This window comes from Lycium barbarum, chromosome 2 (genome assembly GCF_019175385.1).
Source record: "Lycium barbarum isolate Lr01 chromosome 2, ASM1917538v2, whole genome shotgun sequence".
NCBI classification, from domain to species: domain Eukaryota; kingdom Viridiplantae; phylum Streptophyta; class Magnoliopsida; order Solanales; family Solanaceae; genus Lycium; species Lycium barbarum.
Window position 1 is genome coordinate 11654067 of NC_083338.1, and position 72089 is coordinate 11726155.

Below are 72089 nucleotides of genomic sequence, written 5' to 3' on the forward strand. Positions count from 1 at the left end.
TGGTGTGTTTTGAGCCATCTGATGTTACGTTTTGGCTGAATGGTTGCTGCTTTCAAGAGGAAGCTGCTACTGCTTTTGAGTTCTAAAAAGTTGCTGCCAATGCTCCAGTTTAAGATGCAGCAACTACTGCATGTTTTTTGGTTTTCTAGTGTTGCTACATTTTGCTGCTTTGTTGAAGTTCGGGGTACTTTATATCAAAGGAGTCGATCCCCTTGTTCTGGTTATTTGTGCACTATCTGAGTGTGTTTAAGTATCCGTTTGAATGTTCTTGATTAATGAGTATGGAGGAGATACTGGGAAAACGAAGTGCATACAGAAAGTTGATGGAATGTGCTTAAGGTATGGTGAACAGTTGTTAGCGCGATACGGTTTGGAGGAGTCACAGAAGTGGTTTAACATAGCTATCATGTTAAGTTTCATCTTTGGTTATAGGTTTTTGTGTTTTCTGATTATCTGGTATAGATCCTGCAGAAACAAATGTTGAAAAATTTTCTTTCATCTATGAAAATCTAAGTACATTAATTTGTGTTTTTAAGAGTTCTCCATATTGCTGCAACGTTTTCAGATACTTTTCCCATGCAAAATTGTCCAAATGAAACCTTCAGTATCCCTTTCCTTTCTTAAATTCAAGAAGAGTTGTTTTCAACTCCAACTTGCTTATCAGCCGCAAAAAAAAAAAAAAAAAAAAAAAAAAAAAAAAGAGCACAAAAATCATCATTTGAGTTAGAATAATGGGAAAATGAAGTCATATATACAACAATTATAAGGAAAGGTACAATAGATGACTCAACTTGTCTAGTAGTAGTACTAGCAAAATGAATATTTAAAGCGTGACCCATTGCAGCATTTACCACTTTGTATTGTTTTACAAAGAAGATTAACATTATTTTATATGTTGCGGGAGAGGCAGTACTTCAATTTTTGGTATTTTATCACAGCTAGAGACTTGACAAAGTCTTCAATAGCAGAGTTTAGGCCTGCTTTCTACCAATATATATATATATATATATATATATATATATATATATATATATATATATAAAAAAAAAACCTTAGAGCTAAAGACTTGTTTAATTTAAGTGGCAACTGCTAAAGGCTGTATTTTGTAGAACTAAGGAGGAAAAGGATACCAACTGGTTTCCTTAAGGCTAAAGTCGTTTAGGTGTTAACTGGGGATCAAATGACGCCTTGAACCATCTAGTTTTCTTTGATATTTGTATGTGTAGTAACGGAAAAGGGACAAATTTATATAAGAGTTGATCTCACGATCTTTTCTTCTTTTGGTTTACGTATGGAAATTTTCTATTAGTGATTAAAAGAGGCCAAGTTCGTGATTGTTTTTACATTATGCTATCTTTGATGTATTCTGGTTTATTTGATGTACTTGCTTTTATTCAATAGAATTTGGCCTCTTTTATTCCCAAACTCAAGTGTCTCAATTAAATGGCTTGGATCACTCTATCATAATCTCGAATATTTGGCGTTAGGCCTACCTCTGGCATAAAGAGGTCCCTGCATATTAGGACGTGTTATTAATGTTTGTGTTATAAACTTTGTAAGTCGTTTGCTTGCTTACTTGCTAAGTGATTTACTTGAGTTTATTTGTAATATGCTCGCTTTTGAATTTATTTGCGATTACTTGATGCCAAGAGAATTACTTGAATTTATTTTCTATTTGTAAAGTTTTAATTCTTTAGAGGTTGCCTAGCATTGAACATTGTGCTGGCTGCGAATCTGCGTTAAGGACAAAATACAATGGCAAAAAGATTTGAATCATTCAACATCGGTGTGGGATTGGTGCAAGCGCAAAATGAGGATAGCGAGAAGAATGTGGTACAAAGAAGCGTGTTGGTCAATTTAGGAGATACCTTCAGCCTTCTTCCTAACACAAGTTCAGCTTCCAGCTCAACCCAAAACATTTCCTTCACTATTTCTCCTCACCCAGCTCCTACATATATACCACCAAGATACTCTATTAAACCAGAAGCTTTGCAAGTCACGCTGATGCCTAATGTTCAAAAGCCTGCACTTGCAGCACCCTTCACAGAAAACCAGCAAAATCAGCTAGCGGTATGCCCATACAAGAGATTGAGAAATGAAACGAATGTAATCGGTTGGGATGACTCGGATAGAGAGCTTCACAATTTAAGGATAATTGTCGAAGAAGAGATGCGGGCAAGAAATGTCCAAAGTTTAAGATATGAAAGCTTGTGCATGTTTCCAAATGTTGAGTTGCCGCCAGGATTCAAAGTGCCAAAATTCAACACCTTCAATGGCAGAGGAAATCCTGTTACGCACTTGAAGGACTATTGTAGCAGATTAATGGGAATTGGACAAAATGAAGCCATACGAATGAAATTGTTCATTCAGAGCCTATCAGGGTTAGCATTAGATTGGTACACAGAACAAGATTCTCGCAAATGGTACACATGGGAGGACATGGCCCGCGACTTTGTAGAACAATTCAAGTTTAACATCGGGGTTAGTCCAAATCTTTATGATATGCGTGAGATAGAAAGAATGCCACATGAGTCTTTTCAGGAATATGCCATCCGATGGAGATTGGAAGCTTCAAAAATACGCCCTTCATTGCCCGAGAATGAGTTGATTTCAACTTTCATCCAAATGCAAAAGGGCTTATATTATGAAAAGTTGTTATGTGCGCGGTTACGTGACTTTTCTGATCTAATTCAAGTTGGAAAGCAAGTAGAAGCGGGCGTTCGAGCAGGAAGAATTGTTGACACTTCATCAGTACAAGCAACTTTTCAAGCTGAGACATTCAACAACTTGCAAGGCAAAAAGAGAGAAACCGACTCAGCTGCCAGGTCTACATATCAGCCGCAATCACGACAGAACTATCAAGTTTCGCGTGATCATATATCTCTTCATCAACGAGGCTTCCAATATCAACCCGATCAAGCACAGTCTAGCTTACGACAGTCAGAGCACGTAAAATTCCGCACTTTTACTCCTCTTGAAGAGTCATTAACCAGCATATTTGAGAGAATGAAAGTCAAGGGACTCCTGAAGCCAAAGAAAAGATGGATCCCTAAAAGCCTACCGCTAGATTTTGATTGGTCCAAGAGTTGTGCTTACCACTCTAATGTTCCAGGTCATGACACCAAAAATTGCCCAGCACTTAAGGATAAGATCCAGAACATGATCGAAAAGGATAAGATAAGCGTGCAACAAAATAAATTGTGCGACAATGAGGGCCCTCCAGTTGCAAATGCAATTATTGTTACCGGTGATCCATCAAAATTGGCACCGAGACATTTGAAAAGGAAGCGCGGAACTAAGTAAGATGATTGAAAGGATCTACTGTCACTAGAATTCTTCACCCACTTGCCTCATGATCAGTTTTCCTTCTTGTAATTTTTGCTAAAAAAATTTATGAACTACGTTCGACCTGATTCCTGTTAGTAGCGGGATACGTAGGCGCCCATGTTGGGTTCGGTCTTGATATAGTGAAAAATGTCGTTTTCCCATAAAACAACACTGGGCAGCTTTGCAAATGGCCTATCATTATTCGACAAAAGCGTGAATCGAAATCCCGAGCAATATATTAGCGTCACCAGATTTGTCGCAATGCCATCACCACGAGAAATGCAGATTCAATGCCAAAGCTTCAGTGTTCATTGTAAGGCAACCATTTTATTTTACACTAACAAGTTTTCTTTGAGTAACGCAGGGGCATATTTTAGCTATTCTTGAAGGATATCACACAGTATCAAGTCGGCAATTGCAAGATTCAGATAAAGCAAAGGGCAAAGCCAACTTAATACTGATTAAATTTGAAACTCACAAATTTCTTTGGGTGCAGGAACTTTTTAGATGTAAATTTTGGCAGGGTAGAAGATCCCCAAATCATTGGCACTGCATCATGAGTATTTGTTGCTGCAAGTTACGCACTGCGTCAAGCTCGTCTTACCGCATATGAATGCTCGCTACTACAAATCAATCATCGAATCAAGCTCTTCGCTCCGCACAAATTTTAGTAAACATAAATCAAGCACTGCATTTAGGCTCGTCCGCCTTTAATAGGACATTTTAGGCTTGTCCGCCTTTAATAGGATATTTTAGGCTAGTCCGCCTTTAATAGGATATTTTAGGCTTGTCCGCCTTTAATAGGACGTTTTAGGCTAGTCCGCCTTTAATAGGACGTTTTAGGCTTGTCCGCCTTTAATAAGACATTTTAGGCTCGTCCGCCTTTAATAGGACGTTTTAGGCTAGTCCGCCTTTAATAAGACATTCTAGGCTAGTCCGCCTTTAATAGGACGTTTTAGGCTTGTCCGCCTTTAATAGGACGTTTTAGGCTAGTCCGCCTTTAATAGGACATTTTAGGCTAGTCCGCCTTTAATAGGACAGTTTAGGCTAGTTCGCCTTTAATAGGACATTTTGGGCTCGACCGCCTTTTATATGTTGCATGGGCTGTGCACCGCCCCTTTGTAATTTCTGTGGTATGGGCTGAGCACCGCCTTTCTATCTGTGGTATGGGCTGAGCACCGCCCTCTTGATGTTTCTGCATAAGGCTGAGCACCGCCTTCTATCTGTTGCATGGGCTGAGCACCGCTCTCTTAATGTTCTGCATAAGGCTGAGCACCGCCTTTATATGTTGCATGGGCTGACCACCGCCCTCTTGATGTTCTGCATAAGGCTGAGCACCGCCTACTATCTGTTGCATGGGTTGAGCACCGCCCTCTTGATGTTCTGCATAAGGTTGAGCACCGCCTTCCATCTGTTGCATGGGCTGAGCACCGCCCTCTTGATGCTTTTGCATAAGGCCGAGCACCGTCTTGTATCTCAATTTTATTCTGCTTTGTAATTTGAACTACGCTTGACCTGATTCCCTTAGTGGGATACGTAGGCAGCCTATGTCAGGCTCGGACTCGTCATTCGCAAAAGCTCAACATCCTCCTATACCAGAAACTGGGACAAATTTTAAGGGCACCACCGCAAAAGCTCAATATCCTCCTATACCAGAAACTGGGACAGTTTTAAGGGGAATCATCGCAAAACGACACCCTCTTATGCCAGTAACTGGGACAATTTTTAAGGGCATCATCGCAAGCGACCGCACTTGCATTACATTATTGCTTTCAAATGCCCTGCAAAGGCACATCATCATTGTTCGCAAAAGCACCGCATTTAGGCTCGTTCACCTTTAATAGAACATTTTAGGCTTGTTCGCCTTTAATTGAACATTTTAGGCTTGTTCGCCTTTAATTGAACATCTTTAGGCTTGTTCGCCTTTAAGTGAACATATTAGGCTTGTCCGCCTTTCATCATTCATTTAGGTTTGTCCACCTTATAATAGGACTTCATCATTCATTTAGGTTTGTCCACCTTATAATAGGACTTCATTATTCATTTAGGTTTGTCCACCTTATAATAGGACTTCATTATTCATTTAAGTTCGTCCACCTTACAACAGGACTTCATCATTCATTTAGGTTTGTCCACCTTATAATAGGACTGCATTATTCATTTAGGTTTGTCCACCTTATAATAGGACTTCATTATTCATTTGGATTTTCCCCCCTTTTAAATGAGACGCGATGTTATTAGGTTTGTCCGCCTTATAATAGGATTTGATTAATTTATTTGAGACATGTCCGCCTTAAAATTGGACATATTAAGTTTTACAAAAACGCACTGATGTTGCACTTGCATTTGCACTACTTTTACCTTAAATAACTTTCGTACTAATCGCACACCAGCACCACTTTTATGTCAAATATTTTGTACCGATCTCGCACTTGCACAACTTTTATCTCAAATATTTTGCACTAATCTCGCATCTGCACAACTTTTATCTCAAATATTTTGTACGAATCTCGCACATGCACTGTTGCTTTCAAATGCCCTACATAAATGCTTTTAAACGCACTGCACATTTATTGCATTATTACTTTTAAATGTCTTGCAAACGCACTGCATAAATGCTTTCAAACGCACTGCACATGCATTGCATTATTACTTTCAAAGGTCCTGCAAACACACTGCATCAATGCTCGCAGACGCATTGCACCGCACCTGCATTGCTTTATTATTTTTAAATGCCCTGCGTATGCTCGCAGACGCACCGCACCTGCATTTCTTTATTATTTTCAAATGTCCTGCGTATGCTCGCAGACGCATTGCACCGCACCTGCATTGCTTTATTATTTTCAAATGCCCTGCGTATGCTCGCAGACGCATTGCACCGCACCTGCATTGCTTTATTATTTTCAAATGCCCTGCGTATGCTCGCAGACGCATTGCACCGCACCTGCATTGATTTATTATTTTCCACCGCACCTGCATTGATTTATCATTTTAAAATGCCCTGCGTATGCTCGCAGACACATTGCACCGCACCTGCATTGATTTATTATTTTAAAATGCCCTGCGTGTGCTCGCAGACGCATTGCACCGCACCTGCATTGCTTTATTATTTTCAAATGCCCTGCGTATGCTCGCAGACGCATTGCACCGCACCTGCATTGCTTTATCATTTTCAAATGCCCTGCGTATTCTCGCAGACGCATTTCACCGCACCTGCATTGCTTTATCATTTTCAAATGCCCTGCGTATGCTCGCAGACGCATTGCACCGCATCTGCATTGCTTTATTATTTAAAAATGCCCTGCGTATGCTCGCAGACGCATTGCACCGCACCTGCATTGCTTTATTATTTTCAAATGCTCTGCGTATGCTCGCAGACGCATTGCACCGCACCTGCATTGCTTTATTATTTTCAAATGCCCTGCGTATGCTCGCAGACGCACTGCACCGCACCTGCATTGCTTGACTATTTTCAAATACCTTGCGAATGCTCGCAAACGCATCGCATGTACATTGCACTATTACTTTCAACTGCCCTGCAAACGCATCACATCATGCCGGCTTAGAAAGCCCCATTTCTCATAATTCATTCGGCTTAAATAGCCCATCCGATTTAAGGCCTCATTAATCATCACCCAAAAGGCCATCATTCTCTTGAATCATTGGCCTAGAACCTCATTTGCGTTTGCCTCAGCAAAGGCTATCATTTATTTTAATCATTGCAGTTTTATGGGTTTATTTTACACCGCTTTATTTCGATATTTATTTTTACTGACTATTTTTATCTAGTTTAAAGTTTCGCAGGAGCTGTAGCGCAACGTGGAACTATTTCTTCGGCAGCGAACTGGGGCAATGCGTCGGGAAGGAAAGCAGACTTCCCGACAAGGGTCAAAGATCTACCTCGAACACTCGCCTCCAACTCGAAATATCCCGCTCACATTCCAGCAGAATTTTCGAGTTCTACCATAATACCCAGTGTCATCATTATTCGACACTGGGATAATATTTTGCAAAAAATTCGCACCAATCGGGATTTGTTATTCATAGGGGTCGTAGTCATCCCAGAACTACACACGGCCTGATTCTCATGCAGCCCGAGATATGTAGGTGACTCGGAGATCGGAGTTCGGCCGTAATTTTCTTTACCCTTAGTCCGCCAAAATCCTTTAGTTGGGACAAAATACGCTACTAAGTCAACGTCTTTGCCCAAAAATTCTTTCATCATTACCGGGCAAAGAGGGACAAGTTGTTGACACCCAATTTTGTCCCACCTTTCTTCCGAAATACCTATTTTCACTTCCAATATTTTGGCAACTTTAAAAAAAAATAAAAAAAATCATTTTTTACTATAATTATTAGCTTTTATTAATACCGGCATTTCATTATCCTGTCATTATCTTTTACTACCGTCACTACTACCATTATTATTATTACTATTATTATTATTATTATTAGTAGTAGTAGTAGTAGTATTTTTGTTATTATTATTATTACCAGTATTATCATAATTTGCGTTTCAGCATTTTTACCACCTTATGCATACGCATCACATTTATTTCGCACAATTAAATGATAGCGTTTATTTATTTTCAAAATATTATTGCACGGCTATTACAACGTCATTTTATTTTCATCTAAATACTAATAAATACACACTTTATATTAGGGGATATTTTAGCACACTCAGTATATGATTAATTTAAAATGGGTTTCTTATCTAAATTTAAAAGTCAAATAAATTTCTTCCATCCAGCCCAATGTTTTAAAAACAACCAGCCCATTATTTTAACCTATGACCCGGCTCATTACCCGTTTGACCCGACCCGCCTTCCACTTAACAAGGAACCATTAGGGTTCCTTTTCCTCATTTTCATCCACCACGCCGCCTCCCCCCCCCCCGCTCGCTGTTCTCTCTCTCTCTCCCTCATCTCCCCCATCTTCTCTTGTCTCCTCTGTCTCTTCCATTTCCCCTGTCCCCCACGCCTCTGCCGCCTCCACTTCCCTTTGTCCCCGCTCCTCTCAAAAGCAAACCCTAGATTTTCCCCTATAAATATTTGTTCCTATTAATCCATTAGAACAAGCCCTAGAATCGGAAAAATCCCTTACAAAACCAGAGCTTGAATCGCAAAATCCCCCCCTGAAATTAAGTTCTGAAACGAGGTCTTTTTTGGAGTCATGAAATTCCCCAAGAACTAGGTTTTTTTCAGCGATCAAAATCCCTTAAGCAATATTAGTGCATCAGCTTTATTTCTGAATATCGAGTCAAAATCCAGTCATTTTTGTTTTCGTTTGCGTTGGTTGTGCTTTAAAGACCAGATCATCTTTTGTTCCTCTTTTGTCCTTTGGTATTGCTTTGAATCCGAGCATCGCAAGCTTGGATTCGATAGTGTTCGAGTAGATTGGAAACCCCGTACCCACTTCGCTGCACCCGAAGAAGGTAATTCTCTCATTATCTTAGCATTTCTATTTTAATTCTGCCGATTATAATTTTATATTAGTTTAGAGATTAGTTGATTTATTAGCTTTATTAGAAGTAGATTAGATTAGTAGTTTCAGTAATTTCCTTCTTTATTTTAGAATTCTTCTACTTTTAACTCTATGTGTCTGTTTCGTATAAGATTAGCTTAAGTTTGTTTTATCTAGCTAAACAAATTAGTTTTCCTTGCTACTGTATGAAAATATGAAGTTTTACTATGTTCTCTTTGAGTTTTCTCCCTTAGTATATGGTGAAGGTCAGTGTTAAGAGCAACTAGTTAAAACTCAACAACTTGTTATCTTTAACGGAGATAGAACTAAGCATAACCAATACGTTACCTTTTCTGGCTCTGGATTTCGATTAAACATTGAGCTAATTTTGCTCATGATCCAAGAATAGTCATACCATGCTAAACGTAACTAAATGTTAGCTGTTTGCCAACGGAACAGAGTCATTAGTTATAAATATTTTGTTAATTTCAAGTTTGGTTCTGCCTTAGCTTTCCCTCACTGTGGTATTTTCAATTAATGAGTTTCCCCTTTTCTTTCAGAATCTGTTTAAGTGATTTTCCTTCTTCCTTTCATTTTACAATCCTGTTCTTCTATGTGGTTTGCTTTGAAATTCTTGTTTCTGTTTATTTGCGTTCATGTTATAGGTAGTTTCTTATCACGGCTGTTTCTTAGTTGCTGGTATTAGTTAGCTCTTGCTTGCTGTTCTTCTATGTGGTTTGCTTTGAAAATAATGTCGCTCATGTTTTTAGCTTCTTTTTGTTGTTTTCTATACTTGGGTTAAAGTAAAGAAGGAACTAATTAATCTGTTACCTTTTCTCAGAACAATAATAGCTTTTGTCACAGTTGGGTGCTAATCTTTATCTCTTTTCCCCTTTCTTTTACATGTACACACATCGGAGCAAACGGAGTCTTAATTCGGGACTTTATCAAAACAAAGTCTCAAGATGAGATTCGGGCAGGCGAAACTCGTTAAAGGCCGCCTGTAACATTTTTCCTTTTTTTTCTTCCTTATCATTCATTTTCTTTCATCCATTTTTAATGATTGCTAATTTTTCTGCGTTTTGGATTGTGTGTGGCTTAAAATTAGGTGGAGGACCTATGATTCATGTAGGATTAGAAAGGGGTAGATTCGATCATTTAGGATTACCGCTCTGAACATTAAGTACTTATTTTCACCATATAGAGTGCATCATTCATATAATAATATTTTTAAACTTATGTTAGCTATAAGTTATTTTTTTCTCAAAAGCTATTTTCTTAAATTTTAAACCTCAATTAATTAACCTAAGATTGGCCGGATAACCGTAGTTAACGGATTCTAAAGATTGCCTAACTCCTTCCCTTTAGGATAATATAGAACCCTTACCTAGAATCACACTGATTAAGCAGACTATTAACGGAGGTTTAGTTAGCTTTACCTTAGTTAATAATTAGGTGCCCTAATTCACCTTAAAATCAATTAGGTGGCTACTCCTAAAAAATAAAACAAATAGGAATCACCAATATGTTGTACTCCGCTTCAACCCGGTTAAAATGGGATATAACAATCCTCCCACATGATATGAATAATCTCTTCACGCCGAGCATAATATAAATGTATGGGTCAAATTTTACATTTATATTTTTTGAAATCGTAATTTTAAATTCCAAATCATGCTTTTTTGGATGATTTGAGATTTCACCTTATGAGATGAAATCAGATATGAAATCATGATCGCCCTTTTTGGTACCGTGAAGTTACATTTTTAGTTGTCGAGCTAAAATTACTTGATGGGTGGAAGCCATTTCAGTGTTGGGCATAGAGTAGTTGGAGGAACTTTCACCTTTTTCCTTTGGAACATCCATAGTTTGTTTTAACTCTCTCACTGGCTAGTGTACTTCTAATCTGAGTAGGTTTGGACCGTCTTAAGGCTGAAGACCTATGAGTCGTTCTAAATGAAAATTTCTTTTTTTGTTTCCTATTCATTTCAATATCTCCATTGAAACCTGAAAATTCTTATTCGCACATTGCAGTATCCATTTCGGTGGCACTCCCTTTGCTAAATTTCACAATAACAGGAGCATAAATGACCCAAAATTATAATTGATAATATTTTTAATCATTAAAATAAAGTACAAAAATATTTTTTACCCTTTTTCCTATTTATTTTAGACCATAAATTTCAATTATTTTTTTCAAAAAAAAACTTGTGCTCAATCATTTAAACTTTAAAATACCAAAACTATTCATCGCATATTTAACGGACTATTTAGAATCTACTCTCATGTTTGAGGGATCATTTTTATCATTTTCTCAACTTTTTACTGAGCGAATCAAGTATCCCGAAAAAAAAAAAAATTAAAGTCTTCAAATCTTCAACACCATATTCAGTCACATATGATCACAAGAACACCATGTGCTAAAAAAAAAGTCCAGACTTTGTTACATAAAACGAAAATTATAAAAAAAAAAAAAAAAAAAAAAAATCACAACGTGAGAATTAGTGAAAACAAGACTTTTATAGATTACCATCTTCTAAGTTCCACTTAGATCGAAGCGTTGATGAATTACCTCCTACCAGAATTGCGAAAACCGCGGGTAGAAGGGCGTGTCCTATTCCTAGTAGTAGTGAAGAGGGAATTTCCCCTTCCTCCAAACATATTCCAAAGGTCCAATGCAGTTGAAGCCACATAACTCCCCTTGTTAAGCATATCAAGGAACTTATCAAATGTCTCTTTATTAAAATAATTTCCCTCCTCACTACTACTAGGATTTGTTGTTTCTTGCTCTTGCAATAATGTTTCGTACATGTAAAGCCTGGCACAAGCTGTTGAAAAATGAGGGAGAGGAAACTGAGATGAGATTGTGTCTTGGTAAGGCGAATATTGACAAGGCAAACTGGCTAGAAGTTGCAAAATCAAATCTTGATCTGATACAGGATTGTTGATTTCTGCTAGAGCATCGGCTATGGGTGCAAACTTTTCACGTAAGATTCAATGGTCTCGTGATCCTCCTTTCTGGTACCGTGAAGTTGCATTTTCAGTCGTTGAACTACAAACTTTTCATCTTCAGCAAAATTTGTTTCATCTTTCTTTGATGGAAAACTCATTGTTGGTCTCTAGTGTTTGTTTCTCCTCTCTCTGGCTCCTATACTTTGTTGTTGGTTCACGTTTACATTGTACCCAGTGACTCTCTTTTTCGTAAGAAAGCATCCCTGTCGACTTTAATAAAATTAATAAAATTATATGCTCAGTTAATACCTTCACATAAATTGGGAAGGAGAGAGTATTATTTCTTTGTAATAGATTATAAGGAAATAGTAATATATACACTGTGAGAGAGTAAAATTAAAATTAAATTACTTTTTAATATATAGTATTAAAAAAAGTATGCAACACATATTTTACTTTTCAATTAAAATAGTACGATGAGATGACAATTCATTGGACTAAGAGCTAATTTGGTTGGTGGATGAAAAGTCGACAGGGATGCTTTCTTACGAAAAAGAGAGTCACTGCTACTCATTTGCTTGTCCTTCAAAGGCACTGGCCTTTAATTTTTGCCACTTAAATTATTATTTTTTAATTTTTATCCTTCACGTAATATTTTAAAGTTTTGAATTTAAATTTTAACTCAATAAAAAAAAATTATAAGGCAGAGATTTATAGCAAAATTAGACCTATTCAAGCAGGGATTTTTCCTTAAAACAAACTTTTATTACGGCAAACCTCTGCCTGAATAGGTCTAACTTTGCTCGAATAGGCCTAATTTTGCAATAAACTTTTACCCTGTGATTTTTTTTTTAATATTTGCTGAGCGGGAGTTCGAACCCAAAACTCTTGAGTTTTTGGGCGAAAGGCAAAAATTAAAAATTTCAAATTTGAGGGGCAAAAATTAAATACCAATGCCTTTCAAGGGCATTCCGCACAAAAAAATGACTTTTACTGTGGCCAAAATTTTCTTTGCTTGTGAATGTGACTTTGTTATCTGTTCTAAACTTTGAGACACTATCATTGTTTTGGGGGGGTTTGATTTTGATTCCCTGAAGGCCTGAATTATAATTTCTTTTTCTTTTTTTAACTACGTAATGCTGAGATAATTATTCAAATCATCCATTGGACCAACAGTAAAAAAAGATCTTAAAAAGTATAATGTCATTTAAGCAAAATTTATTTGAAACTGAAATTACATGTAGGCGTTTGGACATGAGATAAGATGAAATCTCAAATCATCCAAAAAGGCATAATTTGGGATTTCAAATCATGATTTTAAATTTTTTAAATGTAAAAGTTTACCCATAAATTTATATTTTGTAAAAATAAATCTATAAGTCGGTAAATATATTTACCAATCATATGAGAGGATTATATTAAAGAATAATTACACTACAACTCATGTTCAATTTTGGTTCTGGATGAGTGAAGTCTCCAATATACCTTTTTGGTTTGGTTCACTTTATATTTACTAACCATATGAGAGGATTATAATCCATTAAAAAGTAGTTACACTATAACTCATGTTCAGGATGAGTTAAGTATCTAGTATACTTTTTTGGTTTGGTTCACTTTACCCTGTAAGGTTGAAATCCTTAAGATTCCGTTGATACTAGAGTCCGACACTTTTGTAACCTAAAAAAAAAAAAAAAAATTGGAACCAAACTAACCCATTAAAAAAAAAAAAAAATCAAACTAGGCTTCACGCACAGATTCTGTGCGTGAAACCCTTCCCTAAAAACCCCAACCCACCGCATGCACTCTCTCCTCTTTCATTTCCTCCATCTTCACCCTTTCAACACACTTTTGCACTTCCAAAAACATGTCTCAAAGTTTTGAAACTTCAATGTTTCCTATACAACCCGATATTTGCGAATGCAGTTATTACTGTAAACTAAAAACATCAAAGACCCAAGATAATCCGGGTCGTCGTTTTTGGCGTTGTAAACTGCCCGAAGTAAGTGTTTTTACATTTTTTAGTGGTTTTTTTCTTCACGTTATCCATATATTTTACTTTAAAAAACTGATTTTCTTATAATGTTTATAGGATATAGGCGGTTGCAAATACTTTCGGTGGGAAGATAGCATTCACGTGGATAAAACGGTGGCGGCGAAGTTTAAAAATCAAATTTTGGATAGAGATACCGCGACTTCACGTATCTCTAGAAATACCGCTATGTTGGACTCGGAATTTAAGCTTGTGGAAGCTGAAGAAAAAATTGAAGGTTTGGAGGTATTGCTCATCGATTCCGGAAAAAAAATGAAATTTTCTGAAGGCTAAACTTAGAGAGTCTCAACACGAGAAAATAGCTTTGAAAGAAAAACTTAAATTGTGGATGATTATTTGTACTATGTTGTTGTTATTCATTATTTACATGTATTTTGTTTATTAAGTTTAATATTTATATGGATTATGTTTTTTACAAGTTGTACCTTTTCCCCTATAATGTAATCTGCACCCTTTATGTACTAATTTATTTGTGTTTTTCTGTGAAATTGTCAATTAATAATAGACTTTAACAATAAACATTGAAGAATTAAAAACATGCCAAACTAATTCAAATTTATGACTTCATCATAAAATAAAAATACAAATTAACAGCCTTAGTCCGAAACTTAAATGACCCATAATCTAAGACAGTGAGCCTAAATAGGCCCTAATCGTCATCAGAATAGGAGTCCTCGATATCGTCCTCAGAATGATATTGGCGGTCTCTTAAAACACATTTTTTTCAGGAGATGTTAGTTCTCTACCGGTTGATGATGCTTGTTCTTCAGCCAACTTTAGCATGTAAAATCTACAACGTCTTGCCAGCATTCTGCTATTTTCTTTTCTAATCCTTTGTACGGCCATCTCGCAAGTTGCTGGACCTACTCGAGGCATGGTTAGTGAGTACCTTGTTGGGATTGGAGCGTTGAGATTTTTCAAGTCACGAACAAGACGTTCTGATTCAGCAATCCATTGTGACCATTCTAGGCGTAAACCGCAATAATATTCTCGCGGATCTGAATATTTCACACCGCAGAAATCATCATTACGTTCTACAAGAAAGTGCGGATTTAGCTCGTCTAGTTTGAAATCACTGGTATCACTCGAAAAACTGCTATGATTTGAACTCTCATCATCACTGCTATTTGATTCTTTTGGAAGAAGTAAAGACCAAGCTGAGTTTCTACTACTCGACATTGCATATGGCGTAGTCTAATAACAAAAGAAAAGGCTATTTATATAGTTGCAAACCCCCAAATACCCTAGGGAGGGTCTTTATGACCCTACCTACTTACTTTATTATAAGAAAATTATTAATCTTCATCGGACATTTCACAGTCCGAATCCCACTTGGATCTAAATCTTGTGCTACCATATTCTACCCTATGGTAACGTATTTGCATCCGATTGTTCTCTTTGCCAAAACGATTAAGACCAAAATTAAACTCTTGTGGAGTTCCGCGAGGCATTAACTTAACACTTTTTTTGGGCATTTAAGCCTTATTGAAGCTAAGTTTTGCTCCAGTGCTTCAGCCTCCCTAACACGCCAATTCCACTCCTCTCTCATTGTTTTATTATAATCTTGATTGAATCTTTTGTTAGGGTTATTTGAGTAATGAAAATCATCATCATCTAGTTCCTATGTCCTATCCATTGCTTCAAATATTTTTGCTGGGGTAAAACATGTAATAGAATCAAGATTTCCAAATTGGTTGTAGAATGTCATGATAACTCATTTTAAAGTGAATACTAGTTGTTTGTCAATCATGTTATATATATTCATGCATTTTTTTACCGTTTATTTGAATTAAATTCATATTACGCAATGTTCTTGTGTGCAATGGGACATGATTTGACAACACATTATGCATGCCAATTTCAACTTTTTTTTGATACCTAAAGGACCGATTTGACAACACAATGATGCATTTTTGACCGTTTATTTGAATTGAATTCATATTACGCAATGTTCTTGTGCACAATAGGACATGATTTGACAACACATCATGCATGCCAATTTCAGCTTTTTTATGACACCTAAAGGACCGATTTGACAACACAACGTTGTATTTTTTACCGTCCATTTGAATTAAATTCATATTACGCAATGTTCTTGTGCGCAATAGGACATGATTTGACAACACATCATGCATGTAAATTTCAGTTTTTTTATGACACCTAAAGGATCGATTTGACAACACAATGCTGCATTTTTGACCGTTTATTTGAATTAAATTCATATTACGCAATGTTCTTGTGCGCAATAGGACATGATTTGACAACATATCATGCATGCCAATTTCAGCTTCTTTATGATACCTACGGGACCGATTTGACAATACAATGTTGCATTTTTTACCGTCCATTTGAATTAAATTCATATTACGCAATATTCTTGTGCGCAATAGGGGTGAATATGAATCTATTTAAGAAGAATGTTGGACGAGGTAAAACCTCATCCATTTCATAAGTTTAAGTCTCTTAAGTCATTCAAAAAAACCTATCTTAAGTTCCTACAAAAAATGGCTCAAGATATTCCATCAGTTAAGGTTTCAATACATTGGGATGGTATTATCCTTGATGGCAATAGTACAGTTCGTTACAATAAAAGACCAAACGTTCATGTTAAATGTCCAGTTGAAATGTCTTATGAATCACTAGTCACTAACATATATGAAAAAATGAAAGTTAGTACAGATGAGTATGAAATCTCTATAACAGGCAAATATCCACAATCAGTTTTCAATAGTATAGTGCTTTATGGTAGGCATTATATCAATGATGATGATTCTTTAAGGGATTATTTGAATGCGCCAGAAGAATTAAAACATTTAGTCGCCCTTAATGTTCTGGAGATGTATGTTGAAAAGATACCCAGAGAGGTTTTGCAAGAGCAGCCCGGTCAAGCTAACACGTATGGAGATTTTATGTCTTACGGGGGTATTTTGAGTGGCCAGGTACCGCTGGAAAATCTTACCCAACAATTAAATCAAACTTGGTAAATATGCATTCTTATATTATTATTTTGTGCAGTAGCACGTGTTTATTGTATGTATTGGTAAATAACCATTTCTAAATCTTTATAGGGGTTATAGACCTGATACAAGTAATATTGAGTAGTCATCTCAATTTAGTGGAGCAAGTCATTATTATCAGAACTCTCAGTCCAGTGGAGCTGATTATTACAATAATTCTCAGTTCAGTGGAGCTGATTATTATAACAATTCCCAGTTCGGTGCAGCTGATTATTATCAAAACTCGCCAGTGGTATCACCTGTGGATGAAAGGCAGTCCTCCCAGTTTGGCGGAGTTGATCACTCTCCACACCATGCTTACTCCCCAGAACTAACCAGAACCAACTCACCACCACATACCACCTCCGATGGCTGAAAACCCAATTCCTGACAGCCCAATGCAGTGGCATTCTGACTATATTCCATATCTTGACAGTCTACAAGGTCGTGAGGATGCATTTGTCTTCACAAGAGATGATTATCAAAGTCACCAAAAAACGTGAATTCAACCAAAAAATCCCATGATTGATGAATGCGTTATTGCAAAGGGAATGCAGTTCACATCGAAAAAGATGTTGCAACGGGCTGTCAGAATGTATTGTGTAAAGGATATGAGGGAGTTTAAGGTTGATGACTCAAACAGATCGGTATGAAGGTTGATTTGTAAGCGACATACTCAAGGTTGTCGGTGGTTGCTTCCGAGAATTGCTAAGCCGGATGGTCTGTGGGAAATCACAAAATTTCACCCGAAGCACACTTGTGATATGGGACAAAGTTGAGCAGATCATTTTAATCTAGATATAAACATGATTGCTCATGTGTTACTTAAACATATTGAGGAAACTCCAAGGTAACTTATCTGACCATTTACATTATATATCTTATAGCAATTAAAATATCATTGCTAAATGTTGTTTGTTTAAACTTATGCAGGATACCTATCAAAACTTGTATTGGCATGGTCCACTCAAATTATGGTAAAATCATAAGCAAGAGAAAGGGATTTCTCGGGCGTAGACTTGCTTTTGAAACGATCTTTGGAACTTGGGAATCCTCTTTTCAGGCGTTGCCGGGGTATATGGCGGCTCTACAACATGCTAATCCTGGAACTGTTGTACAGTGGTGGCTTTTAGAGGGCAGAATTTTCGACTTCGTCTTTTGGGCATTCAAACCTAGTATTGATGTTTTTTCTCACTGCCGGAATGTGATATCGATAGATGGGACGCATGTATATGGCCTATATGACATTAAGCTCCTAATTGCAGTAGGTATGGATGCCAATGGGTCAATATTCCCTCTTGCTTTCACAATTGCCGCCAAAGAGAGCAACGATACATGGGGGATGTTCTTGACTCATCTACAAACTCACGTTATTAAGGGTCGTCAGGGCATATGTGTCCTATCGGATCGTCATAAAGGCATATTGCACAATATGCGTACTCTGGAAGGGTGGCAACCTTCACATGCTTACCATCGATATGGCTTAAGGCACTTAAAGGCTAATTTGCAAACAAAGTTTGCAAATGGCACTGTAAACAAATTGATGTGGGGGGCTGCGATGCAGCATCAACAAAGAAAATGGGCTGCAAAAATGGAGCTGCTAAAGGAAGTGAGTGAAGAGGCATATGTTTGATTGATGAAATTAGAAGTTGAAAAATGGACGTTTTATGCTGATAGAGGAAGGAGATGGGGCATGCTCACAACAAACAGCTCAGAGTCTTTCAATGGACCCTTCAAATTTACTTGAGGACTATCTGTCACCGCAATGGTAAGACTAACTTTCAGGCAGGTTGTAGAGCGATTTGCGGATAGGATAAGGCAGGCAAAAGCTATATTAGCCGACGAGAGAACATGAATGCCAAAGCCTTATAAAAAGATAGAGCACCATAGAAGAACGGCAGAGGGTCACCAAATGACCGAGTGTGACATCGTTCAACGAGTGTATGAAGTTAGAACGGGTTATTGCGACGGCAAAGGAAGAAACAAACATATCGTTATTGAGCGTACACAATCATGCACTTGTGGTAAGTAGCAAATGTACCACATGTCATGTTCTCATGCAGTCAAGTGCTTTGAGAGAATGGCCAGAAACGTAACTGATTATGTGGCGGAGGAATATAAGGTCGTAAAATACCTTAAAGCATACTCGGGCCAATTCCGTCCCCTTGGTGATCAATCTTATTGGCCAGCCGCGCCGTTTTCTATGATTGCGAACAAGAACCATATCCGTAAATTGAAAAAAAAAATAAGCTAACCCGTTATCACAATCAAATGGATGTTAGCGAAAAGACTTACTCTCGCAAGTGCTCAACATGTAGGCAATTTGGGCATGATAAGCGTTCATGTGGGCAAAACTCCCGTGGTGGCAGCACATTTGGAAGTAGAAAAGTGTCTAGAACTTGATTTGTTTTTTAAGTCTGTTGTAATTTAATGATGTATTTCGTTGCTAATGGAATGAAATATTTTTCAATTATTATGAACCTCTCGTCTTGAACCAATAAAGTACTTTCATAGCTTTGGGAATAAAACAAAAGAGATTAATCAAAACCCTATAAAATACGGCACTTAAACCTAAATATAACAAGTTTTCAAACGTACTTCGGAGCACTAAACAACACCTAAAACGACGATCCAAATGTATATGTATACTTGATGTAATAAGCCGATATTATTGTACACTAAAAAAATATTAAGTTCTATATAAAATATTTATATGCCGGTGTTTTGAAACGTGACTAATCTTCGGTCAAAGTATGCAAAAAACCTTAATTTTGAGTTTGATTTCCAGAGAATAAAGGTTGGGCTGGGGGGTTTAGGGACGGGTTTCACGCACAGATTCTGTGCGTGAGAGGGCCAAAATGCAAATGTACACTTTGGCCCTTTCACGCACAGAATCAATGCATGAAGCCTAGTTTGGCCTTTTTTTTTTTAATGGATTAGTTTGGTTCCCAATTTTTTTTTTTTTTTTTGGGGTTACAAAAGTGTCGTTCCCTTGATACTGTGGACAAAACCTTTCGGTTAAGATAGTACGATGCCTAATTTGGTTGGTGGATGAAAAGTTGACTAGCACACTTACTTAATGAGAGTCAAGAAACATAAAGAATATCAAACTTTTGTTGTGGCTAAAATTTTCTTTGCTTGTGAATGTGCCTTTGTCATCTGTTCTAAATTTTGGAGTTAATTCCTTTGTCATTGAAGTTTTGCAAATTGTCTGTTAAAGATTATTTTCATTTTTTCAGGTATAGTATAATCTTAACAAATCAAGAGTGATTTTAGTAGACAATTTCAAAACCGAGGTTATTGTTCAGGAGATTAACTCTAAACTTTGAGACACTATCATTATTTTTCCTGAATTACTTTGTTGTCTTATTTTTCTTTTAGCTTGTTTTGGTTAAGCATTGTTGTGCCGTCGGCCTATTGAAAACAACTTTTCTACCTCTTAAAAGATAGGCGTAAGGTCTATGTATGTGTATATATATATATATATCCTATCTTCTCTAGGCCCCACTTGTGAATTTACACTGAATATGTTATTGTTGAATTACTATAATTTTCTTTTTTAACTAGGCAAAACGCGTTCATGATGAAATACACAAGAGCAAAGGACTTACTCGGCTGCGAGGAGAAATTGAGGATATTGAGAAAGCAAAACAAGCATAATAGAAATTTTGGAATTTTAATTTTAACCTGCTTTATCATGACCATGAATTTTAAGGTTTTGATACACTTATTAAGAATATTATTAATAGTAAGAATTATCTGATTACATTACTCTTTATTTCTCCTTAAAAAAGTAATAAAGCTGAGATAGTTTTAGATAACTATTATTTCCTCCGTCCCAAAAAGATTATCATAGTTACGAAGTATTTGGAAAGTCAAAGAATATTTTCTTTGACCATAATTTTTTCAAATATTTTTGAAATATTTAAAATTGTTAACTATTGTGACTTATAGTAATACTTTTTATGTTGTTTTTAAATATTTATTTATTTTCAAAAAAATTAAAGATTTTATGATCGAATTACACCGAACATCAGTAAGTTCCCCCCCACCCCACCCCCCACCCCCTTCCCCCTCCCGTCGTAATCCAAAACATGATAATCTTTTTTAGACGGAGGAAATATATAAATCATCTATTGAACCAAGAGTAAAAAAAAAAAATTAAATATCAATGATATCTAAGCGAAATTTATTTTAAACCAAATTTACTTTGCAAGGAAATTACATTTCAACTGGCCGTTTGAGTTTGATTTTCTTTGCATTAACTCATACTAATCAATGGTTGTACTTTCAATAGCATTGAAACAACAACTCAAATCAACTAACAAGTCAAGTAGATTACTTTTTACAGTTACCAAAAACCTACTCTTATATGAGTAGCTATATACTTTGGTGTTTTACAAGAATATTGAAACGTCAATTCAAATGGAATGGCAAATTAAGGAATATTTCCAATTACAGTTTCCAAGAACCGACTCTTATTAGAGTTCAATCTCAAAAGACTTTTAGAGCCAGTTTGGATGGGCTTATGCCTACAAGCTACAAACAATTTATAAGTTAAGAAAAATAAATTGGGGTAGTCTAACTTTTTTTTTAGCTTATAAGTTGTTTTCAGCTTATAAGCTGCTTTAGATGAGTTAAGTCAAATGGGCCCAATTATTTTTTTGAGTTTATTTTAAGCACAAAATGACTTTAAGCTGACCAGCCAAACACTCAAAAAAACTGAAAACAGCTTATAAGCAACTTATAAGTCAATCCAAACGGGCTCTTAATTTAGGTAGCAGTTCAACTTTGATTATAGAAACCGAAGATCCAATTACTTAAACGACGACAAAACTCATCTAAAAATGTCTATCCATTATACCGTTCTCTTAATTCCACTTGCATTGAAGCTTTTGATTAATGTAATTACATGCAAGTTTACAAAAGGGGCTGGCTAAACGACAAACTAGGAAAAGCTGATGAGGAAACCTAATTAAAAACGAAATATATAATTGGGCACTCAAAGAAGGAGAAAATGGCGGGACACCACTGCCAAAAACATGAAAAAAAGTTGAAGAAAAAACATACCTCCATACCAAAAATGCCCCGAAAGGAAAATGAAAATATTGTAATACAACTTCAACTTCACATCATTTTGCATATTATACATCTCAAAGACAAACTTTAAATAGGAGTAACAATTCAAGGTTTTGAAGATGAAGATCAGTTAGACCCAATTGTTACTTAATTAAACAACAAATACAAACACAATAAGACTAGGAGCCTGTTTGGATGGGCTTATGTCTATAAGCTGCAAACAGCTTATAAGCTAAAAAAAATAAGTTGGGATAGTCTAACTTTTTTTTTTTGGCTTATAAGCTGTTTTCAGCTTATAAGCTGCTTTAGATAAGCTAAGTCAAATGGGTCCAATTATTTTTTTGAGCTTATTTGAAGTACAAAATGACTTTAAGCTGGCCAGCCAAACACTCAAAAAAAGCTGAAAACAGCTTATAAGCAACTTATAAACAACTTATAAGCCAATCCAAACGGGCTCTAGCTCTATTCATATCCGTAATTTTTTTTTTGCGACTGCCAAACACTCCAGCTAGCCACTGCACCCATTGCACACACTGCACCACCTACAATCATCCTCGATGCACCCACTGCACCAGCTACAGTAGGTAATGCACCCACTGCAGTAACTGCACCCACTACAGTACTCACTGCACCCACTATAATACCCACTGCACCCACTACAGTACCCACCTTCTCTAGGGTAGTAAAAGCAGAAGACTCCTCTTCACCAACAACACGAGGATCAGTTGTATTTTGCTCCTCGTGATGATCCTACAATTAAGGGTGACAAAATTAGCTCTTTAAAATATGATCCACCACACTCAGCTTAAGTTTTAGGTTGATCATATTGAAATGCTCAATCAAAATATTTGAAAAATGAACAGTTACCTAGCTCAAATTGATCTAGGAAAAAACTCTTGTTAAGATATGTTTAAATAAAACAATATTTTTGTTTAATATGTTAGATCGCCAATATTATTGAATTCATTTTTATTTAATGCTTAAAAAGTTAATTAAAAAAAAAATAGGAGTAAGTGAAAGGTAGTGCATACGCACACCGCCTTACCCCTAACTTGTGAGACTGTTTACGATAGATCTTAGATTTAATTAAAAACTGAAGTAAAAAAAAAATGGAGCAGCCCAGTGCACTAAGATTTCATTATGGGTGGGGTCGGCGAAAGGCCAGATCACACGGATTTTTTGTACGTAGTCCTATCTTGTATTTTTGCAAGAAGTTGTTTCCACGGCTTAAACCCGTGATCTCCTGATCACATGAATTTTAAAAATTCATGTATTAAAAGCAAATGCAATAATGAAAAACTCATGCTGAAAATAATGAAGAAGAATATAGTAGCAACAACATATAATGAATTATTTTGGATATGTCATATTTTGATCCGTTCAAATTCAACCCAATCTGTGCGTTTGACACACATATATACCTGCAAAAATTTGCGTTCCTGCATGGACACCATGGAACAAGCCTCTTCAAAAGTGGGGAGAGGCCACTTTGATGATATTATTTTCTTGACGGGCTCGTATTCACTAGGCAAAGCAGCAACAAGTTGCAACACCATGTCCGAATCTGATATTGGACTCTCGATTGCTGCTACAGAATCTGCTATGGATTTCAATCTTTTCACATAGAACTCAATGGTTTCATCATCCCCCTTTCTTGTGCTGTGAAATTGCTTTTTCAGCTGTTGAGCTTTCTTCGTTGGAAAACTCATTGTTATGCTAGTCTCCCTCTTTTTTTTTTTTTTTTTAATTCAACTGCACCTCCAAGGTTGAAGACCATAAAATATAGAGAAAATGAACAAAATGCTCCTTGTGCTTTAAGAGTAGGGTCAAAGTATTATGAGTAGTTTTTGTCCTTTGAGTTTTATCAAAAGTGAGGAGTTATGGTTTTTGTTGGACATTTATCCAAACTTTGATTTTTAAGCTTAAACGACATTGTGAGATTTTTTTATTTTTTTTTACTAAAAACACCAGGAATTTCAATCGAAAACACATAAATTACAATATAAAAAACTACCCCATACATAAAAAGAAGTAGACAAAAAATAACAATAATTGCGCTAAAATTAAGTTACATCAAACTCTTGAAATAAGGCACCAATTAGATAACTTTATCATAATTAACATTTGGCATTGTAGACAAAAGATATTCTGTAATCTTCTAATTAATAATAGCACTACAATACCATATACAGTATCTTATTTTGATAATATGGATGTATTTTACTACTCTTAGGGCTCGTTTGGTACAAAATATAAGGATAAATAATCTCAAAATTATATTTGAGATGAGTTTATTTCAAGTTTGATTGCAATAAAATTATGGTATAACTAATTTCGGGATTAGTTATTCCGAAATTATAGTATTATTCTATTCCTGTGAGAAGGTGGAATAATTAATTGCAGGATAAATTATCAGGAAATAACTTATTTCCAACCAAACGACCCCTTAATAAGAGTGAATCCAGGAGCTTCCCGTTAGCCAGAAATGACGGAGGAGCCCTCAGATCTCTCTTTAACTGCGTATCATTTCACATGTAATTTTGAAGACATTTTTTTTTTGTGCTGATTGCCCTTCATTTGGAGTGGTCTTTAATTTTTACCATTTAAATTGGTGGTCTTTAAATTTTGCTCTTTGCTTAATATTTTGAAGTTGTAGATTCAAATCTCAGCTCAATTAAAAAAATAAAAAATTCACAAGGTAAATATCTCAGCAATAAAATCTGTCCATACAAGTCAGAATTTTACAAATCTAAAAAAGTTAAAAACCATCATTTTGAGGGATGACAATTAAAGACCACCCCAAGGGCAATCCTGATCCTTTCTTTCTTTCTTGCTCTATCGCTTTTTTTGAGGGCCTCCCGACCCCATTGTCAATAGTGTTCTTTAGCGGGAGGTATGTCTCGGCTAATGCTTTTGTTTCAAATAAAAACATCTGCTCTCCAATCAGTCAAGTGGCTTTCAGCTCCTCCTTTCTTTAATTCACAGGCACAGGAGGTCAAATTCCGATTGTTGTGAAAGTTACTGAATGAATCTATTTCATTCTAATTCGATCGTCGAAGAAAAAAATAAATTGGATAAGGTTCATTCCATTCCTCTTCCTAGCCACTATCGTTTTCTTTTTTTCTCTTCTTTGTTTGTTAATCGGTTCCATTGATTTCTTGTTGCTTTAGGCACGGACCACAAACCCACGAACCTAATAATTGGATCCATGAGGAGACAGGAGAAAGTCATTCATTCCGGAAAAGTTTTATTATGTGTGAGATATGACATGTAATATTTGTGTGAGGGGTTCATTAAGTGACAAGTGGACTGTGGGCCTCTTCTCTACTTTAAGGCTAAGAAGAGAGAGAAATATAAAAGTGACATGATCCCAGCAGATTTGTGTTAAATAAAAATATATTAAATTGGGGGGACCACTTACTCTTTAATGCTCGTTCATTCCAAAGAGAAAAGGAAATGACTTTTCTTCTTCAGCTCAATGTTCCATCTTCTTCCTTCTCAACTAAATAATGGAAATTTTGTTCCAACTAATTTTTTCAAAAATTAAAACTACACGTCTAGCCATGGTAAATTAAACATGCAATTTCTTTGAAGATTGGTGTTCCAACTAGTTCCGGATCTTGATTTTTTCTGTCTAAATCTAGCTCAATTACTTGGATCTTATCCTGCCACTTCCATTTTATCCTGGTGGTATATAGGCAAAAGTCATAGATAGTCCCCTAAACTTTGTTACATTTTCCTCTGGAGTGCCTAAACTGAGGGTTGTACCTATTAAGTACCTAAACCAGTCCGAATTTGTACCACTTAGATACTTTTTTTACTATCAGCTACAATTATAGAGTGTGTGCAGTGTACTCGCGATGATGTGGCAGAATGTTAATTAGAAGATGACATGTGGCATTTTGGCCCACAATAATAATTAAAGGATGAATTATGAGAAAAGAAAAAATAATTTAAAAAGAAATAAAAACAACCATAGATAGAAAAATCATCAATCTACAATTAACCCACATGGATTACAGCAAGGAATGCCAAGATTTTTACCTATTTGAAGGATCACGATTGACCAAACAGAGTTGAATTGCAATGAACAAGTGTGTACAGAATTTAGGGTTTGAGACAAGAATTATTGAACTGACTTCAAAGATAGGGACGTAGACAGAGGGGGGAAAAGACCGATCTTTTCTCTTTGGTATGGTAAGTAATCTTTTGTGCAATTGTGTATTTGCCAAATCTGATCAGCTGGCTACCAATTTACCACTATGGAATATGCGCTTAAAAAATCAAATTTCTTGTTCTCTCTTCTTCTTTTCTTTTTGGTTTCTATTAGATTTGATTATTTCTTTTCTTTTCTTTGCTGTAAAATTCTTTTTATAATTTTTAGTATAGCTCTTCTTTCCCAATAAATTCACCCGCCACCAGCCGCCCATTGTCGTTCCCCTCCGCCGTTGTCGTCCCTTTAAACCCGTCATTTTTTCGTCTTCGTTTTTCTTTATTTGATTTTTAAATCTGATTGTTTTGTGATTATCGTTCATTATTTTCGAGCAGACGAAAGAGAGAGAGAGAAAAAAAAGTGGTGGCGGCCTCCATGTTTTCCGTCGAACAAGATAACAACGGTGGGCAATTATTGGATTCAAAGAAAAAGGAGGAGGAGATGGTGGTGCTGTGATGGTGATTTCCTGAGCTAAAAAAAAGATGAAAAGTTGGTTATTATTGGTGGTTGCATCAACAATGATGGTGGCTGCAGCGGCGGGGGTTGGTGGAGGAAATAATGACAAAAACTAACGAAGAAGAAGAGATTTTTTTAAAAAATCGGCTAAAATTATAACCTTTCACGCGCCTATGGTAAGTGCATTACACACATTTTCCACCTCAGCAAAAAGTATCTAAGTGGTACAAATTCGGACTGGTTTAGGTACCCAATAGGTACAACCCTCGATTTAGGTACCCCAAAGGAAAATGTGGCAAAGTTTAGGTGGCTATCTATGACTTTTGCCTGGTATATATGTACCAAAATAAGGGTCAGCTCTTCATTTTCTTATTTGAAAATTTGGCAACAGAATGTGATTGTACAAATACAATTTATTTGAAGAGAAAAAAAGAAGAAGAAATAAGTTCATAGATTTATACATTTAGAAGAGAGTTTCTTGTAACTTTACTTGACTTTTGGGTATCTCTTTGAGAGTGCACTGATCAACAATGGTGTATTTTTCTTTGGTGAAATTTACTTTACTTGATACTCACACACTATTATTTTTCAATAAAAAATCACCCTCACATGCCAAGTTATATTTGTCCCTCACCCACCATAAAACTTTTCTTCATTCCGGTCATTGAGCCCGGATTGAGGATTGATTACGGATTGCCCTTTTGAAGACACATAGTACAAAATCTTGGCCCACTTGAGTTCACACATTCCGTACAGAATGACAAGTGCAGGTCCAACTATACTTTTGGCCACTTATGGTCTCCAATTTTTCTTCTTCAACGTGTTTTCCCCATATTTAACATTGGAGGTCTTTTTTTATTTTTTTTGCTCATTTTTGTAAATGAAAAATGATCTTTCTTTTCTATTGCAAATTAAAATTGATCTAACTTTAGCATCAATTTTAAACCAAATTTACTTTGCAACTGAAATTACATTCAAATGGACCGTTTGAGTTTGATTTTCTTTGCATTAACTCATGCTAATCAATGTGGTATTTTCAATAGCATTGAAACGGCAACTAAAATCAACTAATAAGTCAAGTAGATTAATTTTTACAGTTACCAAAAACCTACTCTTATATGAGAAGCCGTATACTTTGGTCTTTTTCAAGAACAAGAACATTGAAACGTCAATTCAAATGGAATAGCAATTTAAGGAGTATTTCCAATTACATCTTCCAAGAACCTACTCTTATTAGAGTTCATCTCAAAAGACTTAATTTAGGTAGCAGTTCAAGCTTTGATTACAGAAACAGAAGATCCAATTACTTAAACGACGACAAACACGTCTAAAAATGTCTATCAATTATACCGTTCTCTTAATTCCACTTGCATTGAAGCTTTTGATTTAATGTAATTACATGCAAGTTCACAAAAGGGGCTGGCTAAACGACAAACTAGGAAAAGCTGATGAGGAAACCTAATTAAAAACGAAATATATAATTGAGCACTCAAAGAAGGAGAAAATGGCGGGACACCACTGCCAAAAACATGAAAAAAAAAATTGAAGAAAAAACATACCTCCATACCAAAAATGCCCCGAAAGGAAAATGAAAATATTGTAATACAACTTTAACTTCACATCATGTTGCATATCATACATCTCAAAGACAAACTTTAAATAGGAGTAACAATTCAAGGTTTTAGAAGATGAAGATCAGTTAGACCCAATTGTTACTTAATTAAACAACAAATACAAACACAATAAGACTAGCTCTATTCATATCCGTAATTTTTTTTGCGACTGCCAAACTTTCCAGCTAGCCACTGCACCTACTGCACACACTGCACAACCTACAATCATCCTCGATGCACCCACTGCACCAACTGCACCAGCTACAGTAGGTAATACACCAGCTACAGTAGCTGCAGTAACAACTACAGTACTCACTACTCTCACTACAGTACCCACTTTCTCTAGGGTAGTAAAACCAGAAGACTCCTCTTCACCCACAATACGAGGATCAGTTGTATTTTGCTCCTCGTGATGATCCTGCAATTAAGGGTGACAAAATTAGCTCTTTAAAATATGATCCACCACACTCAGCTTAAGTTTAGGTTGATCATATTGAAATGCTCAATCAAAATATTTGACAAATGGACAGATACCTAGCTCAAATTGCTCTATGAAAAAACTCTTGTTAAAATATGTTTAAATAAAACATTATTTTTGTTTAATATGTTAGATCGCCAATAATATTGAATTCATTTTTATTTAATACTTAAAATGTTAATTAAAAAAATAAATAACAACAACAACATAGCTAGTGCCTAGTGGAGTAAGTGAAAGGTAGTGCATACGCACACCGCTTTACCCCTAACTTGTGAGATTGTTTACGATAGATCTTAGATTTAATTAAAAACTAAAGAAAAAAAAATGAAGTAGCTCAGTGCACTAAGATTTCATTATGGGTGGGGTCGGCGAAAGGCCAGATCACACGGATTTTTTGTACGTAGTCTTATGTTGTATTTTTGGAAGAAGTTATTTTCACAACTTAAATTCGTGACCTCCTGATCACATGAATTTTAAAAATTCATGTATTAAAAGAAAATGCAATAATGAAAAACTCATGGTGAAAATAATGAAGAAGAATATAGTAGCAACAACATATGAATTATTTTGGATATGTCATATTTTGACCCGTTCAAATTCAACTCAATCTGTGCGTTTGACACACATATATACCTGCAAAAATTTGCGTTCCTGCATGTACACCATGGAACAAGCGTCTTCAAAAGTGGGGAGAGGCCACCTTGATGATATTATTTTCTTGAGGGGCTCGTATTCACTAGGCAAACCAGCAAGAAGTTGCAACACCATGTCCGAATCTGATATTGGACTATCGATTGCTGCTAGAGAATCTGCTATGGACTTCAATCTTTTCACATAGGACTCAATGGTCTCATCATCCCCCTTTCTTGTACTGTGAAAGTGCATTTTAAGCTGTTGAGCTTTCTTCGTTGGAAAACTCATTGTTATGCTAGTCTCCCTCTCTCTGTTTTTCTTTTTTAAAAAAAAAAATTCAACTGCACCTCTAAGGTTGAAGAATGAAGACCATAAAATATAGAGAAAATGAACAAAATGGTCCTTGTGCTTTTAATAAGAGTGAATCCAGGAGCTTTCCGTTAGCCTGAAATGACGGATTGATGAGTATCTCTTTACTCTTTGCTGAATTGTGGGCCCAAAATTTCACATGTAATTTTAAAGACCTTTTTTTGCGCGGATTGCCGTTCATTTGGGGTAGTCTTTAATTTTTATTCTTCAAATTAGTGGTCTTTAAATTTTACTCCTTCCTTAATATTTTGAAGTTGTAAATTCAAACCTCAGTTCAATTAAAAAAAAAAAATCACAAGATAAAATCTGAGTAAAATTTTATAAATCTGTCCGTACAAGACAGAATTTTGTAAATAAAAAAAAATAAAAAATCACCATTTTAAGGGGTGACAATTAAAGACCACCCCAAGGGCAATCCCACAAATTGCCCTTTTGAAGACACATAGTACAAAATCTGGGCCCACTTGAGTTCACACATTCCGTACAGAATGACAGGTGCAGGTCCAACTATACGTTTGGCCACTTATTGTCTCCAATTTTTCTTCTTCAACGTGTTTTCCCCATTTTACATTGGAGGCATTTTGTTTTTTTTTTGCTCATTTTTGTAAATGAAAAATGATCTTTCTTTTCTATTGCAAATTAAAATTGATCTAACTTTAGCATATGCATTTTTAAATCTTATAAATATAAATAGCAAAGTGTTTTTTTGGATGAATCAAAAGAAGCACATTCTTATAAATTAAAACGGATCTTTCTTTTCCATTATTATATATTAAATACGATCTAAATTTAGTATACCTCTGATCTCTAAATCATGCTGGACTTCACTTATAAATTTGAAAAAATTCCTAACTTCATCTTTCGAAAGGTTAAACTTTAAACCAATGATAAATTTTCACGAGGATATGGCTATATCACACGACATGTTAATTTAGTTCAAGGTGCTATCTTTGGGACACCAACTTTAAATATTTGTCTTAAGCTTAATTTCCATTGACAACATCATTGATTAAAATGATTTTTTTGTTTGAAAACTTTTTTTTTTTTTTTTGTTATGTTAAATCCTTTCATAAATTTTGTTGAGAACTGCATGTTTTATTATTAGTGATTCTTTTTCTACTCCATAAATAGCTTAGTAACATTAGATTTCTTATTTAGGATTAACCAATTTCTTATTTAGGATTAACCAACAATATAGATTAAAAATGATAGAAAACATACACTATGTTAAAAAAAAAAATTATTGATGTACTTTGACTTGACTAAGCGTTGCTATTTATGATATTTTTTAAGACAATCTGGTAGGTACGACTCCATTTTTCTATTATTAATCAAATATTTCACACTAAGTTTGATTGTATAATTTACAAGTTTTGTGATTCATCCTTACAAAAACTATTGGGCCTGTGCGTAGCATGATCTATCACGAGACAAAATGAGGGATTGAACAACAACATTTACTATACATTCCACTTTTTGGATTGGCTTAATACTTAGATGGACCCTTAAACTTGACATGTTTTGTAAGATAGGCATATAAACTTATAAGGTGACCAGATAGACACTTAAACTTACTCAAAGTGTATTTTTCAAGTTTTTCAGTTGTTTTGAAAACAAAAACTATATTTTTCAAACACTCACAATTTTCATGGCCAAACAAGCCCTAAATATATCACAAAATATTTTTTTTAAAATGCAAAAATAAGGCAAACGCATATACATGAGACTATAAATGTGCACTTAAACCAATAAATACTCGCTAATCGCAATTTTGCAGCTTTCAATTAATTCGGTTTTTTTTTACACTTGAATAATTAAAAAACAATAACTTTAACCAATAAAAATCCTTAAAAAAAGAAATTTCAAATTAAGAAATTTATTTTTTTTTAAGAATTTTCTTCTCGGCTTTACAGTTTTCTTAATTTGAAATTTCTTTTACACTTGAAATACTGAACTTAGAAATTTCTTAATTTGAAATTTCTTTTTTTTAAGGATTTTTATTGGTTAAAGTTATTGTTTTTTAATTATTCAAGTGTAAAAAAAAAACTGAGTTAATTGAAAGCTGCAAAATTGCGATTAGCGAGTATTTATTGGTTTAAGTGCACATTTATAGTCTCATGTATATGCGTTTGCCTTATTTTTGCATTTTTTAAAAAGAAAATGTGATATATTTAGGGCTTGTTTAGCCATGAAAATTGTGAGTGTTTGAAAGATATAGTTTTTGTTTTCAAAACAACTGAAAAACTTGAAAAATACACTTTGAGTAAGTTTAAGTGTCTATCTGGTCACCTTATAAGTTTATATGCCTATCTTACAAAACATGCCAAATTTAAGGGTTCATCTAGGTATTAAGCCTTTTGATTAAAGCAGTACGATGAAAGATAAGAAATTATTATTCGTGACCAGCTTGCAGCACTAAGCATGAAATCTATTGGTGGGTGAAAAGAAGACCTATTTTATGGTACTTTAATTGATTCCTCATTAGTAATTTTTCTTTTTGGATAATGCTCTCCTAATTATTCCTCTCATTACTTAAGGGCGAAGAATACTCTTGCCTTTCTTTAACACGGGTGTGAACGATTCGGCTCAATCAGTTATTTCAAAAACTTTATACCATCATATGTACTAATTTTTCAGTTGATTTATTGCAAATAATTAACGCTTAATACATGTATAGCCTCTTAAATTTATTAGTAATCCCTAAATCTCAATTTATGTGATATAGTTTGAGAAATGATTTTTTTTAAAATTTATGGTCTAAAACAATAAACATTTATTTCATTAAGGGTAAAAGAGATATTTTAAGTTGAACTAAATATATAAATGTATAATTCTTATTTACTAAAAAGAAAAATATATTACATAAATTGAGACTGATGAAGTAATAAATTTCATTTATACACTTAAATTACTATTTATTTCAATTAAATACCTGAATATATAATAAATTATTTCTATTAAACACTTTGTGTTAAAATTTTGAAATAAAATTTGTGTGTTCTATTAGAACTATGCCTGTCAACCGGTTCCAACCGGAACCGGACCGGTAACCGGTTAGGAAACCGGCCGGTTCCGGTTCCAAAACCGGAACCGCCTAACCGGTTCCGGTTTAACCGGTTCCGGTTAACCGGTTTGAAGGTCCAAACCGGAACCGGTCCGGTTTGGACTCGTTAAATTTTTTTTTTTTTTTTTTTTTTTTGTATTATATATATATATTATAGTATTTATTTGTATATTGTAGGTATATTTACATATGTTATACAATTTTATAATTAAAGTTTAAATATTTACTGACTAACAGCCTAACAGCAAGTCAGCAATACAGAATAATGCTTTTCATACACATATATATGTATAACTTACATATACTTATATATATGTACTATATACTTATATATATGTATAACTTAATATATATATATATATATATATACTATATGTACTTATATATATGTACTATATACTCTATATACTTATATATATGTATAACTTAATATATATACTATATATACTTATATATATGTATAACTTAATATATATACTATATATACTTATATATATGTATAACTTAATATATATACTAAATATATGTATAACTTAATATATATACTATATATATGTACTATATACTATATATAGGATAGCTTAATAGATATATAGGTATAACTTAATATATATACTATATATACATATCTACTATATATACAATATATACTATATATATTTATATAATATATATACTTATATACTATATATACTTATATATGTGTATAACTTAATATATATACTATATATACTTATATACATATCTACTATATATACAATATATACTATATATATTTATATAATATATATACTTATATACTATATATACTTATATATGTGTATAACTTAATATATATACTATATATACTTACTATATATACTTACTTATTATATATACTATATATACTTACTTATATACTATATATACTATATATACTTACTTATATACTATATATACTTACTTATATACTATATATGTACTATATACTATATATAAGTAAGTATATATAGTAAGTATATATAGTATACTTACTTACTTATATATGTGTATAACTTAATATATATAGTATATATACTTGTATATATGTACTATATACTATATATACTTACTTATATACTATATACTATATATACTTACTTATATACTATATATACTATTTTTTCTATATATACTTAAAATATACTAAGAATATACTATATATACTATATATACTATTTTTTCTATATATACTTATATACTATATATACTATTTTTTCTATATATACTATATATACTTATATATGTTTAAGTATACTATATAACTTAAGTATATTCTTAGTATATTTTAGGTATATTCCTAACTTAATAAAAGTAAAAATATAAACACAAATAAATAGAAGAAAGCTCAATGAGCCATATATTTTATTCATTCTTGGATAACATTTATTTGCAAGTTGTATTTTTTTTAACTTGCAAATAATACATGAGTTATACAAAAATAGTAGAATAATAAAATCACCAATTTTGAACCATTTCGTTAATTTCCCCCACATCATATTCGGTCATGGAAATATCTTCAAAGTCTTCCATTTGGTCCGGTCCACTAGCTATCAAATCTTCAATTTCTTCGTCTTCGCCTTGCTCCGCTTCTGAGTTTTGGTTGCGTCGCTCCGATCTAATCCAATCTCGAATGCACACTAGTACTTGCAAGCTAAAGCCGGATAATGAATGTCTATGGTCTCCAATTTGCTGTCTTCCTTGGCTAAATGCGCTCTCCGAAGCCACGGTTGATACTTGAACCGTAAGGATATCTCGAGCCATTCTTGAAAGTATCGGATAGCTTGCCTTGTACTTCTTCCACCATGCTAAGACGTCCACCTCATCCAGTTGGCTGATATCCACATTTGGCTGCATCAAATAAAAGTTAAATTCATCAAAGTTTGCAGTAGAAGAAGATAGAGGCTGTGAATGTAAAACTTTTAAACCCGACAAGCCCTTTTTGCTACTATGAGAAGTAGTAGGGCGTGGAGCAACTGGTGTAGCACGTTCTTCCAAACTAGTATAATGAGTAAAAACTCTTCTAAACTCATCATCAATAGCGAGATCGGCTTCAGCTAAAGATGGTTGAACTCCCTCTTCAATTTCTAAAAATGTATAAATTTGACTAACCAAATTTTTAGTATAAGACACTTTTAAACAAGGATTTAAAAGAGAACCCAATATAAATAAAGTTGGGATGGGAAAAAAATACTTCTTAAATTTGATTATCATTTCAAAAATAGCCACTTGATAATCGGGTTTATATTTATACTCTTGTAAAACTCTAGCTATTTCCGCTAAGTAGGCTAAAATTCCGGTTACCGTGGGATAGAATTGTCTAGAAAAAGCAAGAGTTGCATTATAAAAATTTTCTAAGAGTTCAATACATTCTTTAACATCTTCCCAATGCCTATAAGTTAACCAATCCTCACTATCAATATTATATTTGTTGTGAACTTGTTGTATGGGAATCCTATACTCATATGCTTGTTGTAGCATAATGTAAGTGTAGTTCCACCTAGTCTCAATTTCTACTTGAATTTTCCTAGGTCTAAGGTTATTTTCCACACAAGCATTCTTAAAATCTCTAATTCTTCCCCTATTAGCATTACAAAAAAGAAACGCAACAGCATTTCTAACTTTTTGAACAGAATCATCAAAATGCATAAGACCATCTTTAACAATTAAATTTAAAATGTGACAACTACATCTTACATGAAAAATATTTCTTAGAGGAGGGTTTATTTCTCTTTTTAAAAGACCAATTGCCTTTGTATTATTAGAAGCATTATCTAAAGCAATACAAAGTGTTTTTCTATAAATGTTAAAAAATCTCATTATAGTAGACATTGAATCGGCTAAAAATTTTCCATCGTGACGACCTTTTCCTTCGTCGTATAAAAAAGCTATAATTCTTTTTTGCATAACCCAGTTGTCATCAACCCAATGACATGTAATAGCAAAGAAATCTAAATGGTTAATACTAAGACCCAAATCAGCGGTAAGACAAACATTACAATTTAAAGAATTAAATACATGACGCAAATAAAATCTATATTTTTTAAACAAATCTATAACATCGGCTCTACAAGTACTTCTAGGAATACCCTCAAATAACGGGTTATAACAACGTTGAATGTAAGTAACAAACCCTAAACCCGAGGGAAAGGAAAATGGTAAACAATCATAAGCTACCATTTTAGCTACTTCTACGCGTTCTTTTTTCTTGTCATACTTAAAATTTCTACCAGTTCGTGGGTCTATCGTCATTTGAATCCCCCCCACATTTGAACCCGTTTGCTCTCCCCAAACATCCATATGTTTGGTTCTCATATGAGCATTTAGTGTACCCGTTCCACCATCCTTACCAGTTCCTTGCTTAAAACTAAATACTTGTCCACATAGGGTACATGTAACTGATTGATTTTCCCTATCCTTAGTCATAAATTTCCAAACTTTAGCTGTTGGCCTACGAGTTCTAGGCGGTTTGTCTTGTGTATGTGATTGTGCAGGACCTGTATCTCCTATAGGATTTTCGGGGGGTTGTGTTTCATCATCATCATCATCATCTAAGTCTTCATTAAAAGTGTCGGTAAAATGTTGTTGCATTGCCTCATGACCTAAAAGTGGATTATTTCCACCAACATCAATACCTAAATTAGGTGTTTCTTCCACAAATGTTTCCTCATTAAGCGCACCCCTAACAGTACGACTACTACTACCGGCACCACGTCTTAATCTCTTTGACATTATTAAATAGAAATAATTTAAATCACAATAAAATAAATTACAACAAATTAAATTGCGTAAATTAAATTTCAAAAAATAAATTGCTAGAATTAAATTGCGTAAATTAAATTTCGAAAAATAAATTGCTAGAATTAAATTGCAAAAATTAAAGATAGAGTTGGAACGAAGGTACCAAATTGCCGGAATAATTTCCAACAAAGCGAAGGCGGCTAGAATTGCAAATCCACCAAAGCTACTTCGGATTGTTGCAAAATCACCAACTCCACCAACAATATTATAATTGCAAAATTAATAATTGAAAGTTCAAACTATAATAAGACTTTGTGGCTAATTATTGCAAAGTAACTATAATTGAGAGATTGAGATTTGAGAGAAAGATGAAGAAGAGTGAATTGAAATGAAAATGAAGAAGGGTTTATATAGGGGTGGGGGAGGGGTTAAAGTGTTAAAAAAAAAAATTTGGGGGCCAAAAATTAAGAAAATGACCGTTTGGCAACGGCCATTTTTGCAAATGGACCGTTGCCAACGGTCCATTACCGAGGCCCAAGTCCAACGGCTCTTTTCTTTTTTTTTTTTTTTTTTTTTAACCGGTTTAACCGGTTTAACCGGTCCGGTTCCGGTTAAACCGGTTTAACCGGTTCCGGTTAACAAAAATTTGGAACCGGACCGGTTAACTAATATCCGGTTAACCGGAACCGGTTAACCGGTTATACCGGTTCCGGTTCCGGTTCCGGTTTAACCGGTCCGGTTACCGGTTAAAACCGGTTACACGGAACCGGTTGACAGGCATAATTAGAACCATGTTCATATATATCCTCCATTATATTTTGGATGAAAGACCAATTACGAGTCAAGACAAAAAACAAGACTTTTTCCTCCTATGTGGGTAACATCATATAGCTAACATGTAGGGGAGATAGAGTTGCTCAATTTCAGACGATAAGTGGATAAATTTCACCCACTTCTCTAAAAATCACTAGACGGCCTATACCCGTGCTGCGCACGAGCCCAACACTTTAAATTATAGTGTATTTATATGTATGTAGTTATTTTTAAATAGTGATATAATATATATATATATATATATATATATATATATATTATGTTCAAAACACGATTAATATAACATTTTAGTTTGTGCTCCGTATTTAAAATTTTATTATATTAATGTTTGCTATGAACACAAAATCGGCAAATTTATTAATATTTTTTAAAAGAGAAGACTTGTTTAAACGAAAAAATTTCTTCTCTTTGAGATAAAACAATAGCAATATTTAAGCATCAGTTGATACTTTCAATTTTAATTCAATTAATTTAAAGGTGTAAAATACTTATTATTTTTTATCAAATTTTGATTTGGACAATTCTAATTCAAATTATTAAATTAATTTTACATGTTTAAAACGAAACAAAGTAGAAATTGATTTTTTATTTAAACGAAGAAATACTATTTTTTAATTTTTATTAAATATTCTCGGTTTAGCTCATTTTACTTGTCATGTTGTCTTTTGCATGGTTTTTTAAGAAAACGTCGATTAGAATTATAATTTGACTAATTTACCTTATTCATTATTTGAGCTGCATTTGATATTTATTTTTTTACTACATTAATTTCTTTTCACATTTATTAGAGTAAGAATAAAAATAAAAAAGTAATTAAATTCTCTATTATTTTAAAATATAAATATTTTAAGTAAATTTATTTTAGTAAACATAACAAATAAATGACATGGCGGAATAGCTAATACAACAGTTTAATATCTAGATTAGATCTCAGGCTAATATAAAAAAGAAAGAAAATTGTATGGTTTGACTACTTAACCTTTTGGAGAAAAGCAATTTCATGGATTGACACGCACGCGGTAATGAATTTATCATTATTGACTTAATGAGATACATTGGAAATTACATGAATATTGTTTGATTTTTTAATAGGGGTTGGACTTTTTTTTTGGACATTATTAATTTGCATTATTTTTATGCATATATATATATACTATGTTCAAAACACGATTAATATAACATTGTAGTTTGTACTTGTTACACCCCATTTTAACCCGGGTTCAAATAGAGTACAACATATTGGTGATTCCTATATTGTTCGTTTAAAGAGTCGCCACCTAATTGATTTTACGGTGAATTAGGACACCTAATTATTAACTAAGGTAAAGCTAACTAAACCTCCATTAATAGTCTACTTAATCAGTGTGGTTCTAGGTAAGGGTTCTATATTATCCTAAAGGAAAGGGGTTAGGCATCCTTTAGAATCCGTTAACTACGGTTATCCGACCAAACTTTGGTTAATGAATTAATGCTAAATAAAATGCCTGAGATTTTGAGGAAAAGAGCTATGAAATGTTGCTAAGATTTTTTACGAAAAATATAAGAATGTTGCTTAAGATAAGATTTAGAGAGAATATAATAATTTGCATAAAAGAAGATTTTAAATGTCATTTTTAATAAAACTTATAAAAGTTGGTAAGGCTTTAAATAAAAATGCTATTTAAAATAAGATTTGCATAAAATATATAAGTAGAAGAAAAAAAAAAAAAACAGACTTGTATAGTGTTTTAATAAATATTTGAAACAAAATTAAACGACGATGTATTAATTGGCCTTGCGTGTTAGAGGTATAAATGAAATACAAGATAGCTAACGAGTTTTCTTTATCCCTTTTATTATCTTTATTTAAATATGCTTAATTAAAAAAATGCATGATTGATTCAAACTTGAAAATTATCTATAAAATATACTAGAGTTTATATTTGCGTATTAGTGACGTTTCTTAAAACAATATTCTAAGATAGCAAGACACGATTCCTTTTACTCCAAATATGCTATTGAAAATCAATTGTTCTAATAAAATAAATATCATAGATACTTTAAATTAACTACCCATCATATTAAACGAACCCACTAATTCCGCTAAGGTTCATTCTAGCTAAGAAATCTAAATTAAGATGAAGTGTTAGTCAAACAATCACATACACAAAGATAATAAAATGACGGAAATGTAAAGGAGTTCGAATGGGATTTGGCCCATTTGGGACGCTGCTGTTGTCGCTGCTGTTATGGGCCTTGGCCCAGAATTAAATGTTTTGCTGCAGGTGGGCTGACTCGGGAGGAGACAATGTTGGGCTTTAGCCCAACACCGAATGCGGAAAAGGACGAGTCCTTCGGACTCGTATGCGATGGTCATGCATAAAAAAAATGAAAGGAAAAAGAATTAGTATCTAACCAATAGATAAAGTTAAACATGTAGAATATAAACTCAAAACAAATTAGTAAGTTGTATATATACTGTGTATATTGAAATATATCTCATGTATACATATTCATAGCTGTTTTAAATAAAGGTATACCAGTAATATATGTAAATATACATAACCAACTGAAATATACTTGCAACAGCGCACAAAATTGATACAACGCCCAAACGAATAACAAACTATATCCGAGATTCACTAATACATGTTTACTCACATGAAAATGCATATGATCCAGACTAAACATATTCGTAACATCCAGCCACTTGGAGAATTCAAATAAGGCATTTTATTATTTGTCATGTCCTGATTTAAAACTGGAAATGTAGAGCAACCTAACTCAACACTATCATATCCTTTTAAGTTATTACACTTCTACTTCAGGCCACAGTTTACTTTTGCCTTTCACATTGACACAAGATTTCTTAACCATTTAAGGTTGTGAAACACACAATACTGGATAAGCATGGCAGGCTAAGAAAAATTCAACTAACAGAACAAAGCATTTTTCGACATTCAAGACTACCAAACTGACTGCAAATGACGTGACAAACGAGCTACCAAATGCTAACTTAGATAAGGAGAACACGCATATGCTTACTGGAAACAAAGACAAGGAAACCAAGTCATTCTTACAACCAAACAACACTGCAGTCACGCATATCATTCAGACACCCTGGTTTTGGAAGAATATATCAAAGGGACTAAAAAGAAGGGATGACCAAGTATCATAATGAGAAGCCTTTAAGGAAGCGGAAGATACACTTGTGTGTTTTTCGCACACGCCCATATGAACAGCATGTGATAACAGAATAACATCATGTCTTAGCTGGTTTCAACAAGATTTCAAGAATGCATAGATGAATTCAAAACTTGCACATGCTATGAATCAAAGAAAAGGGCAAGGACAGGAAATCAGTTATGTTTTCGAAAGGCAAAATTCTAAATGATCCTGTGACCAGATAATTCCCTTTCAACAAGTTTAATATTCGAATCCTATCTCTATTAGATTTGTTCATCCTTTTAAAGTTCAGCAAACACAACAGCCAACCATAACAATGGGCTTATCATGGCAGCAACAAGGGTTTACAAATTGTGAACAAACTCAATGAATCATATAGTCCCACAGGTGAGCATACAACAGTGGGCAGGGGATACAAGGGACATGTCAACCCTTAAATTTCTAAGATGGTCTTAAATCCATTTTAATCACCTTTAAAAAAAACTCTTAAGCATATTACCAAGCCAATTCATAAGATCACATTGCATACTTATTCACAGATGGGCATTCATATTGCACACTTGTTCAGTCTCTTAGGATTATTAGGCAAAGTTCACAAGAGCACACAGGCTCATTATAAAATTCAAAAAAAAAAAAAGAAAAAAAAAAAACTTGTTTCATGCTGATACATCAACACAGCTTTATTCTCTATTCTTTAGACAAACAAACAGAATGTGTAAAGACCATTGTTTTTTTTTCATGAACCAAACAGGGAAGACTAAATATCTCAACCAAAACTCTAATCGAAGACTGAACCAGACTGACCTAATTGCCACACTTTCTTGTAGTACAGAACTGAACCGAAGGTACAAAAGAAAGGAAAATCTAACTAGGCCTTAGGGAATAATGGGAAAAACTCACTCCAAGAACATACATTCCTAGGAGAACACAAGTCAAATTAGACGACATGTTAGGATTCAAGGTAAACTATTTAACATTGTCACAATGCCCAGTCTCCCTGAAAACTAGGTTTGATTTAAATCACAGCATGTTTAAGGCCTGATGGGTTGATAACTAACACTGGATTGCATTGGCCTCACAACTTCAACATACAAACACACAAGGATTTCAGCATATGTTTGACTTCTTACTAAACTGCACTTAGGTAGCCATCACATAAAGAAATGAAACACTGGTTAACTTATCTAATTCACATAAGCATGGGAACACAAGTTGGTTTCAGAACAGAGCATTTTACTAGCTATAAATTTCATTTTTTTTTTTTAACCAACATATAGTACATGCAGATTCCAAGAAAAGCTAAAGCATGCTTATTCAATCTATATTCGGCAGAACTCAATGCAAATCTTAAGCTATACAAGGATTTCCTGTAATCACCTCTAGTCATGTCATACTAAATCCTTAGCCAACTAACAAGGTTTATACTAATCTCAAACCACTTAACTGAAGTAATATCACAAAGCATACTAATGAATGAAAACAACTTATACTGATCTTATGCATGTAACTTGGACTTATGCAAACTCTCTATGGCATAAGGCAAATTTAAAACAGGACAAACAACAATTTGAAATAGTTTTAAACTATATTAATAGCAAGATAGGGTCTAGTTCTATATGATTGAGATTTAACCTTCGATAAACGAACTAAGATTAACTTAAAGGCACTACACAGGAAGCTAATACCCATAAACATGATTAAACAGGATTCAAATATGAGCAAACATCTTCGAACTAAGAACTAATGAGCATGCTAGGCAGGAATGATTATCAACACCCATAAGCAAAAGGGCTAAACAAGCAATTAACTACCATAAATAACATCCTAGAACACATATAAGCAGAAAAGAAACAATTAAAATTCAAAATAATTAAAAGAGAAGATTCACTGACCTTCTTCGGGTGCAGCGAAGTGGGTGCGAAGCCTTCGATACACACTCAAACACTTCAAAACTCAATTCACAGACATAAAAGAGATTGATAAAATTGAAATTTTTGCTTGGGGGATTTTAGCGACAAAAACGAAGGCTTTTTGTTTCTATGGAACTTTTTCAGACTAAAAGACTCAAATTTTTCAAGGGGGTTTGTGCGGCTGAGAACTTAGTTTCTTTGGGGGGTTTTCCAATCCAAAAATCCTCTTTGGGGTACTCCTATGAATCAGAAAATCCTCCTATCCCCCAGAAAATCCTCGTTTTTTTTTCGTTCCCGTTCGTCCCCCTCTCCTTCGTTCCCCCCTCTCCTTTTATAGGTTTTTGCTTGGAAAAGGGAATGAGGAGCGGGAGAGAGAGAAGAGTGGGGGACAAGGGTGAGTGGGGAGCGGAGAAGAAGGAGGAAAAAGGGGAAGTGGGAGCGGCGGAGGAGAGGGAAAGGAGGAGAAGAAGAGGGAATGGGAAAGAGGGGGTGCGGCGGTGGAAATGAGGAGATGAAGGGGAAACCCTAAAAAGGGGTTTCCCTTATTTGGACGAAAAAAATGGATCGGACCCGGTCCATTTGTGGACCGGGTCAAATTTTAGACTGGGTATTAAAAGATGGACTAGTGAATTTAAACGTGGACTGGTCTAAAATTGAGATAAAAAATATGGTCTAGTCCAAAAAATATTAGGAGTTAATTGGACTTTGATTTGGGGTCCGGTAAGTCAAAATACGGACCGAGTGCAAGAAATAGTTTGGCTTCTAAATTTGAATAAGAGACACATTTTGATTAACGGTGTACTAAAGGTGCCAGAATATCATCTAATACGGAAATACTTAATTATAAAAAGACCCGGGTAAAAATTATATGATGTCGCAAGTGACCGTGCTATAATATTTAATAACAAAACGCTATCATAAGAAATGTGCGAAATAAATGCGATGTGTGTGCGGAAGTTGGTAGAAACGTCGAGAAAATGCAAGTTTCAATAATACTAAATAATAACAGCAAATAAATAGCGGTAGTGATACTGTTAATAACAATAATGATAATGGTAATAATGATAACGTTGATGATAAATGGTGATAAAAACAATAAATAATAATAGTAAACAACAAATATTGATAATTAAAAAATGATAATAATTAATAAAGCTAATAAAGATGATAGTAATTAATAATAAACGATAAATAACAATTATTGCAAATAACAAAATGATAATGAATTAATAATAATAACAATAATAGGGGTAATAATAATATAATAATGATGATAATAATAAGAGAAATAATGATGATAATAATAATAATAAATAACAATTATTGATAAAACAATGATAATAATTAATAATAAAAAATAACGATGATAATAATGATTAGTAATTAATAATAATAATAATAATAATAAATAAATAACAATAATAATAATAATGAGAATTAGTAATAATAATATTTTAAGGATAATAGTAATAATTAATAATAATAATAAAAACGATAATAATGATAATAATAATATAATAATAACAATAGCTGCAGTGGAATAATACAACGTGGGTGTTAATGAAAGACTAATAATTATAAAAACATATTTTTTATTTTATTTTATTTATTTATTTATTTATTTATTATTTTATTATTATTTTTTTTTTTTTTTTTAACATGCCAGAAGTATAAATAGGTGTTTCGGAGGAGAGGCGGGACAAAATTGGGTGTCAACAGTACTCCGTATCTAAAACTTTATTATATTAGTGTTTACTTGAATACAAAGTCTGCACTTTATTTTTTGACATTATTTTTTTTTAATATGGGGTTCAATTTTTTTTTATATTACTTGATTTTGTTAATATGGGGTCCACTTTTTTTTACCGTGAGTTTGGAGATGGTGGGATCCACTTTTTTTTTTTTTTATATTGTTTGATGTCGTTTAGTATGGGGTGCACTTTTTTGTTTTGGACATTATTAGTTTGTACTATTTTTTGACATTATTGTTTTTTAATATGGGGTTCACTTTTGTTTTTTATATTACTTGATTTTGTTAATATAGGGTCCACTTTTTTTTTTACCGTGAGTTTGGAGATGGTGGGATCCATTTTTTTTTTATATTGCTTGATGTCGTTTAGTATGGGGTCCACGGTGCACTTTTTTTTTTTTTTTTGGACATTATTAGTTTGTACTATTTTTATGCATATAATATATATACATATACTATGTTCAAAACACGATTACTATAACATTGTAGTTTGTGCTCCGTATCTAAAACTTTATTATATTAGTGTTTGCTACGAATATAAAGCCTGCACCTTTTTTTTTTTTTAACATTATATTTTTTTTAATATGGGGTTCACGTTTTTTTTTTTTTGATATTGCTTGATTTTGATAATATGAGATCCATTTTTTTTTTTCACATGAGTTTGGAGATGGTGAGTTTCATTTTTTTCTTCCTTTTTTTTTATTGCTCAGTGTTATTTAGTATAGGGCTCACCCCCCCCCCCCCCTCCCTTTTTTTTTTAAGGGACAACGAAGCATGGGTCTAAACCCATGCTTTATAATAGTTTTTTTTTTTTTATTATTATTTTTTTATATTGCTTGGTGTTGTTTAGTATGGGGCTCACCCTTTTGCACTATTTTTATGTATATATATATATATATATATATATATATATATATATGTATACTATGTTCAAAACACGATTAATATAACATTATAATTCGTGTTCCGTATCTAAAACTTTATTATATTAGTGTTTGGTATGAATACAAAGTCTGCACTTTTTTTTTTACATTGTTTGTTTTTTTAATATGAGATTCACCTTTTTTTTATATTGCTTGATTTTGTCAATATGAGATACTATGTTCAAAACACGATTAATATAACATTATAGTTTGTGCTGAGTATCTAAAACTTTATTATATTAGTGTTTGCTACGAATACAACGTCTACACTCTTTTTTTTGACATTGGTTGTTTTTTTAACATGGGATTCACTTTTTTTTTTTTTTTATGTTGCTTGATTTTGTTAATATGGAGTCCACATTTTTTTTCCCGTGAGTTTGGAGATGGTGGGTTCCACTTTATTTACTTCTTTTTTTTTTTAAATATTGGTTGGTGTTTTTTTTTTAATATTGGTTGGTGTTTTTTTTGAATTTTTTAATATTGGTTGGTGTTTAATATGGGGACCACACTTTTTTTTAAAGTATTTTAAGTATGTTGTTGTACAATAATTTCATTTACTTCCACTAATGGGTTGATACGCATGTGACAATAAATCCATCATTATTGATTTAATTGTTTTATTTTCTAAGCACTTTTGTATTTTAAGTATGTTGATGTACAATAATTCCATTTGCTCCATCTAATGGATTGATACGCATGTGGCAATGAATCCATCAAGCTATATGGGCCCACAATTTTGTTTTTCAAAAATTGGAAAACGGATATATATATATATATATATATATATATATATATATATATATATATATATATATATATATATATATATATATATATATATATATATATATATTTTAAGTATGTTGCTGTACAATAATTTCATTTGCTCCACTAATGGATTGATACGCATGTGGCAATAAATCCATCATTATTGATTTAATTGTTTGATTTTCTAAGCATTTTTGTATTTTAAGTATGTTGTTGTACAATAATTTCATTTGATCCCTCTAATGGGTTGATACGCATGTGACAATGAATCCATCATTATTGATTTAATTGTTTGATTTTCTAAGCACTTTTTTTTTTAACATTGTTTATTTTTTTAATATGAGATTCACTTTTTTTTTAATATTGGTTGATTTTGTTAATATGGAGTCCACCTTTGTTTTCCCGTGAGTTTGGAGATGGTGGGTTCCACTTTATTTACTTTTTTTTTTTAAATATTGGTTGGTGTTTTTTTTTTAATATTGGTTGGTGTTTAATATGGGGACCACACTTTTTTTTAAATGCTTAATTGGTTGGTGAATATGGGCACCACCCTTTTTTTTTTAGTATTTTAAGTATGTTGCTGTACAATAATTTCATTTGCTTCCACTAATGGGTTGATACACATGTGACAATAAATCCATCATTATTGATTTAATTGTTTGATTTTCTAAGCACTTTTGTATTTTAAGTATGTTGCTGTACAATAATTCCATTTGCTCCCTCTAATGGGTTGATACGCATGTGGCAATGAATCCATCAGGCTATATGGGCCGACAATTTTTTTTTCAAAAATTGGAAAACGGATATATATATATATATATATATATATATATATATATATATATATATATATATATAAGTATTTTAAGTATGTTGCTGTATAATAATTTCATTTGGTCCCACTAATGGATTAATACGCATGTGGCAATAAATCCGTCATTATTGATTTAATTGTTTGATTTTCTAAGCATTTTTGTATTTTAAGTATGTTGCTGTACAATAATTTCATTTGCTCCCTCTAATGGGTTGATACGCATGTGGCAATGAATCCATCATTATTGATTTAATTGTTTGATTTTCTAAGCACTTTTTTTTTTAACATTGTTTATTTTTTTAACATGGGATTCACTTTTTTTTTTAATATTGCTTGATTTTGTTAACATGGAGTCCACTTTTTTTTTTCCTGTGAGTTTGGAGATGGTGGGTTCCACTTTATTTACTTCTCTTTTTTTTTTATTACTGGTTGGTGTTTAATATGGGGCCCACAATTTAATTTTTAAATATTAGTAGTTGTTTTTTTTTTCCCCACCCATTTAGGAGAATTTATAGTGTTTCCACACTTCCCCTCCAGTGTGACTCGAACCTAGGACCTATCGGTCGTAGGTGGAGGTGCTTAACCACTGAGTCATCCTCACTTGTCTATTAGTAGTTGTTTAAAATATGTGGGCCACAATTTTTTTTTTAATATTTGTAGTTGTTTTTAAATATTAGTAGTTGTTTAAAATATGTGAGCCCACAATTTCTTTTTTGGGCCCTCAAACGGACGACGAATTCTTAGTGACTGACGACGATGATATAGAAACTGACGTTTCTATATAGTAGTAATTAAAGGGATATTTGGTTCGACGATTAAGTAGGTTATTCCGATATACAATTTTGAACTAATGTTATTATTACTATATATAAAAAATAACTAAGGAATTTTTGTAGTCTTCACAAAAGTTTTTCATAAATTATGACAAATTTTAATTAATTATTTCTAGGTCTTGATATTATTTTTTAAAATCAAATTTATTTTTTGTACTAATGGTCAACTTTTCAAAAGTTGTCGAACATCCTACCGTATTTTCATTTTAAAAAAAAAAAAAACTCTATTCGGGCTCCGCATTGAAGCCCAATTAATCCACATTGGCGTTGCATGGACCTATTTGTGAGAAACACCGCCTACTACGAATTTTTCTATACCCATGCTCGAACCCCAACCAAGGAGCTTTATAGTCTTTACAAAAATTTCTCATTAAATGTAAAACTTTTCAATTAATTACTTCTAGGTCCTGATCTTATTTTTTAAAGTCAAATTTAGTACTCATGGTCAACTTTTCAAAAGCTGTCGAATATCCTACCCTTTTTTTTTTTTTAATTTTCTATCTGATGTTCGATATCCGCATTAGAGCCTGATTAATCTGCATTCACGTAGCGTAGGACTTATTCGGGGGAAGCGCTCCCTACTACCGATTTTTCTATAGACAGGCTCAAACTCGAGAGCCCTGGTTAAGGGAGGAATAACCCCATCCACTGCATTTTTTTTTCTGTAACTTTCTTCTATTGATCTTATCTATTAATCTAAAAATAGTCATATCTTTTACTTATACATTTATACTTTAATGAGCTCATATGTGTTTAAAATATTTTTACAAAAATAATTTTCAGATAGTTTTAAAAATTATTAAATAATGTCATATAGTGTTGAAAATGAAGACAGTATTATCAGTCAAGATCGGGTTATCTTTAAAATGTCTTATTTGGTTAACGAAGATTATTCTTTTAAAACAGGGCAGAGTTAGAGTGTCGGCTACGGGTTTGATCAGATTCAGTAGCGTTTTGATTCAAATTTTATATTTGTCTTAAAAGTTCATAAATATGTATAGATTATTAATTTAAAATTTAAAACTTTAAAAATTAGGATTCAGAACTCTTAAACTTTTAATTTAACTCTGCTCATGATTTGAGTAAATAAGTAACGAAAGTTAAAATATTAAAGGAATAAAATGAAAGTTTTACTTGTAGATATTGAAAATATACTTATTTGAAAAATAATTATTACTAAAATAAATGACATTTTTTTAAATGAAATATTTACTTTTATATCTTGAATTTAGACCCGAACTTAACACAGGCCTCGTAAAGCTAGTCTTATGTATAAATTTTATGCCATAATCATGAGACTATCCTAAGATAACTTGGTTTGGACCAAACATCCCCTACCTGTGTAATCGATCTCAATGACATTAATTATTTTCAGTCCTCCTTGTTTAATTTCCAGTACTGGTTAAGGGTTCACAATTCACTAATTTTAGATCAAATTCTATATTTATATTTAAAAAGTTAGTATTTTAATATATAAAAATAGTTTATCTACAATCCAATAAGTAAAAATTACCATCCAAAATTCATAAACTGAAAATTCTGACTCCACCTCTGTCCTCGTATATAATTCAAAGAAATCACAATAGATCCCTTACCGGAAGCTTTACAATATTTTTACCAGTACAAACTTTGATTACATAAAACTTGAAATCAGGAAACCAACGATCCAATACTTAGAACACAGCAACAAGAAGGAAAACATAGTAGATACGTAGTACTAAATGTTGATCAAATTATAACTACCTTCGACCAGAGTTACGAGAATTGTTGTTGTTATTAGAAGGGCTCCACCTCTCTTATTACAGTTTCCTCTTCCTCTTCCTCTACCACGTCCCCTATTTTTTGTTGATGTTTGAGACCATCCAATCGCATTACAAAGGGTGCTTCCTATTGATACCATAGTTGTCACTGCATTTGCTATATCATGCAGCGTCTCCAGAGTACTCTTGCTGGAATTTGAGTTATTATTTTCTGCAAAGCACTCGAATTACTCCCTTCATTTTAATTTATTTGTCTGACTTTTAACTTGACATGAAATTTTAAAAAGTAAAAAAAAAAAAATTGAATCTTAAATTAAATGGCAATATGATGCACTAAGCTTCCGCTATAAAAAAGAACCGGATCACAAAGCCACTAGGGTCTATTATATACAGCTTTTTTTGGCATTTCTGCAAGAAGCAAGAAGTTGTTGCCACGGCTAAAACTCATGATCTTCTAATCACATGGCAATAAATTTATCTATGTAAAATGTATTAAAATGCACTTTAATCTTGTGATAAGCGGTTGCCATAAAGGAAAAAGAGATTTTTTTAAATGGAATTAAAAAAAAAGTAAGACAAATAAATTGAAACGGTGGAGTACCAGATTCATCTGAACTAAGAGGAGGCCTAGTTGATGATTGCCCTGACAAGGATTTCTCGTATTCGTATAGCATGGAACAAGACTTTGAAAAATTTGGGAGAGGACACTGAGATGAGATCTTATTTTGAGGAGCAAGTATTGAGAAGGTAAACCAGCGAGAAGTTGCAAAACCAAATCTTGATCTGATATTGGACTGTTGATTGCTGCTAGAGAATCGGCTGTGCATTTTAATTTCTTCACATAGGATTCGATGGTTTCATGATCTTCCTTTTTGGTACTGTGAAGGTGCATTTTCAGTTGAGCTTGCTTGACCTGATCTTGAGCTAAAATAGTTTCATCTTTTGAATCCATTTCAGTCTTGGGCATAGAGTTGGAGGAACCATCACCTTTCTCCTTTGGAATACTCATAGTTGGTTTTTAGCAAGTGAACTCTATCTCTCTGGTTAGTGTACCAATCTGAATAGGTTTGGACTTTGGACGACCCTCTAAGGCTGAAGACCATATGAGTCTATAGAATAAATTTTTTTCTGTGAATTTTTTTTTTTTACGGCAAAGGGTCAAATATATCCCTGTACTATTGGAAAATGGTCAAATATATCTTTCTTATACTTGTTCAAATATATCACTGTCGTTATACTATTGGTCCATATATACTCCTCATCCGCTAAGTTTGTCCAAGATGATGCACTGACATTTGATGAGGTGGATGCCACGTGGCATGCCACCTCAGCGGCCTTAAACTCGTTTTACCCATTAAAATTTTCTTACCCTCCACCACAATTGCCACCGTTACTGCCACTCTAATTTATTTGTTTAACTTGAAAGATGAAACTTTGTCATAACCGGCAAGCCTCTTGAAGTGTTCTTCAGCAATCTCTTCGAATCAAATGGTGTGGCTAAATGCATGCGATATCGAGTCACTAGTATATATTGTAATAAAATAAAATAAAAAGGGAAATATACCACAAGTGTGTGATCCACTCATGGAATTGAATATCTCCCTGAGCTTCATTTCCAAGATCTACATGTAACTTAGTGTGTGTTCGGTATAAAGGAAAACATTTATAATTTTCTCATATTCGTTTGATCAAAATTTTTGAAAAATATTTTCTTTAGGAAAATAAGTTCCTTAAAAATAAAAAATGATTTTTTTTTGGACTACTTTAATTAAATTAAAGTAGGAAAAAGAAGTCCACAAATGACATTTGACCAACCACCCTACCACCACTCAACCCACCCGCCAACCACCAAACCCCAACAACTACACCATGCACCTACCCCACCCACCATACCCACCCCACCCCCACCCCCCGCCACAAATATTTTTTAAACAAAAGTTTCTACATTTTATTTTTTGAGTCTTCTACACCACCCATCCCCCCTCTTCCCGTCCCATGCCCATGGGACCCCTCACTCCCCTCTAAAAAATATTGTTTTTCTTAAAAAAAGTTTTAGAAAGTTTTTTTGTTTGATTTTTTACACCACCACCCATCAATTTTTAATTTTTTTAAAGTTTTTTTTTCTATAGACACATTCGCCCCCTCCCCCGGGCACCCCTTACCCCCTCCATAATTTTCTACTTCATATTTAATTTTACTTTATAAAAATGAAAAGTTTGCGTAGTTAAATTTGGTGTGGTGCGGGTGGGTTGGGGTGGGGTTGAGTGGTGGTGAGGGATAGTGGGTGGCGATGGGGTGGATAAGAAAAAAATTTCTCATTTTTTATAAAAGTAAAACAAAATATATGAAATAGAAAATTTTGGAGAGGGTGCGTGAGATAGAGCGGTGGTGTGGGGTTAGGGTGGGTGGTGGCTTGGGGTAGGGTGGGTGAAGATGAAGTGCGTTGGAGGGTGATGGTTGGGTGGGGGTGGGATTTGGTTGGGGGTGGGTGCTTGGGGTGGGTTGGTGGGTGGTAGGTGTGGGGAGGGTGTGGTATGGGGAGGGTGTGGTATGGGGTGGTGCGGTTGGGGTGGGGTTGTGGGGCTTAGGTGATATTTTTCGAAAAATGTTTTTTACCGAGCATGAGAAAATAAGTAAGAAATTCACTTATTTTTCACTACCCTACCGAACATGAGAAAATAAATAGAAATTTGCTTATTTTTAGGAACACATTTTCCAGGAAACATTTTCTATAGAACACATTTTCCTCCATCCCGAACACAAATCCTTAGAGTAAAAAAAACGTTTCTTATCTAAAATATACATAGTCCCAACCGTAGGGACTTAGTAGCTCAGTTGGTTGGCTATCTGAACTTTCATCTTATTAGTGAGGGTTTGAATCCCCATGTCGTAATTCCCTTTCCCATTTTTCCTTTCTCTACGCCCCTACGTAATAAAAATAAATTTGTAAAAAAAAAAAAAATTAAAAAAATACATAGTCCCAACCAAAAGTCATCATCGTTAAGTATTTGAAACCTATCGGCATAGTTTGTCTCTGCTACAAACTGTATTCAGGATCTTACTCTTAGATTGTCACCATCTGAACCTTTTAAAAAATATGTATATTAGACATTGAAATAAAATGCGTGAAGAAAGAGAGAGAAAGAGAGGAATCCAACGTGGGTAGGGAATAAGTTTGAAAGAGTACGTAATTATATATTAAAATACTATCTAATAAATAAATAATTATAGTAAAAGATGAAAAGTTGACTAATAACTTTTTGGGCTAATAAAAGGTACTAAGGATAACTGCATATGTAAAAGTCAAAAAAGGAGAAAAAAAAAATCCAAACTATAGGTCGTAGTCAAACCTGTTAACCGGTTTTAATCGATAATCGGACCGGCTAAACCGGAACCGGAACCGGAACTGGAACCGGTTAACCGGTTCCGATTAACGGTGTAATAGTTTACCGGTCCGGTTCCGATATTTTGGAAACCGGAACCGGTTTAACCGGTGAAAATTAAAAAAAATATATATAAAAAAAAAATATATATAGTATATAAGTATATATATATAAGTTATATAGTATACTTAAACATATATAAGTATATATAGTATATAAGTATATATAGTAAGTATATATAGTATATATAGTAAGTATATATAGTATATAAATATATATATTAAGTATATATAGTATATAAGTAAGTATATAGAGTATATAGTACATATATATAAGTATATATAGTATATAAGTATATATAGTATATAGTATATATAGTATATAAATATATATATATATATATATATATATATATATATATATATATATATATATATATATATATATATATATATAGTATATATAGTATATAAATATATATAGTATATATATTAAGTATATATAGTATATAGTATATAAGTATATAAGTATATATATTAAGTTATACATATATATAAGTATATATAGTATATAAGTATATATATATATATATATATATAAGTTATATAGTATACTTAAACATATATAAGTATATATAGTATATATATATATATATAGTATATATAGTATATAAATATATATAGTATATATATTAAGTATACATAGTATATAGTATATAGTATATAAGTATATATAGTATATATATTAAGTTATACATATACATAAGTATATATAGTATATAAGTTTATATAGTATATAAGTATATATATATGTATATATATATATATATAAGTTATATAGTATTCTTAAACATATATAAGTATATATAGTATATAAGTATATATAGTATATACTATATATACAAGTATTTATAGTATATAAATATATATAGTAAGTATATATAGTATATATAGTATATAAATATATATAGTATATAAGTATATATAGTATATAAGTAAGTATATGTAGTATATAGTACATATATAATATAGTGTATAAGTAAGTATATGTAGTATATAGTACATATATATAAGTATATATAGTATATAAGTATATATAGTATATAAATATATATAGTATATATATTAAGTATATATAGTATATATATTAAGTTATACCTATATATAAGTATATATAGTATATAGTACATATATATACATATATATAGTATATATATATTAAGTTATACATATATATAAGTATATTAAGTTATACATATATATGTATACGAAAAGCACTATTCTGTATTGCTGACTTGCTATTAGCCTGTTAGTCAGTAAATATTTAAACTTTAATTATAAAGTTGTATAACATATGTAAATATACCTACAATATACTAATAAATACTATAATATATATATATAATACAAAAAAAAAAAAAAAAAGGTTTTAACCACTCCAAACCGGACCGGTTCCGGTTTGGAGTTTCAAACCGGTTAACCGGTTCCCTAACCGGTTACCAGTCCGGTTCCGGTTGGAACCGGTTGCCAGGTTTAGTCGTAGTAAGTTGGGGTGTTTTGTTAAAAGGTCAGTCTCAACACTTATTTTGATAAAAGACCATAAGTTTCAAAGAATTGGCTAAAGGGCCACTATTTATGACATCATCAAATGAAGCCCCAACCACCAATATTTAATTACTCCAATTTAGCAGCCCTATTTGTTTTGTTCCCTCCCTCCAAAACTCGTTGCTCCCCATTTATGCACTTTTCCAATTCCGTTTTCGGTCAAATTTCTAGCTTTTCATCTCAAAATCAGTCCCAAATGACGGATTTCTTCCCCACTTCAGTCATTGTAACTTAAATCTCTTAGAAATCATTGAAAGAAGCTCGAATTATTTTTACCATTGTTGTCAAAGGTCAATTATCAGGTGCCAATTCCGTCCACGTCTACTGGTAGTGGAGTTCGTCTTTTGTTCTAATCCTCTTTTGGAGTCAATTCTCCATTAAACGAGTCGTATCCTTGCTTTTTTTTTTTACTCTGAATTAGGCATCGACCAATGATATATCATAGCAATAGTCTATTATATCTTTAGTATGGCGTCTATTAGAAAGTATGTTATAGTAGGTAGTGATTACATGGGTGAATGGGTGGAGATCCCAAAATGTTGGATTTGGAATTCTGCGAGTAAGGTGACAGTGTCGTTCGCCGTGCGTCGCAATGGTACGTATAACGATTTTGTTGAGAGTGTAAAGGATAGCGGGGAGTTAGATTGTGACCCCAGCGACTTGCGCATCAGTTATATGATTAACGCTGCCCACTAGGGTAAAAGCTCACCCTTCTTTCATAACGAATGATAGGCATGTGGTGTTGTATATGCTTGATGTTGTTGCTGTTGGTTGTAGGCCTGTTTTGAGAATAAATGTTGTTGAGAGGTCTCAAGCAGCGTCAACATCAAACAGCACCACCCCCACCCTCACAGCAGCCAGTGGATGCAAATTCAATGGAAAATGAGAGCATGGGTGATCATTCAATGGATATGGATGACCATGATGTTGATGTCGAAGAGTGTGATGGGCAGCCAAACCAACTTGGAAGGAATAGAATAAAGTGTATTCCTGACATCGCAAAATCTTTTAAGCCCAAAGGACGTGTAAAGGGGAGGAACAGGTGCTCAATTTGCAAGGGAAGTGGCCACAAGAGAACAACGTGCCGAAATAGAAAGGGACAAACTTGATGTATTTTTCAATGTATTTCATTGTGCTTTTCTTATACTTTCCAGTTTTGGTTCTGCAATTAAATATGCTTTTCTTGTACTTTGCAGCTTTTGGTTCTTCAATTAAATATTTCAGTGAATGCATTTCATTGTGTTTTTTCTTGAATGTCAGTTCAGTGTTAATCAACCGTATAATTGTATATAATAAACCAAGACTGTATTCTATATATCTACTAGGTATAGCCTATATATATAAATAATAAACTTAATATCTAGTCTATACTAGATAACGTATATGATATATCTATATATCTACTAGGTATAGCCTATATATATATATATATATATATATATATATATATATATATATATATATATATATATATTCCCTTTAAAGCCTATCGATTGTTGAACCGCCAAACACCACCAATTAAAATTCAAAAGGCCTGCGGTTATGTCTAATCAAACCTAATATTAAACGCTGCCTCTATGCGCATTGACATGTGTCCCTCACACATTAGCCGTCAATTCACTAAACCGAGGTCATCAGTCCATAAATCGCCTAAGCCTATTTCAAATACACCATCTCATCTCTCTCATCACCAAAAACTCCAAAAAACTTTCAGATAAAAAATGGCGAGAAGGATTAGGAATAGAGCAAACCGTCACCCTAACTTCAGAGCACCACATCCTGAGTTCCTCCTCCTCAGGAATGACTTCCAAGGGCTCTTCAGGGGCCTCGGAGAGGATAGGGAGCGGATGGAAACTGCCATCCGCAGAATAGCACGCATCCTGCGTGTGCTTCTTGAGATGGAGGGTGTGGACCCCGATGCTCTGATAACCCCCCCCCCCCCCCCCCCCACCATCCCCCTAGAATATTAGTTTTTAGTATATTTTTGTATAAGCTTTCAGCGATGAAAGTGGTAGATGGAAGTTTTTGGACTTTCATCGCTAAAAGCTTTGGGTGGTGTTTTGGGGTTTTATTTTGTTATGTAAAAATCCACCATAGTAATGAAAATAGTTTATGTTATGATCTTGGTGTTCTTACTTTATTTTCTACATACTGTTGATTTAATGTTGTTCGATGAGGCGATTAATAACCAAACAACTACCATATCTATAATAACCACAAGCTATAGCTTCGTATAGACTATCAATATATTATAGGCAAAGTAACTAAAGGGGACTGTTTTGGAATAAGAAGCCTGGTGAATGTAAAGCTCATAAGAATAATTTTAAAAAATAAATAAAAAAGTCAAACCCTAAATCCCAAACTGCGTAAATCTAAGGGATCGTGGATAGGTCTATAATATACTAACAGTGTATAATCTCCAAGCAGCATAGTATATCATAGCTTAAGTAAATAAAGGAGATTGTTTTGGAATGAGAAGCCTGGTGAATGTAAAACTCATAAAAAAATTAAAAAGTCAAACCCCAACCTACGTAAAACTAAGGCGTGGATATGTCTATAATATACCACAAGTGTACAATCTCCAACGAGCATAGTACATTATAGATTAAGTAGCTTGTCTATACTCTACTACAGTTGATATATAAACCAGACCACTATTTGCCTAAACAGGCTATAATTAAATAAAATAAAATAAATAAAAAGTCTTGATGCTATTTTAACACTATATTAACACTTGATTATGTCATATTAGAGTCCCCATCTATTATACACATGATCCAAAAAGCTTTAGAACAAGTAATGGTCCTTAATCATCAAATATTTGCCTAAAAAGGCTATAATTAAATAAAATAAAGAGACTTGATGCTATTTTAACACTATATTAACACTTGGTTACATCATATTAGACTCTTCATCCATTATACACGTGATCCAAAGAGCTTTAGAACAAGTAATGCTCCTCCTTGAAACAAGGTTGTGCTTTGAGAACATTAACTTATTTGTCAGACTTATTGGATAGTAATGTTATGATTACTATCACTTGTTCTAAAGCTATTTGGATCATGTGTATAACGAATGGGGAGTCTAATATGATATAGTCGAGTGTTAATATAGTGTTAAAACAGCATCAAGTCTTTTTATTTATTTTATTTTATTATAGCCTGTTTAGGCAAATATTTAATGATTAAAGGCCATTACTTATTCTAAAGCTCCTTGGATCACGTGTATAATGGATGGGGAGTCTAATATGATGTAATCAAGTGTTAACATAGTGTTAAAATAGCATCAATTCTTTTATTTATTTTATTTTATTTAATTATAGCTTGTTCAGGCAAATATTTAATGATTAAGGACCATTACTTGTTCTAAAGCTCCTTGGATCATATGTATAATGGATGGGGAGTCTAATATGATGTAATCAAGTGTTAATATAGTATTAAAATAGCATCAAGTCTTTTTATTTATTTTATTTAATTTAATTATAGCCTGTTTAGGCAAATATTTGATAATTAAGGACCATTACTTGTTCTAAAATTCCTTGGATCATGTGTATAATGGATGGGGAGTCTAATATGATATAATCAAGTGTTAATATAGTGTTAAAATAGCATCAAATCTTTTTATTTATTTTAAGTTATTTAATTATAGCCTACTTAGGCATATATTTGATGACTAAGGACCATTACTTGTTCTAAAGCTCTTTGAATCATGTGTATAATGGATGGGGACTCTAATATGATGTAATCAAGTGTTAATATAGTGTTAAAATAGCATCAGGCCTTTTTATTTATTTTATTTAATTTAATTATAGCCTTTTTAGGCAAATAGTTGCCTGGTTTATATATCAATTGCTATTTGGACTTAGGATGCATGATGAATAAGAATATGAAGCAAATTTTATTTATACGAGTTTGCGCTTAAATCTTAGTCATAGTCTATAATAATAATCACGACTATAGTAAACATTCAATACATATTCACAGTCGATAATCATAAAGATTAACTCAAGTCTATAATAAACAAAAGCACATTCAAATCCACAGAGCAACAACACAGTTAAATAACCTTGTCATAAATTACCACTTACAAAAATTTGCTCGTCCAAATTTACAAGGCAATAACACAATTGTCATAAATTGTTTGTTAAAGGAAAAACAGTTAAAACTAAGCAATAAAATTGTTTGTTATCATCCACCACATACAAATTAATTATTATCATCCACCACACCCAAATTAATTTTCTCGACAACAGTCGACACAGCTTTGTCAGCGTCAGACTCAACATTAGCTTCATTATTAGGGACTTCTTTCTTATTCTCAGCTTCATCATTGGGGACATCTTTTTCTACCTCAACTTCAGCAACATGGGCTTTTTTATCCTTCTCTCCTTCAGCAGCAGGTATCTTGACTTCAACAACTGAGACTTCTTTTTCATTCGCAACTTCAGCAGCAGACTCTTTCTCAACTTCAATAGCAAACATAGCAACAGGAAGATCTTGATTATTTGGCACATCGACATGTCGAGCAATTGGTTGATCAATATCAACTGCAACCTCACCAGCAGCTTCATTGAGAGTCTCCTTCTTCTTCGCCTTTTCGCTCTTTCTAATTCTTTCCCCCCCCCCCCCCCCCCCCCCCTCAACATGAGCAACAAGAACCTTCAAAGACTCATCAATCTTCTCCACATGCTGCTTCAGTTGCTCATGCTCCACCTGCCCACTTGGTGTAGCATGACCCATAAATGTCCCAACACCAACATTATCTTTTGCGGCTGAATTATCACCGAGATCTTCCGAATGATTATCCTCGACCTCTTGAGTATAGTCCTCGTCAAAATGCTCTATGGACTCATTCCCCTTCCTACTAGAAGCCTTCAAGGAATTTTTTGGTGTAATCAAAACAGTCACGCCTTCAAGTTCACACTCCAACTCATCAATGATTAGGTCATTATTTTCATTATCATATGGCTGCAAGTTTTTCATATAATCCTTCTCCAGCTCACGCACTGTAGGGATGAGGTAAGGGTACGCCCTCTACAAATAAAGAAAACATTAACATTAAGCTTATCTTTTTACCAAAAATTTAATAATAGACTCCAAATTTATAATCTCCTTCAGCAAATCGCTCCATTTTCTTGGTGTGCTACCTAAGAATCCTAGGAATATGGAAAGGAACCTCATCCGATTTCCCAGCATTCCTTCCAAGTGTAGAAAAAGCTTCATATGCCCAGACCTGTAATCATAAAAGCTGAGTGAAAAATAAACAAGACACAGTCTATACTCTACTGCACCTGTGGTCTATAATATTTACCATGAATGTCCAGGGGAAGTCATAGAGAGCATATGATGCAACCCTTTTCTTCGCTTGCACTTGGTGGTGCTTGGGAATGTCTATCTTGTTCTTCTAGTAGTCCAGCGTGAGTTCAAATGTTTCCTTTCCCCAAGGACAGTTACTGAAGAACTCCAAATCGTCTACCATTTTTATCATGTCATGATCCACACCCCTCGACACATCTTTGGCAAGCAATATTGTGTGCAGAAACCACGCTAGACGACATTTGAGCTTTTTCTCTTTGGTCAGCCTAGGCCCTCTGATCACCGCCAACAACTTTTCTGCAGAAATCTTTCTATCGCGACAAAATTTTATGCAGAATGCTGCCCTTTTCTTAAGTGCCCTTTTCTCTCTAGTTCGGGTGGGACATTATCCACAGTTTAGACCAGTGATCAAAGCAAACTCATTCAAGCCAAAACACACGGGCTTGTCAGTCACCAAAAACCACATCGCATGCTTCTTCTTATGAACCACATGACGAAGAACCGTATAGTGCACCAACATTCCATTGAATTTATTGAAGTGTTCTGATATTTTTCTTAAGTGACCACAATAGGAATGCCTAAACATTTTCCGAAGTTTATGATCTTTTATCAATGTTTTAAAATCAGCAAGCAATGTAAGCCTACTCCTAACCGAAACTTTTGCTGGAAACCATTCGTAATCACCCAGCCAATTGATCAGACCATACTTGTCGACGTCAATTGTCCTTGCACAATATGGCACTGACAAGGGATCATCATTTTCATCACCACCAGACTCCTCAGAAACATGGGGATCATCTTTTTCACCTTCCTAGACACCATACACATCATTATTCTTCTCCGAGTACGCTTCATTTTCAGGTTCTACAATTTTTCTTCTTTTACCTTCTCGGCTAACTTATAACGTCCAAAATGCACTCCTCAAAGAGAAAGTGTATACGGTCGTATGCAATATATTTTACCCAACTATGAGTCGGGGTCGATCCCACAGGGAACAATATGCTAGGCGATTAAGAAAGTGAGGAAATTTCACCAACTACGCTAAAGCCAAACGATTGATAATATTTTGGTTTTTGATTAAGATTATAACTAATGCGGAAATGTAAACTAACCTAGAAAGCAAGTAAAATGATCAATGGCCACAAACATGGATAATAGGAGATTACACTCAAGTAACGATCCAATGTATTTCACGATTTCACAACTAAGAACGGGTTTATGTTAATAGATAATGATTTCTAAAATCTCATTGAAAGTCTTCCAACCAAATCAATGAATTTCACTCTAAGCTTTTCCAAGCCTTAGAGTGTGATATTAGGCACAATCAATTTAACCTCAAGTAACTATCCTCTTCCGAGCTCAAGTTATTAGATGGGTTTAATGACCCAAATCCTTGTTAACTAATCTTTCCCAACCTAGATTTCCTCTTCCAAGCTCAATCTAAGTAAATGGGTGAGTCCTAGGGTTAGCTAATCCCTTTGGAAACATTCAAGAACGAGATTAATTAAATCAACAAAGACCCATTTCAATAGCAATAAAAATCATTCAATACATAAGCACAACAAGAGTTTCAATCCAAAATTTAACAATGTATACTTCCATAAACAAAATTCAAGTATAGAAATGAAATACTACACACTTAAATATTTAATACAAAACAAGGAGTTGAAGAAAGGTTTAAGAATTATCTCATTAAAGTGCTCCAATCTTCTCCTCCAATGGTGTAGGTGAAACCCTAGCCTCCAAGCTTGCAAAATGGCCAAAGATGATCTGTTTTCCCCCTAAGTCTTCCTTTTATGTTTCCCAAATTTTCCAAGTCCAAACAAAGACAAAATAAACCCCAAAGTTTCAGTTTTGCAAATCTGTCCCGTTTTTGCAAAACTGTCCAGTTTTGACAGTTTTGCAAAAATGTCCAGTTTGGCCTCTTTTTGACTTTCTTTTCACTTGGTTTCTTCCGATCACTTCTAAATCACATAAAACTGGATAGAGCACCAATATCTCATAAATCAGCCGAGGTGCAGCATCTGCGACACAGGATGCGACTCGCGCGTTCCACATGCGAGTCGCATGTGGTGTCGCATGTATTGCATCATTGTCTTATTTTATTTGGCCATTCTCTGTCAACAGATGCTGCACCACCTGTGACTCGCATGCAGTACCTGTGATTCGCAGGTGGTGCTCTGGTTCATTTCAGCTATCTTGGCTTGTTTTGATCTATTTTGTTCCATTTTGGTCCATTTTGATCCATTTTGCTCTTTTATGCTCTCCGGGCATCTTTTCCTACAAAACAACAAAAATACACATAAAGTAACAACAAAAGTGCTTAAAGAGTCACAAAAACTTAAGGAATTAGCATCGAATATCGCGTAATTTCACGACTCATCACTAACTTCTCTACCTTTTCTTTTTCTATCGTCAGATGTGGCCCTTGTACGAGTTTGAATTATGTGACCTCTTCCTCTAGTTCTAACCATTTTTTTATAATCTATATACAAAGAACACAGTGACGTTGAACAGCCACGCCAAAAAAATAAGAATAATCGACCAAAAGTCTATTAATAGAACATACTTTACGAAACACAAAAACAGAAAAACAAAGATCGAAACAAGCAAAATAAGTAGAAATAACACATATTTCTAGCAAAAAAGGGCAAAACTTTCAAAATTTTGAAAAAAAATCTCAACTTTATGAACACTAGGGTTCTATCGAGTTCGTAAAATAATAACAACTTTCATAGCAAAATAAAGCTCTAAATGCTCTGGAGGAGTTGCTAAATTAAATAAAATACCTCGATGGACGGCAGGAACGTTACCAAGATTAGGGGAGAGGGAGAATTCTAATGGAATCTTCAATTTTTTTTAATTTTTTTTTTGAGCGGGTGTTGGAATAAGTGTGGAGAGAGAACGGGCTTTTGTATATTTTAATAATAAGTGAAAGGGGACTTAAGTGTATAAGTTATAAACTCTAAACTTTTAAAATTATGAAGTGACCCAGGGGCCACAACTCTTTACCCTAAAATGAAAAAATAAAGGAAAAAGAAAATGAGTGACCCTTTTGCAAATTAAACTAAGAGAGTGGCTTCTTTGCCAAATATTTTGTAGTAAGTTATTATGTGAGAACCTCTATATGAATGAGACAATGACAGTGTCAAACTATAAAGCTTCAACTTGTAGTTTATAATTTTCGTTTTCTTCTTTACTAGTGTTAGTACCCGTGCATTTTAAAAAAATGTTGATCATGTCAATTGTGATAAGGCATGTTTGAGAATAGTAAATGATATTGTTTTAACATAATTTTAACTTTCATCTTAGTTTTCAATTATATCTAAGGAGTAACAATTTTGTGAAATTAAAGGATATGAATCATAGTCTTTCTTTTTGTTAGCTGGATATGATAATATAGTCTATAGATACATGTGTAAAAGCAAAATTCTACATGCTAGTCGGAAAAATTATGCTATGTGGTAGTCAGGTAGAGTTTGCCACTAAGTTACTACTCTCTCCGTCTATTGTCTTAGTAGAGTCGAGAGGTCTTTTTTTACCATAATCTTTTTGAAAAACTTTCCAAATATTATGAATTGTTTACTATCATGATTTATAGTGCTGTTTATGTATTTTCTAAATATATAAACTTTATTTAAAAGAAAAATGAAGTTTCTATGTCCCAATTCACACCAGACATTAGTTAATTTGACCCTCGTATCATGTTGTTTACTATCATGATTTATAGTACTGTTTACGTATTTTTTAATATATAAACTTTATTTAAAAGAAAATGATTCTTTTATATCCCAATTCACACCGAACATTAATTAATTTGATCCTCGTATCTTGAACTAAAAGATTTTTTTTTTTTGAGACGAAGGGAGTATTTAATACCGAATTAATCATATCTTTTATAAGTAATTCCTACAATATCTCCACGCTGCTTTATTGATTAACACTGAAGAAACTATCGATATCGTGATTCTACTTTGAAAATCTTCTTGATTTCTTCCTCGGCAAGGAGGTCCACAATCCTATTTTGCTCTCCATATTGTGCCTTATGATTGGATCCCCAGCCTCTGCATTCAAGAATGATAGATAGAGATATAAGGTCAGAGTCTGTTGGTAAGCAGTCTAATTACCTCTGTGCAGTCGGTCGAAATTCGAAAAGAAGCTAGCTATATTATTTTCACGGCAATTTTCAACCCCTGTATGATGGCTAGTAATACAGCTAGCGTGGCTGTTCGTAGTGTAATTAGAAATCCCATTCATAAAATAAATAATTCGATCCCTATTACTGTTGTTAACCGCGCCGCCAGATTTATAGTCATCATATAGAATGACTTTTTATTCCTAATCATTTTAGCACACGTTCTACGTACTATTCAATAATTTATACAGTGGATTAAGATGTCAGTAGACTTAATGTCTTTTCACTACTTTCTCTTTTGTATCAATCAAAAGATAGATGCAATATGATACGTATCATAAACTAAGTAATAATCTCAGACGTTAAGATTAAAAATTATAAAATAAAATATGACATCATTAATAAATTCAGAGTACCCGATATTTTGAAAATAAAAAGATTAAATTATAAAAGGGACATAAAAAAGTAACGTTACCGATAAATTCAAACTATCAGTCTCCTGTCAAAAGAATAATGAAGACTATCATAGTTTATAGAATTTAGAACAACATTTTCTTTTTCAGTATCGCGAAAGGAGTCTATTCAAGAAGGCTTACACTATACACACATGAATACATATGACACACACAAAAATAAAGATAAATATTTATTTCGCACCTGATATTCATCGAATCAAGTAATTTGAATTTAGATATTAAAAATTAATATGAGAATACATCATCACTTACCTAAATATACTTTTAGTAAAAGATTTTTAATAGTGGTTTTTGAAAACATAATTTATTTTTTACACAACCCTATAAAAAAGATAAAAAAAATATAAAAATAAATCGGTTCCACGTTTGAAATTTTGTTTTTGGATTCAAAAGATTAGATAAGTATTGAGTTGATTTGGATCAAACCCCTTATAAGTTGCTTTGGATCATAAATATTGAGTTGATTTGGATCAAACCCCTTTAAGTTGCTTTGGATCACACGTAGTATATTCTAAATTTAAATGCAGATTGCTTGGAGATTTGATTTTCAATCCAAAATTTTAACTACACAGTTAAAACTTGGAATTTTTTTTTTTTAAATTCAAAAGCTTCGGTGTGAATTATTTTAAATTTCATCATTACATCCGTCGCCGCACAATGAGATATCCAACAAACATTTTTAAAATAATAAATTATGAAAGATACAATCAGAAGTTTTTTCTTTGTAAGAGAGTAAGACGTAATAACACTTATATTGATATAGCATTAAAAGAACATCTTCACTCACCTTTAATACATAACAATTATGAAAGATACAATCATTATATCCGTCGCCGCACAATGAAATATCCAACAAACATTTTTAACATAATAAGTTGTGGAAGATATAATCAGATGTTTTTTCTTTACAAGATAGTGAGACATAATAACACTTATATTGATATAGCATTAACATCTTTACTCATCTTTAATACATAACATATATCAAGACAGAATTCTATATCTGAAACTAACAGATTGAGGAATTTATCATTTACTTTGAGTAGTTATTTCGAATAAGTTGTAGAGATTAACTTTCATAGCTTTGGATTCACAATCCCGCTTGCCCAAATCCATGCCACAATCCTGCATGTCCAACTTCAAGCATAAAATTACTCAAGTATTTCACATCTATATTTCACAGAGGGCATAATGAAGCAGCTTGCAACTGCACTGCTTGTGCAACCAGATTTTAGTGCTTTACACATGTTAGGGGTAGTTGGCGGTTTATAAGTATGTTTTTCCACTATAATAGGACATGCACCTTTAATTTGAATTGGCAGCTTTGTTATCTAAATAAAAAAACATGAGTTTGAAGATAAAATTATTATCCGTGAACCAAAATTAGCAGTTTTGTTATCCATGGCAGTTCTTTTTAATATCCTAATTATTTGTTTAGAAAAATATGCAAACGTGGCTTTTCCTATTAGTTGCTTAAAAATTGCATGTTTTGTGTATGGGACGTGCTAAGTTAGTTTTTCTTTTAAAAAAATTTCTCTCTGTCTTTTCTTTTCATTTCTTTTTTGTCTTTTTTTTAAAAAAAAATATAAGAATTTTCTGGTGATGACCTTTATCATCCTATCATGCTTTTGCTTCTTCTATTCTATATTAGATAAATTTCCCTAAACTGAGTCCGCTTTTCAATTTTCACTCTTCTTCCTTTTTTTTTTTTTTGGGTAACTGTCTGCTTCCATTAATCACCAAATCGTATCATTACCAAACCATAGCAACGCCCAACGCAGCGTGCTATCTCAAAGGGAACCGAAATAAAAAAGGGGGGACCTATACAATAACTACACCAGCATGATCAAAAGACACAACTCGGGAGCATTTGCTTTACTCCAACAGGTGCTCTAACATTTGAAACATAAGCGACCTCTCTAGCAATACTATCACCATCCCAAAATCTCTCACTACTAAAAAACTGCCAAAAATCAACGGATAAAAAATCGACGGACAACCGACTCTCTGCGTCGGTTTTTTACATTTTTTAAAATTATTTTAATTAGAAAACCGACGGACGACGTCGGTTTTTTTGGCAGAATTTTGAAAATATATATCCGCAAAAAAGAATCGTCGTCGCACGTCGGTTTTATTAAAAAAAAATAATTAATATAAAATCGACGGACGATGTCGGTTTTATTTTTAAAAATATTTTAAATAATATGCAATTCAATTTGTTTTTTAAAAAATAATAAACAATTTTTTTTTAAGGAAACTGACGGACAGGGTCAATTTCCAATATTTTTTCTTTAAAATTTTTGGGTCAAATCTGGTCAAACGTGCGGGAAAAACAGACGGTCGGTTTTGTCCGTCTATTTTTCTTTAAAAACATGGCAGGCGGGTTTTATACCCATTTCTTCTCCTCTTCCAAATTAAAACTCCCATTCCCCTCAAACCCTACCCGCCGCCCCCTCCCCTCCACCTAGCCCCGCCGCCCAGCGCCGCCGCCTGTGCAGCCCATCCCCACCAACCCCAGACCCGTTTTAAAGTTAATTAATTGAGGTTAGTTTCTCTTAAATTAGGGCTTTTAAAATTCTTTCAATTTTAGTTTTATTTGTAGATTTTAGGCCTAATGCTAATCTATTTTGCTTTGGTAAACATCATTTGCAACGTTATTAATGTTGAATTTGTGAAAAAAATGTAAACTTTATTTGACTAGTTTACTTGTCTTTTTTTTTTTTGGCTTGAGATTGTGCTATATTTCATGTTCTTTGTCAATGTATTTGTGTTAGCTTAATTATCATTCTTTGTAATATTATTGATGTTGAATATGTGCAAAAATGTATACTTTAATTATTTGACTAGTTTTTTTTTTTTTTTTTTTTTGGATTGTGCTTTTTGTTAGATTTCCATAAGTTATTAGAATTGTTATTGATCATTCCAAATTAGAATTAGTTGAGATTATGCTTTTCAAAGTTAGAATTGTTAAGTTATAGTATTTCTATAACCTCAATACTAAAATGTAGATTTGATTTCTCTATATTTACTTTTCAATTTTTAGAATTGGTTGAAATTGTGCTTTTCAAAGTTAGAATTATTAAGTTATGTTAAAATTATTAAGTTATAATATTTCGATAACCTCAAAACTAAAATGTAGACTTTATTTGACTAGATTTACTTTTCAATTTTTAGAATTAAAGTTAGAATCCATAAGTTATTAAAGTTAGAATTGTTATTGAGAATTCAAAGTTAGAATTGGTTGGGATTGCGCTTTTCAAAATTATATTAAAGTTAGAATTTGTAAATTATTAAATTTAGAATTGTTATTGAGAATTCAAAGTTAGAAGTGGTTGGGATTGTGTTGTCTTAAGTTATATTTTAAGTTAGAATTCTTAAGTTATAATATATTTCTATAACCTCAATAATTTATGGGTATATTTTTGTAAATGGATCGTATGTGGATGTATAATATGAATAATAATAATCGTTTACTTGAGAATAATACAATTGTATACTTGTTAAATTTTTAGCTACGATCAATATATCATTATTGAGTTATTAATTTTATGTATGCAGATGACATCAGGTGGTAGTGATGAAGGTAGAGGTAGAGGTAGAGGTAGAAGTAGAGCTGGAGGTACTAGTAAGAAAAAAGATAAAAGACCTATAGATCCTACAGCTACTAGTAGTTAGTCCATTCCGTTCGCTCCACATAAGCAATCAACTCCGCCTCCTTTTTTTATGCCTGGCTCTTCTATACAGGCCCAGTCTAGTCAGTGGGTCTTTCAGCCGGCACCACCTCAGCCGGCATCATTTACCTATCCTACTTCTATACCTATACCTATGTATTGCCCACCACGTGGCAGATCTCCTAGCACATCGGCCACTTTGTCTCCTTCTCATTTTCCTTAGAGATAGCAGCTCTGAGCCTGAGTCACTGCCATCCAACCAGTCTCAGACCCATCTTCGTCCTCCTGCACCTGCACCTCCACCTGCTCCTGCTCATGCACCTACACCGACTCCTATACAGGAACCGATATATCATGGTTTACATCCGGGAGATAGAGATGCGATGAGTCGAATTTTCATCGTGCCTGAGGGAGTGATACGCTCAAATTACACCTATTAATGGCGTAAAGCGGACGTTGTCAAATATAGTAACCCAAACAAGGTTGGGGTCGAATCCCACAGGGAATATGGAGAGAAAATGGTACTAATTGTATGCGATACTATTCTTTAAAGGCTTTAATCCTATTTCGGACAGTTTGAAATAATTGTGGAGTAATGTAATTGAATACTTTGACTTGAATTGTACTTAATGCGAGAGAGAGACCAAGGCTGTGTTCCCATTTTGATTAGATATTATGATTCAGGTTTCAATGTGATGTATTTCTAATGGTTGTTCTAAGAGTATGCACTTGATCTCTTAAGGACTTCCTAATGTTTCCCAACAGTTAGGTCGTATTTCCTCTTTATGATTTTTCCAAATGTAAAAGAGTTGAAATCGAAGAGCGACCAATAATGCCAATTTAGACTTGTTCTTATCCCTAAGTCAGTCTATTAAACGAGGGTTAACGCCCCGAGTCATTGTTATTCAGTCTTACCAATACTGATTCTCTTTCCCAAGAAAAGTTAGTATAACGTCTTAGGCTAATGCTTGCAATCATTACCCATCGCTAACGCACAAAGATAGAATAAATACTAACAACCATTATGCATATATCAATAGTAGAAACTCATTCACATAATACCCATCATGGGATCCACAACCTTAGTATTAAAATTAGCTACTCATCATTTTGGTTAACAAAGAAAGCTTAAAAGTTAACATAATATACTTACGATGCTAATACAATACAGAATGGAAGTGAAATTGTTGCTTTAAATGCTCTAACCACTTCAAATATTCAAGACTTAAAGTTAATGCTCCCAAAGAAAAATCAGAATTATGAATTAAAACCCTACTTTAATAATTTATAGGGCCAAAAATCGCGCCAAGTTTCTGGACAAAAACACCCTTACGTGGCATCGTTACGGACCGTAACACAGGTTACGGTCCGTCTTTTGTCAGTGTGATGTCACGACCACTATGCGACGGATCGTAACACAGGTTAGGGTCCGTATCTCCCAGCGGATCATGGCCTCAGTCTTCAGTGGCCAATGCGTTACGCCATGACGTTACGCCCCGTAACCTAAGTTACGGACCGTCTTTCTGAGGCGTAACCTGTGACACTACTTAGGCAACTTTCTGGAAATTTTCCTCAGCTTACGGTACACGTTACGGCCCGTAACATGAGTTACATACCGTCCTTTATAGCGGCACGTATCCTCTCTAGTACGGATCACGTTACGGCCCGTAACATGAATTACAGACCGTATTTTAGCTCCAAGTTGTCCGTTTTTCAGCATTTCTTTATCATTTCCGATCCTTAGTCAACCAACCCTATAAAACACAAAAATAACATAAGAAACGATGTAAAAATACTTAAAAACAAGCAACACTTCTAGTTACAAAGGCATAAAATGTGCCGAAATTCACGGCACATCAACACCCCCAACTTAAGCTTTTGCTTGTCCTCAAGCAACTACAATACGACTCACTACTAACACACGACATCTAGCAAAATAAGAATGACTACGGTGGTTTTGGCATGTGTTTCTAGCACAGAATCTACAATCCAAGAAAAATATTTGGGCTCTTATCCACCTCCTATTTGTGACACAAGACGCACATTTCAGAGAAATTGCAATTCACTATGCAACCTCAATTAATGACACAATCATAGTATGAGAGTCTCTATGCACATGAATTTCAACTTCCGAAAAGCCAGTTACTTTGTAATCTACAATCCTTACGCCCTCACATAGACCAAACAATGTCCCAACACACATTTACAAAATAAATGAGACAGAAGAATAAAGAGACAGAAGGACACTCACACTCACAAATAAATTTGCATACCATGCGTGTACATACCATAGGCTTGCCTTTATTTTCCATGCCTTCAACTTTGAACAGTTTGACTGTGATCACATTAGGACTTTTTAGGCTAGTAACATTGGCTTAGGGACGGGTAGGATGAATATTTGGATAGTGGTGACTCACCCTCCTTGACACTTCTTTTTGACTTCATTCACCTTTCTTCCTCTTATTTCTGACTCTACAGCTTCAGCGTGGATTTATTTAGAACTTATATATCTATATGTCTAATTTATATATATATATATATATATATATATATATATATATATATATATATATATATATATATATCCACACTGAATCATGCTCCGCAATACTCACGATCACCCCCAAAAGGCCTTTGGCCTTATTTTCCGCATCTTTCACTTATCACCCATAACTTAGGCTTTTAGCCTCATTATCCGCATCTTTCACTTATCACCCCCAAATTAGGCTTTTAGCCTCATTTGTCATTCTTCAGTGTCAAGGAGGGACTTGGTGCCAAATGGGTTTATTCACAGAAGGGAAGGAGGTTATTTCACGGCTAATCAAAGAAAAAGTCTATAGGCTCAAAATGGGAGACTAGGGATCATTTTCTGTACGGGCTAGGCTCATTTAAGATAAACAGGCTCTGGAGTTAATACAAAGAAAGCCTAAGATCACTTCACAATCAAACTCTCCTCAAAATTCACGCACGACCAACCGGGCAAGTTCTAGATTACAAGCATTTTACACAAATAGAAACTAAGAACTCACAACACAATGACATAAAGATTGTTTAAATACTATGACTTTACTTCCGTTTGAAGATTTCACACACATGAACACCCTTTATTTGCAATGTCATTAGAAGAACCATACATGTCAATATCAACAGCCTATTCTTGATTACATCACAAATTATTTTTCGGAGGGATATCATTGACTTATAAAAACACTTTTATATATGCTAGAAAACACGGACCACCACCACTTAAGTCATCATTACTTTTAATTTTAACTAAACATCCTAAACATTCCAAGTTCAACATAAAAAATAACATTCTTCGGGAAAAGAACACATGGCAAAGAACAGCCGAAGAGGGTCCTAAACACATACTTAATATCACAATTTTAGGACACAATAACAAAAACAATATTCGGAAAAAAAAAACAATAACAAAAACAATACCAAAAATACCAGCAACTACCCAACACCCCAAACTTGGAAACATGCATTGCCCTCAAGGCATCTATATAGTCCATAAATAGAATGGAGGGCCTCCCTAGAGCGCACTAGGCGCTTGGATCTGCGGCAGCATCTTGAGGTTGGGTAACCTCGGAGGTAGGAGCAATGGTGGTATCAGGCTGGCCAACACTAGAAGTCCCAGTCTCAGTGGGTGGAGCAGAAGTATGGTGAGTCGGCTCAATTGGATGGGCCGAGCTAGAAGTCGCTCCAGTGGTGTCAGAACCTAGTCGTGACTCATGTCGGATCTTCTTCAAAGTTCGTCGCTCCTCCTCCTCATTCTGTGAGCGCAAAGCAGCAAATAGATCAAGACTCAGGAGAATGGGCTCGAGGTTTTCATCATCTGGCGTGGCTCTCCTGCGCTTCCCTTTAGCCAAAGAGTGGGTATCCTCTGCCAACTCCTCGTCTTGCTCCTCCTCAACCGTGTCCTCGATCTCATCATCCCCAAGTAGACTCTGAACCAGCTGGTATAAGCTCTGTACCAACTCTGTGTGTACTTTCAGAATCTGTTCCGTCAGACAACAACTTCTTGTGCCTTCAATTTCTGCACATCATCCTTTAGGGTCCGCAACTCACTCCGAATAGTGCCATATTCCACAGCGGTGTGTGTCCTAGTCAGCTTCGTCATTCTGTTCTCAATACCATCTATCCGAGGGTGGATCTATAGGTGCTTATCAGCCATCTGTTCTTTTATCGGCCGCAACGCTGCATCAACAGCCCTTTTTGTGTACAATTTCAGCTTAGTCATGAGCTGCTTGACCTGCTTATCTGTTCGATCTGCTTGCAGGACCACTG

The 72089-nt window shown here is 33.7% G+C and overlaps 3 protein-coding genes across 3 annotated transcripts; all 3 read right to left on the reverse strand.

The window, feature by feature from the left end:
- Positions 1–21875: 21875 nt before the first annotated feature.
- LOC132626174 (uncharacterized) lies at positions 21876–23810 on the reverse strand. Its single transcript, XM_060340939.1, has 2 exons — positions 23292–23810; positions 21876–22620 (listed from the first exon to the last, which is right to left on the reverse strand). Exons 1-2 carry the CDS (start codon positions 23577–23579, stop codon positions 22333–22335), a joined length of 576 nt encoding a protein of 191 aa, XP_060196922.1. The 5' UTR covers positions 23580–23810; the 3' UTR covers positions 21876–22332.
- A 4271-nt stretch (positions 23811–28081) lies between these two features.
- Positions 28082–29695, reverse strand: LOC132626175 (uncharacterized). The gene is made up of 2 exons (XM_060340940.1): positions 29264–29695; positions 28082–28570 (listed from the first exon to the last, which is right to left on the reverse strand). Exons 1-2 carry the CDS (start codon positions 29549–29551, stop codon positions 28298–28300), a joined length of 561 nt encoding a protein of 186 aa, XP_060196923.1. The 5' UTR covers positions 29552–29695; the 3' UTR covers positions 28082–28297.
- Positions 29696–49039: 19344 nt separating this feature from the next.
- LOC132629328 (uncharacterized) lies at positions 49040–50571 on the reverse strand. Its single transcript, XM_060345012.1, has 2 exons — positions 49814–50571; positions 49040–49423 (listed from the first exon to the last, which is right to left on the reverse strand). Exons 1-2 carry the CDS (start codon positions 50219–50221, stop codon positions 49370–49372), a joined length of 462 nt encoding a protein of 153 aa, XP_060200995.1. The 5' UTR covers positions 50222–50571; the 3' UTR covers positions 49040–49369.
- Between the last annotated feature and the right edge of the window lie 21518 nt (positions 50572–72089).

Bases quoted from the DNA above. Each gene is read 5' to 3' on its own strand.
- LOC132626174 (XM_060340939.1), bottom strand. From the start codon at position 23,579: ATGAGTTTTCCAACGAAGAAAGCTCAACAGCTGAAAAAGCAATTTCAC. The intron at 22,621-23,291 runs GTATATATGTGT...CCTTAATTGTAG, and splicing joins AGGAACGCAAATTTTTGCAG to GATCATCACGAGGAGCAAAA.
- LOC132626175 (XM_060340940.1), bottom strand. From the start codon at position 29,551: ATGAGTTTTCCAACGAAGAAAGCTCAACAGCTTAAAATGCACTTTCAC. The intron at 28,571-29,263 runs GTATATATGTGT...CCTTAATTGCAG, and splicing joins AGGAACGCAAATTTTTGCAG to GATCATCACGAGGAGCAAAA.
- LOC132629328 (XM_060345012.1), bottom strand. From the start codon at position 50,221: ATGAGTATTCCAAAGGAGAAAGGTGATGGTTCCTCCAACTCTATGCCC. The intron at 49,424-49,813 runs GTACTCCACCGT...AGTGCTTTGCAG, and splicing joins TCTTAGTTCAGATGAATCTG to AAAATAATAACTCAAATTCC.